The following is a 65,467-nucleotide window of genomic DNA, read 5'->3' on the forward strand; positions in this document are numbered from 1 at the left end:
AGAGTAAAAAAACATAACACAGTAAAGGCTTGACTGTGAACCAAAGAGAAGATTGAGAAGAGCAAAAACTAGAAAAAGGATTTTCCACTCAGATTTAAATAGCACAAGGTTCTTTCAGAAAACCAAACTAAAACCCCATCACTTTTCTTAATTCTTTTCTCTAGGGAGGGAAGGGGCTCTTTTAGTGGTCACGAGACAGGCTCAAATTCTCACACATCTATTCTCCAGGGATTTACCCCTTAAACATCTTTCTGGTGTCTTTTAATTCGATCTCATTTTTACAGAGCTTATCAACTTAGGTTAAAGAAAACCTGTTCTGTAGAATTTGACAAAAGCTGTTAGATTTTTACCGAGTTTTGAGAGCACAGAACCAAAGAATTTCCCTTGCGCAGTCCTCTAGATGTGCAGTGTTGCCCTTCCATTTGTACAGCAAGGTCATGCTTTATAAAGCACTCAGATCTTTTATGGTACTTCATGGGTGCCTCACAACAACCTTGATGTGCAGGTTGGGAAGTTATCGTCCGCATTAGGCAAATGAGATTTGTAGAGGTGAAGTGACTTGTCAAGGTCTGTGGCGGAGTGTTTTTCTCACCTCACTAACTTCTGACACAGAGACAAATATGAGCAATGTAAGTCTTCTCGCTGTAACTCACACCCAAGGGCCAGATTAAGGAAAAGGTCAGCTGTAGGATCTTGGAAACAAACAACCGAGGATTTAGTACTATGCTTCAGAACATTTAATTTTATTCAGTTCCCCATTTTATCAGTTTAAAAGCTATAAACAGAAAGCTTATCTCTTTTATGGATGGGGTGGACGAAGACAAAATCTAAAGTGACTTCAGAGCCGAGGGGACAAATGAGATGTGTGTTATAAAGATAGGAAGAAGCTGCCTGCTGATTAGCTGCATTAACCGCACTGTTGCAGAGATACAAATGGAAAGTGACAAAACCGAAGACCGGAAATGTTCTTACCTATACCCGGATGGTCAGCCACGATGGTTACGCGATACTCTTTACAGAACACCTGGTAGGCTGACATGTTCTTCTTTTTTGGCTAGTGAGACAAAAATAGAACAGGGTAAGACTTCATTAGAACACAAATCGGGTAACCCTGAATCCATGGTTACAAAACAGAAAAGCGACCTATACTTTTTCATCAAGGGAAGAGTTCTAAACCCCTAACCAGCTTCTTAAACAGGATAATTTTTAATTGTATTTCATTTGTAATTATATCTATTTAATAAAATCACATGCTAAATTATTTTTAGATTTTTCAAGTTGCTGTAACTACTTGATAATTACTTGGAAAGCCATTCATTCTTCCTACATACAATCCCATGTTACATGTTTCTTTGAGGACTACATGTTGAGAAAACCTTATACCCTCTCCTGGGTTATTTTTCTTGTCTTTGAAAAAAAGAACGATATAATTTCCCTTTACTTTGGGACCAGAAAGCCAACAGCCAAATGTATGATTTGTTTTGTTCCTCTGGTTTTGATTTCTAGTCTTCTAAGTTTCCTGATCTTGCTTTTCCTGTTACTTGTAGTTTATCATTATTTTATTACTCACATTCTTGTGGTCCAATGTGAGAAGTAAATAAATAACTGAAGACAGTTCTTTGGTAGTCAGTGTAAGATGATCCTCTCTCACTTCAACAAACTGCTTTGTGCTACCTGAAGCATGTTTATTCTTCACTGTATTATGACACCTTCACAAGCAGGAAGGGTAGAGTGACAGGATTTAGCAAGGTAATATAGCAAAATGGAAAGAGCCTGGACTTTGGATGCCACAAGATCTAGGTTAGAATCCTCACCATACTACTTATTAGCAACACAAACTGTTTCATTTCCTGGAGCTTTAGTTTCCCGGTAAGTGAAACATGGATAATACCATTTAACTCGGAGGTGGGAATTAATCAAACAGTATCTGGCACTTCAGGAGGTACTTGGTAACATTATTACAGTGTTATTTCTCTGATAGGCAGAATCCCAAGATTTCCACCCCCTGGAGTACACACCCTGCATAATGCCCTCCCAGTGAGTGTGGGCAGGACTGGTGGATATGGTGGGATATCACTCCCGTGATTGTTGTTATATGGCAAAAGGGACTTTGCAGATGTATTTAAGGTCCCCAGTGAGTTGACCTTTTTTCTTTTTTTTAGATTTAATTAATTAATTAATTTATATGAGAGAGAGAGCATGCACGCATGCGAGTGGGCGGGGGAAGGGAGAGGGAGGGAGAATCTGAAGCAGACTCCGCACTGAGTGCAGAGCCTGATGTGGGGCTCCATCTCACAACCCTGAGATCATGACCTGAGCCAAAATCAAGAGTTGGATGCGTAACCGACTGGGCCACCCAGGCACCCCACGTCCCTAGAGAGTTGAATGAGTTAATCAAAAGGGAGAGCATCCTGAGTAAGCCTGACTTATCCTGGTAAGTCAGATGAGCCCCTGAAAGAGATGAGACACAACAGCAGACACCCTCCTGCTGGCCTTGAACTTGAGGAAAACAGTTGCCAAGAGTTCTACAACTGCAAGGAACCGAAGCTGCTGCCAGCCTGAAGAGGACCTCTCGCCTCACAAGAGAACCCTGCTCTGGCCAACACCTTGATACAGTCTTGTGAGAGTCCAAGCAGAGAACCCAGTTGAGCCCTGTCTGGACTTCTGATCTACAGAGCTATGAGATAATAGTGGATGTTGTTTTGAACTACCAAATTTGTGGTAATTTGTTAGGCTACAACGGAAAACTGTGAGTTCTTGTATTGGCTTCCAAAAAGCCAATACAAGCCCCCCCTTTTTTTTTTAAATTTAAATAAGGAATGTTGGTGATGGATAATAGGGTAAAATCACTTGACCTCAACCAGATAAAGAAAACAGCAGCAAGGCCTTTACTTTAACCATTTCATCTAAATAGTGAGGGCCCTAGTTTCGGTGTTCTGGTGAAGGCAGTCCTGTTTTGAGATGCTACAGAAGTGAGTACTGGGTGCTGCATCTTTGTTATTAATTTAGGAGCAGCTGCATATCCACAAATGTTCCAAGGATTCTTTTTTTTTTTTAAATTTTATTTATTTATTTGAGAGACAGAGAGAATGAGAGAGAAAGCACATGAGATGGGGGGAGGGTCAGAGGGAGAAGCAGACTCCCTGGTGAGCAGGGAGCCCGATGCGGGACTCGATCCTGGGACTCCAGGATCATGACCTGAGCCAAAGGCAGTCGCTTAACCAACTGAGCCACCCAGGCGCCCATGTTCCAAGGGTTCTAACTAAGGTTTGATTCTTTCAAATCCCCTTTATTGAGCCCCAGATACAATGGAGTGGCGCTGCACAGACGGGAGTTCATGTAAGTTCTACATTTGGCCACTTGCGAGAGAGAGAGATGGATTGATTAGTCTGGGTGATTCCATGAACCTATTTTTTGGCGCTAGTGTGACAAACAGCATAAATCTGCTTTTCCTAGATAGTTCCTAAAGGTCTCTCTTAGTGTGTGCAACTCACGACTCAAATATGATTCTGATATTTGTAGTTAACATAATTAAAAAAATAATAATTATGGCTCCTGAACCTATGCCAATGACTTCACCTGGTGCTGAGAAGAAACCAGCTGCACTGGGCTGACATTCTGTCGGACTCAGAGTCTGTCAGCCTTTGTTGTGAAGCCAGCCTTCCCAAGGGATTTTCAGGGAAACGTGGACTACTTAAAATCCTCACCTTATGTGCTGATCTTAGAACCTAACCACTGTGCACAATGCAACTCCCCTCTGTGGACTGAAAGTTTGGAATGCAAACTGAAGGGTTCAACTTTCTCCAGGGCACAGAGATTTTTCTAAATGTAGTTTAGTAGTTAGAAATATACAAATAATGGGTGATCTCTTTGCATACAAAACATTTCTACATGATTCCAAAGACAAGGCCCGTAATTCCACTCTAGACTTTCTAATGCAAGAAAACACACAGTATTGCAAGTGAATCACAGTGGTTACATCTGGAGTAACAGGACTCCCCTTAATACAAAGGTACTATTTCAAAAACTTGGATACTTCATTATTACTAGCAAATGACTGCCAACAAATCCACTTACTAAGTGTGACTCACAATGTTGTAATTGTGCAGCCAGAAGCTCCTTTTAAGTGTTTGATGACATATACCACAGTATCAAGACCGTTCAAAGAGTAACTTCTTAATAATGCTCTTTATAAAGCAGTCATGCTTAAGTCTTGGGAAATAGAACTCTTTGACAATCTGATGAAAATCCCTCTTCAAGCCCACTCAAAACTCTAGTCTAAGAACATTTTTTAAAGGATAAAACATTTAGGGCCTAAGGCAAAACATAACTTGTAAAGCTTAAAAATAAAACTTGGCTTGGAGTATCTGGGTGGCTGACTCAGTTGGTTAAGACTCTTGGTTTCGGCTCAGGTTATGATCTCAGGGTCGTGATACTGAGCCCCGTGTTGGGCTCCATGCTCAGTGCAGGGTCTGCTCAAGATCCTCTCTCCCTCCGCCTCTATCCTTCCCGTACCTCATGCCCACGCCCACAAGCTATCTCTTGCTCTAAAATAAATAAATAAATAAAACCTTAAAACAAAAACAAAAACAAGGAATTCCTGGGTGGCTCAGTTGGTTAAGCATCCAATTCTTGATTTCAGCTCAGGTCATGAACTCAGGGTCATAAGGCTGAGCCACGCATAGGGCTCCACACCGGGTGTGGAGCCTGCTTAAGATTCTTCCTCTCCCTCTGCACCGCCGCCCCCAATAAAACAAAAAGAAAACAAAAAAAACCCCACAAAAAACTGGCTTTCTTCTTCTGATGACAAGAATCCAATTGCCTCATTGATATTAATCCTATGTAGGAGATGCTGTATAAAAGCATTACCTGTAGAAATTCATTTAAACCTTACAATAACCCTATGAGGTAAATTCCATTAGTACTGCCATTTTATCTTTCCAACTTAGAAATTTTTTAAAGTAACCTTTCTGCCCAACATGGCGCTCAAACTCACAACCCAGAGATTAAGAATTGTATGCTCTACTGACTGAGCCAGTCAGGCGCCACATTACTGCCATTTTAAAGACGAGGAAACTGAGCTCCAGAGTCATATGTGTTAGGAGTGGCAGGGCTAGCATCTGAATGCAGGTGGTCTGGCTTCAGAGCCCGTACTCGTAACCATGATACCATCTGATGTTCTTCTGAACTAACTTGACTGAGATCCCTAAATCTGATCTGGTTAAAGGAAAGGGTACCAGAGAAGTAAGGTTTTCACACCAAAGCTTTTATTTGAACCATTCTGAATGGAAATCTTTCTAAAACATACTCTATACTTCTGTTGTCTCTCATAATACACCACTGAATATAATTTCTTTCCTTTTTATTGTTATGTTAATCACCGTACATTACATCATTAGTTTTTGATGTAGTGTTCCATGATTCATTGTTTGTGCATAACACCCAGTACTCTACGCAGAATATGCCCTCTTTAATACCCATCACCAGGCTAACCCATCCCCTCACCCCCCACCACTGAATATAATTTAAACAACCTTTCTGTATAGTGGAAAGAGCATGGATTGTGCAATCACAAAGACCTGGGTTCAGATTCTTGCTCTGCCCCTGAAACAGGAGGGTGCCCTGGGCAGGTTCTTTCACTTCTTTGAGCTTATTTCTGTGAAATGGAGATGATACTGTCTGCACCTCATTGGGTTCCTATGAAAATTCACTGATATACCACAGATAAAACACTTAGGGCAGCGCTTAGAACATATTACAAACCATAGATATAGCCGTTCTTGTCGTAATGTACTAATTATGACTCAACTCCACAACCCTTTCCTAGAAGGCAGGCCTGCAGCACCTCTGCCTGCCTTTACGAGCTCACTCTAACCTTCTGCCAGCTTTACTTCTGTCGCTTGGACTTCCTGTGGTTCTCTGAACATCCTTTGCCTTCTGGCATCTCAGTACCTTCACATACACCTTTCATTCCTCAAATGAAATACCGATTCTTCATTTCTACCTGATAGTTCCTATTTGGCCCTAAGATTCAGTTCAGATGATACGGCCCACCTGAGGGAACCTCTGACAACCCAGGCTTCCCTTGTACTCCCTCGGCACTCCACACGTGCCTGCACTAAGGCTCGACTCACTGAAATACTTTCCGACCTCTCTTCCTACACCCAGAGCACTCTTTGGGCTGACAGGATGCCGGCTGGCACGCCATCTTACGCATCTTTAATCCATAGCACCTGGCCAGTGCCCGGCACAACTTAAGTGACTTCAGAAGAAATATGCACTAGATGGATAATAAAGTCTCAGAATTGTGTGTGAAAAGGGCAGAGTGTGAATCCATAGGCTGGGTGCTCGTTCGCTCTTCTACGAAGAACAGAACAGGGGCAGGGAGGTCATGTGACTCATCTCTGGCCAGCAATTCCTTTCCCCAGCGCCCAGGAAGCGCTCATAAGAGCCGCAGGAAACTTGCTTCTGCTCCTTGCAGACCCCGTTTTCTTTCTAGATCTTCACGGTTGTCCAAACAGGTGAGATAACTGCAGTCTGCTTCCTACAAGGTAGGTGTTGTATTATAAAGCAAGACAAAACAAAAACAAATCCATAAAAGCATAGGCTCCTTGCTTGGTCTAATATGTGAAATAACCAGATGAGAAAAAAGCTTTAAAAAGATGTTTCCAAGCATACTTTACGCTTTTGAAGAACTTGGGATAAAAAACAGTAATTGTAACCACAGCTATTTATGGGGCCAGGCCCTGTGCGGAGCATGTTCCATGTATCTGCTATTAATCTAAAACAATTGTGTTTTGCAAGTGAGCTGTGAGGAAGCATCACCAAAGAACAAAGCTGGTAAGCAGCAGACTAGAACAAGGACCGGGTCGGTGGTACCTGAGCCCACGCTGTCTGCACTTCATCATACTCTGCCTCTTCGACTTAGAAACAATGTCTGTATGTCTTAGTGGGATGGATCTCAGACACTAGCACATGGCGTCAGTTTCCTCTGACCCAGAACCTACTTTTAGCTTTGACGAAGACGCACGGCACTGGACGACCACCTCTCAAAGTTTTAGAAGGCCATGTGGTATAGTTGAAAGACTATGGGAGTGGGTTTCAAGAAATCTCTATTAAAATTCCAGCTCTGTGTCTTTTCTTCTCAGTTTCTTCCTCTGACAAATGGGGCTACTGATACCTATCAGTGAAAACCGTTAGAAATGCCAAATGCCTAGGATGTCATATGCCTAGACGCATAGCAGGCACACATTAGATGGTAGCTACTAACTTTTACCATTTATCACTGTTGTCACTCAACTTCGGTTCTACCAGAGGGAGAACGTGTGCAATACCATCACAAGTCTAGCTATAGCTGAGACTTCAGGGTATCACTTGATCAACAACGTGAGTGTGCCAGATACCAGGCCACCTGGCTGGACTCAGCTTGCTTAGAGGAAACATGAACGTTCTGGAAACATACTGATAATTGGAGGCATGCCTCTGAAGTGGCAACATCACAGATATTATTTTGAGTAGTGGTGAATGGGCTTTTATTGATTTAGTAAAACCCGAAGTAAGGTATCTTTGCAATGTTACTGGATCCTGCTCCTCCAATACAAAGACTTCCACGCCACTGGGATGATCTTAAAGGGGACATCATCAAGGTATTACCAGCTGATTGCTCTACTCCTTCTCAGAGAGCAGGATTCAACAACGAACCAACAAACAAGCAAACAAATAAAACCACAAAAAGCCCCTCCCCAAACAAAACTCAGCACTGAGAGCATTACCCTTCCCCGGAGACAGAGCCCAGGCCCCTTGCCTGTATAAAGAGTCTCCAGTGAGAATTTCCATCCCTGCTGCCTCCACTTCTCACTCCTGCGTGGATTCGGCCAGGCTGGTTCCCATTCTCCCTGCTGCACTGGAGCTCCTCATCCTCTCTACTGGAGTCCAGTCTGTTCTCGAACCATCTGCTCCCTCACTTCTGTGACACTGGCCGCTCTCTGGTTTCTCCTCCCACACCACTGCTCCCCCCTTCCTTCTCCGGTGCCCCAAGCTGCGCGCCCTACGGGATTCTGCTCTGGGCTCTCCTCCCTCCTCCCCGCTCACAGATTTCATTTGGTGCAAAGGAACACTCCAGCTCTCACCCCAGTTCCAACTGCTCTACTGAGTTCCGGGTCTTGCATTTCCATTGCTCTCTGGAACTTCTCCCGTGATGATGATTTTAACAACTAACTTTCACCGAATGCTCACGAATGTGCAAAGCCAGAGTTCCTGAACTCAGCTGGGTGCCCATGTGGGTTTTCATGTGGTACTGGCTTTTTACCACAGCCATCACTGCAGACCAGCATTGAAAAGACATGGCATTATTGAAAGGAATGGAACATGTTAAGATGTTGCAACTGTGAATTACCTCGAGCTAGTAGTTCCTAAGGTGTCCGACCGATGCCACACACTGCTGTTTCTCTTGAAAATACATTTAAAATATCAGTGGTGAGTTCGCTGGGGCCGCAGAGGGCCTTGGCACACTGTGGCCCTAAATAAACCCTTTTACATCTATTATCACCTCATTTAACCCTTAACAACCCCATCAGGTAGGCCTGTCGTCATCCACACTTTCTAGATGGAGAACTTAAGCAACATGCCCAACAGCACATAGTTTGTGACTGGCACAGTCAGGATTTGAACTCAAGTGGTTTGACTCGCCAGCCCACACTCTTAACCTCAGATATGCTGAATCTCCTGACAGTTATATCTTAAAATCTAACCTGACTTATCTTCTCCAAAAACAGCCATCCTTCTTGCTTGTCTATTTTTGTTCCAGTCCTGGTCATAGGACCCAAAGTAGAAAGGGCACACAGAGGCTTTCAGCATTCCTACCAGTTGGCTTTCCCATCTCTGCTCGCTGTAGTTGGGGGGAACGCTATTCCTGAAGCCTTCCTTTCTATCTTTTGGTGGACTTTTAGATAGTTCTTTTTTACTGAAACACAATCAAGGGAAGGATTTTTTTTTAAACTCCACAGGATGGGGCACCTAGGTGGCTCAGTTGGTTAAGCGTTTGACTCTTGATTTTGGCTCAGGTCATGATCTCGGGGTCATGAGATGGAGCCCCGCATTGGGCTCCGCGCTGGGCATGGAGCCTGCTTGAGATTCTCTCTCTCGCTCTGCCCCAACCCCCAAACCCTGCTTGTGCATACACGTTTGTGCCTGCTCTAAAAAAACCCAAAAACCAAACTCCACAGGAAATTTTTATGCATAGGTCAGGTTTTAAAAAACATGGTATATGTTCCATAAATACTTGTTGGATAAATAAATGATTACATTCCGAGTATGACTACCTGAAGTTTGGACAGTCATGATCAAATACCGATTCCTAGTAAAATTTTTGCTATAAATCAAAGTACTTTTTTTTTACTAGCAACTGCTAGCTACATGGGGGAATTATAAATAAGTCCTACACTGGAGGAGATTATAATTTTATTTTCCAAGGCGCCCAGGTTCAAAACCTTAAGGGCCATTTTTTTTTTTTTTTAAGATTTTATTTATTTATTTGAGACAGAGAGGGAGAGCGCGTACAAGCGGGGAGGAGTGGCAGAGGGAGAGGGAGAAGCAGACTCCTTGCGGAGCAGGGAGCCCGATGTGGGGCTCGATCCCATCCTGGGATCACGACCTGAGCTGAAGGCAGACGCTCAACTGATGAGCCACCCAGGCGCCCCTTTAAGGGCCATTTTTATACTCATTTATGCTTCTGCTTTCCCAGACCTAAGCCCTACTGCTAGATCTTGTCAGTTTTTCCTTCAGAGCCTCTCCTGTCTCTTTAGCTGCTCCTATCAGGCTTTTATAGTACTCAGAACCTCGGACTGTAGTAAGCTCCTGGGCGGTCTGCTACAATCTCTCCTCGGTCTCCCCCATCCGCTGCAGTGCTATTATTGTATTCCTAAACGATTACTGAAAGCACATCTACTAAGTCCTGCTCATAAGCCCAGAGTGCCTGCTGCCAAATCCTTAATTCAAGATTCTTTGCAATTTGCACCTGACCTACCTTTTCAATACTTATGTTTGTACCCATATATTCATTCATTCGACATCTATCACAAAATGCCGACCAAGGACATTGAGGAGTTGAAGATAGCAGTAAGGTGACTAAAACTGTCCCTGAGGAGCTTATAGTCTTTAACAGAGGAAATGGAATATGCACAAAGAAAACTCCAACACAAGGGACAGTAAGTGCAGTGACTTCCCACAGCAAGGTGTTATGGGAAGTCAGAAGTTAATTCTGACTGGAGGGTCAAGATGTCTTGGAAGAGGTGGCATTTGATTAGGTCTTGAAGGGAAGGCAGAGCTTCAGTAGATGAAGGAGAACAAAGAAGATCACTATAAAAAACAAGCAAAGGAAGAGGTAAGACTGTAAGGGCTAAGTTTGGTTTCCAAACAGTGTGTGTAACACAGACTAAGGGGTAGAGCGAGAAGGGAGGTGTAGGGCTAAATCCCAGACAATTATGAATGCTTGACTAAGGGTTTGGACTTTGATATTTATTCATTCAACAAGTATCTATGGACTAACTACGACAGGCCAGACTGTGGGTTCAGTGCTAGGGATGAAGTGGAGAGCATGACAGACATGATTCTGGTCTTCTCAGAGCTTATGCTCTAATGTGAAGGAGGTAAGGATCCACCGAAGATGCTGAACCAGAGGACTGTCCACATCAAAGTCGTACTTAAGAACATTCTGGCATCAATGTATACTAATTACATTGGGGAAGAAACAGAAAGGAGGCCCTTTATGACATTAAATACAGGGAGGGATGAGGCCCAGGGTGCGGGAGTAGTAATGGAGGACACAAAGACGTGGAAGTTATGAAGGAGGAAGAATATCAGGCTCAACACTTGAGTGGACATAGAGGAGAGGGAAAGCAGGGAAGAGGGAGATGTAAAAATGAGCTGTAAGACTGGGAAAAAATCAGAACAGTAAGGACTGACTGGGAAGGGGTATGAGAATGCTATTTCGGATGATGGTGATGTCTACATCCTGACAGAGGTTTGGTCACACAGGTATGTGCAACTGTCAAAACTCGCCCAAATGGTAAACATGTGTACGCTTGTGCATAAGTAAATTCTACCAAAACAAAAAACAAAAAACAAACCCTGAACACAAATACTGAACTTAAGTTAATGATTTGCAAGCTGAAGTGTTTAGGGGTGAAGTGTATGATATCTATAATTCACTTCAAAATACATTATAAAAGATGGATTGATGGAGGGACAGATGTGTGATAAAGCAAACAGCAAAACAGTAATTATAGAATCTCCTTGGGTGGCATATGGTGTTCACTGTACGATTTCAAAGCTTTTTGTTTGAAAAATTTCATAATGAAGTGTTGAGAAAAATGATTATAAGCATACAGTTTTGAGTTTGGGCTGACTGGAAGGACACGGGGGACATAAAAGCAGATGGAGGAGGAGATGCAGGTTCGGGAGGCTGGATGATGAGCTTATTAGTCAGTGACACATGGGTCTGAGGAATCCAAGGCATTAAGGTGGAAATATTTATCAAGCAGTTAAAAACGCAGGACTAGAGTTCACTTGTTCTGCTGTGCTACTTCCTAAACATCTTTCTGCCTTCTTCTATTCCCTTCCAGTGAAATCCTTTTTCTTCTGTAAGCTTTCTCTGACTACCCTGTCCTCCTGCATTCAGCACTATAAGATTAGTTCATGGCATTACCATATATTAATAGAACGGAAGTTCTCCGGATAAAAAGAATCTTACACAGAATATATATGATTTCATGAAGCAATTTTCAAATAAATAAATGAATAAAACCTGACCTAGTCTTTGACTATCCAGTTCTTTATGCTCACACTCATTCTCGGCTGAGGAGGTATAGTTTCGTTTTTAATTTCTGAGATATACATACTTAAAGGGCACTCTTTGGGGTGCTGGGGGGCTCAGTCAGTGAAGCGTCCGCCTCTTGGTCTTGGCTTAGGTCACGATCTCAGGGTTGCTGAGACCGAGCCCCTCGTCAGTCAGACAGAGCACCAGAGCCTGCTTAGAGTTTCTCTCCCCTCCTCCCTCTACCCTCCCTCTACCCCCTGTGTGCGCACGGGGACACGCGTACATGCCTGCTCTCTCTCAAATAAATAAATCTTAAAAAAACAACAAACAACACTCTTTGCAGTGGGAGACAGGACTTGAACCTCCATTACAGACTGAAGTGAAACCGCCATTCCCAAATCCTTAATACACTTGACTTTCTCCTTCTTCATAGCTCCTCTTTCAGACTTTATCTGACATTTCATTTTGCAGAACTCTAAACATGGGAAGAAAACGGTTGTCCTTAGGTGGTGAAACTAACCTTTTTGACCTTTTTCTTTCCATGACTCTGAATTTCTAAATTTCTATAAAATTAATATATTACTTTGATAGCAGGGGGGGAAAAAAGCTTATTTTTTACAGAAAACCTTTAATGACATAGTGGTCAGCCCCTAAAGTACAACTGCTAGAAGATTTCTCGAGTTGCAGGAAAAGAAGTTAAACCAAGGTGGCTGATTTCTCCTTCTTACCTTCTCAGCAATGACCGTGCTCCCTAAGGTCAGGAGCTATGTCCTGCTCAGCTCTGCACCTCTCTCCACCCACTGGAGCACTGGGCCCAGCAAACAGTAAGCACCCACATAGGAACGTGGTCATTATTTTCCTAATTTTGAAGATCTGTTTCTCAGAAGGAACTCAGAATACCTCTTCGTCTCTCTCAATTGCCCCAGGCAGACGGTGCTGCTCAGTGGAAGAAACCAGGTTTGGGTCCCGTGAATTCCAAGTTCAACGGTATCCCTAAGCCTACGCTTGGCACGATGGGAGAACAACTCTATTAAGACAACCCAGGAAAAATTAAGATTGCTCCTGTTTTTGCACCAGAGAGACTCGGCCACTGGCCACATTTTACCTCCTGTCATCCCATCAGATTGGCCTCACCACGCTCCCCGCCGTTCACCTCAGCTGCCTAATTCCAAGTCTGCTTACTACTATCATCTCTTACCACCACACTTTAAAAATATGGTTTACCTTTTCTCCTCTGTCTCTTTCTCTGTCTTTCTCCTCTTTTTTCTTTTTTTTCTCACTATGCCCGTCTGTGTGGAGGCTGGGCAGTGGCTGGGCAGGGGCAGCAGCTCCAGTGTGGGGGATGCTGGGAGGAGGGCCAGGTGCCACCGCGACGTCCCCCACGGCGGCAGCTGCAAGGCCTGAACTTCTCTTGGACTTGGAGTGCCGCTTCTCTTTATGCTTCTCCTTGTCCTTCTTCTTTTTGCTCTTCTTGGACTTCTTTTTCTTCTTGACTTCCCGGTAAGAGTCGTCGATGACTAACTCCCCAGCCTCTAGCTCCCCACCAGAGGACGAGTCCGATTCTACTAGAATAGGTTCAAGTCCTGAAAGATCAAGGTTAGCACTGTGGGATTCTGGGAACTGGGAGCCATCCGCCCCACAGGCTTCGGGGCCGGGAGAGGAATGTGGGTCTGAGGAGGACTTGTGCTTCTTCCGGGCTGTTTTCAGAAAGCTCTGTAACTCGTGACCTAGGAATAAAGCACCTTGCTCATCCCGAGCTGATTTCTTAGAGGATTTTTTCACAGTCGCTTGCTGAGAGGGGTACTGAAAAGGCTCCTCATCAACCGAGCTGCTTCCCTTCTCCTTTGGTGAGAGAATCAGTTTCATCTTTAAGCCATCGGGCTCGCGGAGGGTCAGTGTCTCTGTATTCACATAGAGCGGTTTCATTTTTTTTGATTTGTGGGAACCACCATCCTCCAGGGACAGCTCCCCACTGCTTCCGCTTACTTTCTTCCTGTGGTGTTCCTTTTTACTCTCTGAATGACTTGAAGAACTAGAGGATTTCTCCCCCGTCTTTTTGGAGGGCTTGGAACCTGTGGCCAATGGGGAAGTGATGGCTTTCAACAGGTCCATGGCTGTATCGGTAGACTGTGGGCCGGACTTCTTCTTTTTCTTCTGTGACGATTCCAAAGACGAAAGGTCTGGAAATAATCAAAAGAAGTAATGTCCACACGACAAACCAACTTCCAACAAGTTTCCTCTCGCGCCAAAAAACACTCAACTAACATGAGGAAGAGGCTCAGAGAAATGATTTGAGGGGAGGCCCTTCCACTGATTTCCTGATGACGCCCGTGTGCTTCTTGGCTCGGTAAATGCTGCCTGACCCTGGACACAGTTCTTGCCACTAAAGTTGCTTCTCTTCACTGAGTCTTCACAGTAACCAGAGAGGGTAGACCCAGAAGAACGGACTAAGCTGTGGGATTACGAGCAGTTACAATTTAGGTTACACTGTAGACAGAGTGTCATTTGCTTCTGTGTTCAGGACAAGCCCATTCTAGTAAAGGGTTAGTCTCATCAGCTATGCACATAAGAGAGCTAAGAAAAACTGGTCTTGTGAGTGGCTATGCACTGGACTGAGAAGTAACCCACAGGTGCAGGCCAGAGGGCCCAGGACTACATATGGCAAAAGGGATGCTAGGTAACAATGGGCAGAAGATAAGTGGATGATTGGGGGGAGAAGGAACCTGGTACCTGGTGTATCACAAATGAAGACTGTTCTTCTATGCTGAATCCTCCAAAATACCAGCCCTCCACCTCTCTCCTCCTTCACACTGGTTTATCGGCACTCAGAACAAGAACCACTGTCCTGTTAAATAGGCCACTGAGTCAGCAACATCTGGATCCCTTTCCCCTACCCCGACTCCAAGAACCAGTGATGTGTTCATCCCACCTGCTGCCCTTTCCCCTCCTTACCTCCATAGTAGTAATCATCAGAGGAGTGCTTCCTCTTCTTCTTGTGCGTGTCCGTCCCCAAGAAATAAAGCTCACTATCCTGGAATTGAAGAGGAAGAAGAATTGACCACTGAATAAGATGATGAGGCAAAAGCAGTTTGGAACCAATTTTGTTCTCTGATTTCTGACTTTGGAAAACAAAGTAAAACACAGGAAATATTAAAAATAGACAGCGAACGATGTTTATTTTTTTAAAGTTTTAAAAATATGCTTCTTTCTTCAAGTGCTAGGAAACAGGACGTGAGATAGTTAAAAACTTTCCTAATTCACATGTTTAGAATTTACCTTTAACTTCTTCTTGGAAGAATTTCTGACCTGAGCAGCGATTTCTTCCTCTTCCCTTAAAAAATCTTTGTAAGAACGTTTCTTTTCTCGTTGGCTTCGGCCAGCGGCTAGTCCTGTATCCTCAGAGCTGTGATCACCATCAAAGCAATCTGAAAGCCAGGTTCGTTTGGGAAAGGGAAGGAGAAAGGCAAGTAAGTGACAACCAAATCACCACATATGTAATGCAACAGTCCCTCCATTTCCAAGTTAAAATAATGTTTCAACAAGTCCATTGGAATATAGGGCTAGATCGAGGGGGACAAGAGTATTTCTTGATGACCTGGCTGCAAATACAAGAACCAAACCTGAAGAAACAATGCTTCCACGCTATGCAAAGGCCCAGTGTGCATCCTCAGACATGGTTTCTTAGTTGTGATTTGGCAGGTGGACCCAGACTTGCAGAGGTAAGGCTGAAAAGAATAAGGATTCACGTGCTGTGCTGCTCTGTGGGAGTCCAAAAAGTGATTCCTATCCCCAGGCTCCTGCACACTGGAGCTGGCAAGGACCAGGAGTGCTGCAGGGGATCACCCCAAGAGACTACAGAGACTTATATTTCAGACTCTCATGTTGGAACCCTGTCCTGGTTTTCGCTTCCATGGGCCCAGTCTGGGGATGATGTGGAGGCTGAGTGTCATAATACTGCTCTAGGCCATCACTTGGGAGTCCAGGCTGTGATGGCCAGTCCTGGTCTCTGTGTCCATGGGCTGCAAGGATTGAAGAGGACACCCCCTTTAGAATGCTTCTCAGAATAAGGGGTCATACCTTCTTTCTTCACGGAGTCATCATAAGCCATGGCGGTCCTGCAGGGCCTTTGTGAATGTGTCACTGTGTCCAGGCTCCTTCCCGTCTACAGGACCAGGTCTGAGAAACAAAGAAGGAAAACCCTCCTGTAATGCGAAATCACTGTGGAGAAGCAACCTTCCAGATGGAAATGCGTAGTGATCCAAGGGCAGGCTGGAAGGGCGGCAAGAAATAAAGGAGTGTCTTGTCACCTCCTCATTCTGTTTGCAAATATACTGGGGTTGAAACTGCAGGAAGTGTACTGGGCTTAATTTGATGTGATTTATGAGTTAGAACTGTGGTTTGGTGAAGTATATAAAATACCCCCATATAATAAAAAATATCTCAAAATTAATGAGAATTTCTGAAATGCCAACAGGACTGACAACACTGAGATGGTAAATACTGACATTAAGTCAGAGGGATAAGTTCAATCACAGTTACAAAACGCACAGATAAAGCAGGATGCAGAGGAAGACAGATTACAGCAAACATTCCAGACCATAAAATCCTACCATGTGGCTCGGTGACAGGCTAAAATCTATTGTATTGCAGTTTAAACAGAAATGATAAGATTAAAGGGATATTAAAGACATTTAGAGTGTAATTTTTTGGCATGCATTTTGTTTATATGAATTTGCTCAAAACTGTGGAAGTGTAAAAGCAAGGACACTTCTTATATTGGTCACATGACAGCTTTCAAGGCTATCAGGCCTTTCTTAAAGACTAGGTGAAAATAAGGAAGAATTATCATTTGTCCATTGGTGGTGAGTTTTTATGATTATTAAGATTTTCACTGATTTGAAGAATTACTGTAATTTAAATGTTCTAAATATTATTTTGAATTTGTTAAAAAAAATTTTTTTGGACATCCAAGTTGTCACTGACTTTGACAATGACAAGCCACAGATTGTACTCTAAGGTAAGGTTCTTCAAATACTTTAAGGACAGGCAATGTCACAAATCCTGTAGGAAGTCTTTGCAGGAAATTTAAGAATGACATTCTAAATATATTAAAAATGTTCTCATCCGGTTAGTGAAATGCTTACAAGGTGAATGGATTGGTTATTTATTTACATTTTATTTTACCTTCATCACTATATGGGGATTTAGAAATGCTGAAGGGCTCTTCAGTGAGACATTGCCAGTCCCTTCAGGTGGGTATGGGTAATACTGAAGTATGTAATTCTTATCAAAGAAAATTTGATTAACAAGGGAAACTCTCCTAAGAGTTACATTCACAACAAACGAAAGGAAAAAAGACTTAACTGCACAAGTCAGATAAAATACAATGCGCAGACATGCCTAAGTTGAACAAAGAGAAAAAGCATTACCAAGAATGGTTTACAAGGAACGTAAAGAAAAGTAACATAAAAAAGCATTTCTCCACTTCCCTGAGAAGGAGAAGGAAGAATGGACTTGGTCAAAGTTAAGAGAATCTAGAGTGAAGTAAAGAAACCAAATGGATTCAATTATTTTAGTGATAAACCAGAGAACTGCTTGCTCCCAGGGCTTTTCACAGGAAATGAAGGGGATATAAGGTCAGAGCTCATGTAGAAATACAAGGTAATGTATATCATGTAGCCAGTTTTTCATGCTCCAGCATTCTCAACTTTCTCAAATAGAAGTTACTGCCCTCCCCTTTCCACACAAGTGGTGCTGACTCCAAAAGTAGTGAAGGAAGGGGGGAGTCATGGGGAATCACGTCCATTCATTTGAAAATCGTATGCCCTTTCACTAGCACCACAATATACTGACTTTATTAGAAAAAATATAGGTCCTGTTAGTTTTCATAGGCTGGTAATGCCAAGAAATACAACAACTTGAGACCTCAAGTTAAATGTTTTCATGCCAGATGAATTTTGGCTAAGAATGTTTGACAAGGAAACAATCTTAAACATTTATTGTCATAAACATGGCCATCAATCTGTTGTCAACAAGAAAATTCACTTCCAAAGGAAGCAAAGGCAGGCCCTGAGACTTACAGGCCAGCCTCCTTTTGAGTAACATCAAAACTAACATAAAACAGAGTTGAATAATCTAACAGTCACAGAGGGAATAAGTACCTCCGGAGACAGTATGAGAAAGAAAGCCATGATGTGACTTCTGAACTATGAAAAAAATGTTCATGGTCTCGTAACTGCTTTGAAAAACCACCAGTGGATTTAAAAAGTTGTGAAAGGGAACAGGAAATCAGTTGATCTTCAGAGGCACAGGCAACACAGAAAACACGTGCTGGTGTGAGCACTATGTATTGGAATTAGGCCTGCTGCTGTTTAAATTTCCATAAAAACACTGAAAAGTGTTTTATAAATTACAGGATTAAATAACCTGTAGAGAAAAAATTGAGTGGGGCCTGAAGGCAAGGCCGATTTGCTAAAGAACTGGAACAGTTAAGAGTTTAAAAAACTAAAATTAAACACAATGGACTATGCCACTCACAGCTTGGGCAGACTTATGGACCTTGAATTTTTAGGTTCTTTAAAAATCAAGACATTATTGCAGCTCAGGGGTTAGTTTTGGTTGCTGACTCATAAAGGAAAGATGAAACCAGATAAAGAAGTCTCAAGCAACAGTGTGGAAGAAAGGCAGAGTTAGGACAACATTTATATAGGATCAGATGACCCATTGATATTCCTTCCAGGTCTTGCATATTATCCATGATAAACTCAGAGTTCAGGGTTAGGCAGCAGATTGTGGGATTAACGAAAGTAAAAAATGTTAGGTTTGATTTTCACATGAGAAAGCAGAGGCCATAATTACATTAAATGTTGGCAAAAGTTAAACAGGTGTCAAATCCCATTCTCCTGAATTCCATCAAATTCAATGTTGTCAACTTCAAGAGGCAGGGACAGTTTTACAATTATGTTCCTCTCAGTGTGCTAAGAAATGACAACATAAGCGAAAGTTCATTATTTAATGTTGCGTACGGAGGCCAGATACATGCCATCACAAAGAATGCGTACTTATGCAATGTGCAAAATGTTAAATGGCTCTTCTGGGACTCTTCAGGATATGAAAAAGGGAAGGTGGAGCTGCTGTTCCACGTGTAGAGAAGTGTCCACATTTTGTTCAGGCAACAGCTTTCGGGTTTACCAAAGTGATGAATGAAAAAGCAAAAATCAGCAGGTATAGTACTTTCTTATGTCGCAGGTCCAAATGATAATTATTGGGGGGGAAAAAAGGTTCAGAAGGTGATTTGTTTGAGGTCATCTGAGCCCCAGCAATCGTTAACAAGCTTCTTCATTCCAGAATGTAAATGAGCGTTGAAAAAGAGAGAACAAATTAATCCCCCTGATCCGAGCAGTAAGCAAAATCCTGAATTCCGGGTCTAGCCCGGGATGAGAGCCTTGTTCAAGAGTCCGAGTTCTCTTCCAGCACTCCCTCCACGAACTCAAATCGCCTCTCCGTGCAGGAAAAGAAAGGAAGGTGCACATCCAGCTGTCGGCAGTTTTTTAAATTGTTGCTGTTGTTGTTTATTTCTGGGATAGTGCAGGTGCTGTCTTGTCATTTTTGTAGAGATCTCCTCCAATCTCAGAACACAGATACTCCGAATTCCTGCCACTCCCTTCTCCGGGAACCTACCTATGCAGCACTCACAGCCCCTGCCAGCTCTGGAAGCTGCAGAGATCCCGGCAGCCTGGGATGGGGATTGAATCCTATCACTGCATGGCAGCTAAACGGAACCACGACCACCGCACAGATCGGCTGACAACACACATTTCCAAAAAACCACCAGTACAAATTTTGACAAGCTTTGTCCAATCAACAGGCTTTCCTTTGAGTTTTTTATTTGTTCTGCTATAAGGGAATATAATCAGCCACCTGCTTAACCGGCAGAGAGAGGGGGAGATGGTGCATGATATAAAGTGAATCTACAAGTAATAGCTGTGGGGGGAAACGGGCCTGTACGGAGAAGATCGCACTACGAAGGCACGTTCCAACTGGGTCGCCCGCAAAAAGGACACACAACACCGGGTTATTTCCACAGAGAGCCCCCAGGACCACCATTTTTGCGGTCCCCACGCAAACCAAGGGGATTCTCCCGGCCGTTTTGCAGCAACAGCTAGTTCAACAAAGCTCTGTGAAGAGGCAAAGAAGAAAGCTCCTCGCATCCTCTCCTGCCAGCCGAGGGCCGGGCCCTCCCGCCGCCCCGACCCCGGGGCCCTTTCGCCTTGACAGCCCGGAGACCCCGCACCCCGGGTCCCGAGCCGCAGCGCGGCCCCGACCCGGCCCCCGCGGCCCCGGCGGCCTCCCGGCGCCCCCGAGGGCGGAGACGGCCCCGGCAGGGGGAGGGGCGGCCCCGGCCCGCAGGCCCCCGGGGCGGCCGCACGCCCCCTCCCGGCCCCGCAGCTTTCCCGCCTTCCCCATTTGAACAGCTCCCGCCCGCCTTCCTTCGGCGGCCCGCTCCAGCCCCTTCCCGGGGGCGGACTGCGGCCGCTACTCCAGTCCCCGGCTCGGCCTCTGGGCTAGGCCGCACCGGGCCTGACGCGCCCCCGCGGCGGTGTCGCGGGCCCAAGCGGCGGGTGGCGGCGGGGCGGGGCCGCTGCCGCCTCGGGGAGGGGGCCCAGGCCGGCCTCGTGGGGGCTCCGCTCGCCGCTACCTTCACTCGGCTCGCCCGGATCCCGCCTCAGCGCCGCCGACCGCCGCCATCTTGGAGAAGGAGAGAAAAGCGCGAGCGGCCAGGGAGCCTCAGTCGAGCCCAGAGCGCAGGCTCCGGCTCGGGGAAGGGGAATCCCGCTCCTGACAGAGCGCCGAGCGCATCGAAAGAAGCGCGCTACTTGCTAAGCCCGGGAACTGGTGTTGATTGAGAATTTGCTGTGGGGCCAGGCTTGGGCTGGAAGCTTTATGAACGTTGTATCATTTAATCCTCACTGCATCCCTGTGAGGTAGGTTTGGTCACATTTTACAGATGAGAAACAGGCTCAAAGAGGGGTTAGGTGACTTGCCCAACCGTACACAGGTAGTTGGAGGAGAAGGCAGATACTACTCCAAGTCTTCTGATACTTAATGAAGGGCTCTTTTATGCCATTTCTTTCGAGATATTTTTGTACATAAATGCTCTTTCTGCGAAACCTAGATCATGCAGATTAATAGCAGCGGTGCTTATTTGGAATTTGGCATCTATGTTTGGGTGGTTGGCATATTTCGGATGAGGTGGAAGGACATAGTTTTCTAACAATGCACTGTAACATAATTGGCATGGTGAATCCTCTTTATTTCTCCTCACGAATTATTTGCATTTAAAAGTTGGAAACAGCCCTCAGACAAACGAAGAGATGCCACACACAGGAGAAAGAGGGGTTTTTCAGATTTGCTCTGGAGAATTTGGACTCATAGGTAGAAATTACTGTTTGAAGCTCTTGGTTCCATATGAAGACAAACTCATTTTTCTAGAGCAGTTCAGTCGTGTTTGGCTACCTTGTAAGGTAGTGAGCTCCCCATTACCAAAGGAATTCAAGAAGAAGCTAGTGCCTTCGTTACCGTAGAATGGAGAGGTTGGAGATCTAGATTGGTTTCTAGCATTGTGAACCCCATGAAACTCTGTGCAAAATTATGCTTTTGTGCACCTGTGTGTTTTTCTGGGGTTTAGGTCCTATCAAAGATTAGGAATCCCTATTTTAGAGGGCTTTCCAGTCCAGAATTGGATGGGTGCTTTAAGGGGATGTAGTAACACTACTCATTTTGCAGACTGAGAAACTGAGACTAAGAGAAGCAGATGATTTGAACTCAGAACACACTGCTAGTTAGTGATCGGATAAGGATTAGAAACCAGATTATCGGACTCTTGGTTCAGTGCTCTTTTCACCATGTGCAGCTTTCCCTCTGCGCTGAGTGGAATATTGGATTCTGTTTAATTTGCTTTTATGGTTGTGAGATGCTGAGATGCTAAAAGAAGCATTCAAAGTTGTTGAATTTATTCCCAAAATGTAACTGCGAATAGTAAATAAAATGACCACCATGGCCCCATCCTGCTCACCAGAAAGATAGTCAATAAGTTTCACCAAAAGGTATGGGATTTCTCTCCTGGGACACCTTGCCTGACATTAGGCTTCCCTGCGAGGTATTGAGGAGCCGTGAGAACGTATTTCCCCCCTGTTCTTCAGTATTGGTCAGGATGTTTTCAGCTGGGAGTGACCTAATCCCAATTCAAAATAGCTCACTGGAAAAGGACAATTTATTGGCTGACATTACTGAAATGTCCCTGTGGGCGTGGCTGGATCCAGGGAAGGACTCAAGTCTCTCAACAGAGGTGCTTTCCTCTGAGTTGGCTTTATTCTCAGGTTCCAGGTGATGACTCCACCTCCGGGCTTGACCATTCTTCCAACTCCCAGTGTCGCTGGACAGGACGTTTCTTTTACCCATTTGTTTTGGGAGACTCTCATTGCCTGAATTGGATCAGCAATCAGTATGAGCAAGGGTGTGGGGCATGCTGATGGGCTAAATCAGGTCACAGGCTCACCCCCCAAAGCAGGATAAATGCAAGGAAAATCAGGGGTTATTGTCAGATGGGTAAAGGAGTGTTAGGTAGGGAAGGTGTCCACCCAGCTCTACCGCTGGTGTGGACCTGCCTGCCTCAGGGTCCTGCTTGTCCAGTCCCTTCTTTTATCCCACCTGAGGTTGGGCATATCAAGTTATTGCCCATCTTAACCTCCTGAAGACCTGAAGTCCATTGCTCCTCAGTCTGTTCCCTTCCTCCAGTCTTGTACCACTGCGTGTATGTTCGTTCATTTAACAAATACTGATTGGAAACATGACATGGGTCAGGCACTGTCCTGGGTGTTCAGAAGAGAACAATGAACAAAACTGAGAGTCTTTCGGACCATGAGAGACGATGGACTCTGAAAAACAAACTGAGGGTTCTAGAGGGGAGGGGGGTGGGGGGATGGGTTAGCCTGGTGATGGGTGTTAAAGAGGGCACGTTCTGCGTGGAGCACTGGGTGTTATGCACAAACAATGAATCATGGAACCCTACATCCAAAACTAACGATGTAATGTATGGTGATTAACATAACAATACAAAATTAAAAAGAAACTGAGTCTTTGACACCCCTCCCCCCCCCAGCTTACATTCTAACTGGGGTGGGGGGCAGAAAATAAATAAATAGGGACCATGTTAGGTGGTGATCAAAGGTGGAGAAAAATGCCAGGTAGGGTAAGGGATACCAGGAAGGAGTGGAGGTGGGGATTTCTATTAAAATGTGATCAGGGAGCCTCCCCTGATGGGGTGCACCCCGGAGGCTGGAGGCTGAGGCTGGTGGCTCAGTCAGAAGTGGGCTGGTGGTGGGGGCTGGGAGGCCAAAGCCTCCTGGAACGGATGCAAGGCCTTCCTCTGAGCCTTGATGGAAATATATTCTCGACCGAGTGTCCTGCCCTGGTTCTTTTGTTTCTGCAACTTGCAAAGGGAGAAAGGAGGATGGCTTGGTAGCCCCAGGTGGGGAGGGGCCTGGTCACAGTGGGCTTTGTGAGTAAGAACACCTTGTCCCATGATGGCATCTGAGATGTGTGAAGATTGGGTGCTCGCTGGGCCTGGGGCTAGTCTCTGGCCCGCTGGACCCCAGTAAGCTGCTCAGCACATATGGTATTAACAGGTGGCCATCAAGTTGTGCTTGATTTGGATGTTTTCTTCTTCGGATTGTTTTCCTGTGCTTTGCCCTCTGCAGCTGTGTTTGGAGCAGCTTTGTTGGGTCAGGCCCAATGGATATGCACATGACAAGGCCCTTTTGGCTGGGAGTGGTGGGACCTAATTAAAACTACCACAAGCAACAGGAAGTTTATGGCTCATGTGAAAAAGCATTAAGAGTCAGAGAGAAGCTGGCTCTCTAGGCCTCCGAGTCCAGGGATTCAGATCCCTCCCTCCTAGCTTGTTCTCATAAGTTGGCCATCCTCATGGGCCTGGAGTCATGGCTGCAGGTAGCCCAGGCTTCTGTGCTTACAATCTCCTGACCAGAGAGGGAAGAGGGCTTCCCCACACCCGCTCCATGGGGAGGAATCGCAGGGAGGAACGATTGGTTGCCTTGGGGTCACTGGTCGTTCCGTGTTGCGATGGACCGTTCCCAGCAGAACCATTAAGTTGGAACCGGGGAAAGTTGATCCACAAAAGGATACAGGAATCTCTTCTGGGGCAACAAATAGTAAACCCTCTGTGATGAGGGGCGCCTGGGTGGCTCAGTTGTTAGGCGGCTGCCTTCAGCTCAGGTCATGATCCCAGGGTCCTGGGATCGAGTCCCGCGTCTTGCTCCCTGCTCAGTGGGGAGCCTGCTTCTCTCCCTCTCCCTCTGCCTGCTGCTGCCCCTGCTCATGCTCTCTCTCTCTGGTCTCTCGTTCTGTCAAATAAATAAATAAAACCTTAAAAAAAAAATCCTCTGTGATGAGGCAATGATGCTCTGTTCCTGCTTCTAAGCAGCCCCGATCTCGTGTGTAGCCTTGATTCGGCTCATCCCTCGATACCTGCCCCAGCCACACTGACCTTCTCCTGGTTCTCTAAGCATGCAGTGCCCTGTCGTGCATCCAGGCCATTGTGCACATATGTCCTTATGTGTAATGTGTCTCCCCCACTCCACTGCTTTTGCCATCTCGGCACCCAGAAAGCTCCTATGTATTCTTCAAGACATAGCTTGGATGCCCCCTCTCCAATCATGCTCTGTGTTCCCACACACCTGATTACACGCACCTCCCACCCTGCACTGCGGTCATCCTTTGACATACGTCCTTTCCCTGTTCCTCAAGTGTAGGACCACATGGTAGGTGTTCAGTGAATCCTTTCGATTAAATGTTGAGTGAAGAGTAGGACAGACCGTTTTTCCTGGGACTCTGGGCAACAGAGGTGAAAGCTGCTTGGGAGAGTTACCGAAGGTGTGACAGCATTGGGTTTGGTTTGCCCACACCCTCGCTCATCTTCTGCAGCAGACGTCAGTGTGCAGACCTCAGGAATGGCCATGTAACTCCAGCCTGGTAATCATAATCCACAGCTTGAGCTTTCCTGGGGCTGGATCAGGCCATCTACTGCCCCTTCCATGCTTTACTGTGAGAACCAGGGACTCCCCCCTCCCCCTTGGTGTGTGCTGGCTGGGGGCTTCCCTGTCCTTTGGAGCCCCTCTGGGCTCCCTAGTCCCTATGCTCCAAGAAAGAGGGACCCCTTGAACTGGTCTGTGTCTGTGGGGTATGGTTGGTGGGATAGGGTGGGAAGGCATTCCTGGTGGAAGAAACTGGGTAAAAGGAGGCAGGGAGGCTCAGGGCCACATCATATCCTCAGAATGACAAGCAGTGGGGTCAGCAGTGGGAATGCTGGGGGAGGTTGGGGCCACCCGGAGAGTTTGTACTTCATCTGAAAGGGCACGGACCAGCACCCCACCTGGCTGTCTCTCTCCCCCACTGCACATTTCCAGCTGACGGCGGTGACCCTGTTTCTTCTTTCCTCCCCCCAACTCCTGCAGGAAAATAATTTTAGCCTTATAAGTTCAAAGTACAAATATTCATGTCCCCACCTCCTGGATTAAACAAATGTTAACATTTTATATATATATATATATATATAATTTTTTTAAGATTATATATGTAAATTTTTAAAGATTTTATTTATTAATTTGAGAGAGAGAGAGAGCAAGAGTGAAAGAGCAGGGGGAGGGAGAAGCAGACTCCCCCCCGAGCAGGGATTCACACCAGGGGGCTCGATCCCAGGACCCCAAGACCGTGACCTGAGTGGAAGGCAGATGCTTAACCGACTGCCATCCAGGTGCCCCTATTCTACTTATATTGGCTTGTTCTAAATTTTATTTAATTTAAAAATTTTTTAGGAAAGAAAACATGACTACAGTTTGAATCGCATCTCCGCCTCCAGTACCAGGAGCTCGCTCCTTTCCCTCTTTTCTCAGAGGAACTGAAATTGGTGCGTGTCCTTTCTGTCCATGTTCTGATTAGATATATGCATGGGAAGTGAGATTAGCCTAATTAATGGTTCAGGGCATTAATTCAGGAGCCGGACTTACTAGGTTAAAGTCTAACCCCATTACTTTCTAGCTGTGTGATCTTGAGCAAGTTCTAGACATCTCTGGGCCCTAATGTCTATCTTCTCAAAATGGAAATAAGGAAAGCAAAGCCCTTACACAGCAGCGCCTGGTATCTGGAAGGTGCTGTATGTGTTAGTTACTATTATGTACAAATAATGTATGGTGTTATGTTGTATCACACTATACCATCATTGTTTCACAAAGCTAAGTGGTATAGAACCAAGTGGGTAGCAATTTGTGTTTTTCACTCAACGTACCACATTTGGGAGACTTTGCTTCTAGCCAAATTGGAATGACAGGGACCAGATTTCTCTTGCTGCCCAAAACAATTGACAAGAAGATCCGGACCAAAATATAAGAGACAAGGGTTTTCAGACCTTGAATATCAGGCAGCACAGGACAACAATCCCTGAGATGTAGGGGGACAAACAAAGTGAGTCCTATGATTGCTTCGGTTTACCGCCTGAAGTGTCCAGACTCCAGCATAGGGAAGGGTAACCCAGATGGCACCCGGTGGTCTCCCTGAGTTGCGGAGATGGAGCTAGGAGCTTGGAGAGGTTAGGGTGACGGATTCTCGGGTGGAGTATGAATGAAGAGAGCCCGGCCCAGAAAGAGCTCTGGAGCGCCATAGGGAGCCCCCCTTGAGTCTTCTGCTGAGGACCGATCAGTGCACGTATGTGAAGACACTACCTAAAGCCAGGGAAAGAACTCACAAGGATTAGAGAGAGCGATTCCTATAGCTGATGCAGGGCTGGGAATAGTTCAGGTTCTCATCAACCAGAATGGAAAAACCTTGTAATTCATGGGATGTCTTGCAGAGCACTCAGTTGTGGGGGAAAGGTTTAGCCCAGAATAAAGGCTGCTCTGATTCCACCTAACAAAACTTAAAAACAAACCTTAGGAGGATCAAACTGTTTTCAAGTAACTTAATTGTATCACAGAGCAAACCCCGGGACTATCTATAGGAATGCAAAATATCCAGTGCGTGCCCCGCTAAAATTCACAATCTCGGTAAAAATCACCAGGCATGCAGACAAGCAATAAACTATGACCCATAACAAGGAGAAAAATCAATCAATAGAAACAGACCCATAAAAGACACAAACGATAGAATCAGTAGACAAGGACGTTAAAACAGTAATTATAACTATATTCCATATGTTCAAGAGGAGAGAACAAAGATTAAGCGTGTTAAGCAGAGACATGAAAGGTATACAATGGGTTCAGGAAGTCACCTGGTTGTAAAGTTTATTTACTTAGTGGGAGGCAGATCCTCCCACTAAGTAAATAAAATCCCCCAAAACAGGGGCGCCTGGGTGGCTCAATAGGTTGGGTATCTGCCTTTGATTCAGGTCATGATCTCGGGGTCCTGGGATCAAGCCCTGTGGTCAGGCTTTGTGCTCAGCGGGGGGTCTGCTTCTCCCTTTCCCTCTGCCCCCCCTCCTGCTCTCTCTCTCTCTCCCTCTCAAATGAATAAATAAAATCTTAAAACAAAACAAAACAAAACAAACAAATGTAAGAAGACACTGAAAGGTGGGGAGAAGAATGTAGATTTCAGGATCTAAACAACGTGTCCTTATCCTATACAAAAATCAACTCAAAATACATTAAAGACTTAACTGGAAGACTTGAAACTATAAAACTGCCAGAGGAAAATACAGGGGGAGAGCTCCTTGACATTGGTCTTGGCAAGGATTTTTGGGGATATGACACTACAAGCAAAGGCAACAAAAGCAAAAATAGACAAGTAGGACTCCAAACTAAAACGTTTCTGCACAGCAGAGCAAACAGTTAACAAAATAAAAAGGAACCCTATGGAATGGGAGAACATAATTGGAAATCATAAACATACACATATATATTTTGGGGGGTGAGGGGCAGAGGATGAGGGAAAGAGAATCTTAAACAGGCTCCACACCCAGCACAGAGCCCGATGTGGGGCCTGGGCTCACAACCCTAAGATCATGACCTGTGCCGAAATCAAGAGTCCGACACTTAACTGACTGAGCCACCCAGGTACCCCTGCAAATCATATATTGGGTAAGGGTTTAATGTCTGAAATATATAAAGAATTCATGCAAGTCAACAGCATAAGAACAGATAACCCAATTAAAAAATGGGCAAAGGACCTCGATAGATGTTTTTCCAAAGAAGACCCACAGATGGCCAACAAAAGCATGAAAACGTGCTCGGTGTCACTAATCACCAGGGAAATGCGAATCAAAACCACAACGAGAGATCACCTCACACTCGTTAGAGATGGCCGTCATCAGAATGTCAAAAGATAACCAGTGTTGGGGGGATGTGGAGAAGGAACCCCTGTGCACTGTTGGTGCGAATATAAACTGGTACAGCCACCGTGGAAAACAATGTGGAGGTTCCTCAAAAAATTAAAAATACAATTAATAAATTAATAATTTTAATTTTTATTTTTTTGTATTTTTTAATTGTATTTTTAATAATAAAAAATACAATTAATAAAATTAAAAAAATAATGGGTTTATACCCAAAAGAAATCAAGTCACAGTCACCACCTCAAAGAGATACATGCATTTCATGTCCACTGCAGTATTATTCACTATTGCCAAGATATGGAAACAACCTTAGTGTCTGTTGACAGATGAATAGATAAATGAAATGTGTATATAGATATATATATCAGGACATTATGTGAAGTGAAATAAGCCAGAAAGATTTATATGTGGAACCAAAAAAAAAAAAAAAAGCACTAAACCAAAAAACCAATCCTCTCTCCCCCAAACCCAAACTCCTCAAACTTACAGTAATAGTAGAGTGTGGTTAGCAGAGGCTAGAGGTGGGGCAAGGAAAAAGGGATATTAATCAAAGGGTACAAATTTCCAGTTAAAAGATGGCTAAGTTCTGGAGACCTAGTGAAAGGCATGATGACTGTAGTTAATAACAGTGTATGGTGTACTTGAAATTGATCTCAAGGATAGGAACACACACAGAGGCACACATACACAATGACTATGGGAGGTGATGGATGTGTTAATTAGTCTGATTGTTTTCATTGTTTCACAATGTATACGTATATCAAAACATCATGTTGTATACCTTAAATATATGTAATTTTTTATCTGTCAAATAAAAGAGAGAAAGAGTCATAAACTTGCAAACGTATGTAGAATTGTTCTTAATACTTTCTTATTCTTTTGGTGTCTGCAGGGTCTGTAACGATACCCCGTTTTATTCCTGATCCTGGCAATTTGTGTTTTCTCTCTCCCTGTGTCAGTTTTATTGATCTTTGTTTCCCTGATTTCCTCCATTGTTTTTCTGTTTTCAATTTCACTGATTTCTGCTCTTTATTGTTTCCTTCTTTCTGCTGCCTTTAGGTTTGAATTTCTCTTCTTTTTCTAGGTCCTTGAGGCGGAAGCTTCAAGGACCGATTTTAGACATATCTTTCTTTCTGATGTATACATTTAGTGCTGTCAGTGTCCTTCTTAGCCCTGCTTAGCTGCTGTCCCATGACTTTTGATATATCGTATTTGCATTCAGTTCAGTGCTTTTGTGCATTTCTTTGAAACTTCCTCTTTAACTAAAGGATTATTTAGAAGTGTGTTGCTGACTTTTCAAGCATGTGGAGATTTTTCTGTTATCTTTCTGTCCTTGATTTCTAGTTTGATTCCACTGTGGTCCACCAACACAATGGGTAGTATTTCATTCTCTCGACGGTGGTGATTGTTTCACTGGTGTTTACCTATGTCAAAACACCATCAAATATCACACTTTAAATGTGTGCAGTTTAAAACATGTCAGTTATACTGACATAAAGGTGTCAAAATGTAAAAAAAAAAAGACTCAGAATTTCTAGAAGTGAAATCTACAACACCTGGGATGAAAAACGTGAGAGATGGGGTTGATGGCCAATTAGACTCTCAAGAAGGGAAGGTGAATGAACTCTGAAGATAGAATGAGATGAACAATCCAAAATGAAGCACGGAGAAAAAAGACCCTGCAAAATGAAGAGTATCAGTGAACTGTGGGAAAACTGTAAGCTTAAGAGAAGTGTGATTTGAGTCTCTGAAAGAGGAGAGAGTAGATTAAAAAATATATATTTTATTATATATATAAATTAGAAAAAATGAGAGAAAATTTTCTGAATTTCCAAACTCACAAATATAAAGAAAATGACACCAGTGCACATCATAACCTACTTGCCTAAAACCAGGGATAGAGGGACAACCTTAAAAGCATCCATAGAGGGGCGCCTGGGTGGCTCAGTCGGTTAAGCGACTGCCTTCGGCTCAGGTCATGATCCTGGAGTCCCGGGATCGAGTCCCGCATCGGGCTCCCTGCTCAGCGGGGAGTCTGCTTCTCCCTCTGACCCTCTTCCCTCTCGTGCTGTCTCTCATTCTCTCTCTCAAATAAATAAATAAAAATCTTTAAAAAAAAAAAAATAAAAGCATCCATAGAGGGGCACCTGGGTAGCTCAGTTGGTTAAGCGTCCGACTTTGGCTCAGATCATGATCTCAGGGTCCTGGGATCGAGTCCTGTATTGGGCTCCCTGCTCAGCGGGGAGCCTGCTTCTCCTTCTGCCTCTGTCACTCTCCCTGCTCGTGCTCTCTCCCTCTCTCAAATAAATAAATAAACCTTAAAAAAAAAAAAAGCATCCATGGGAAAAAAACATTATGTGCACACAAGGCTTACCTCTGTGGACCCAAGGCTACTATCCCTAGAAAAGCCTACAAATGAGTTTGGCCCTTGGCTGATGTCTGGGAACTTGGCATTTGGTCAGGGGGTTGCGTGGGGTGGGGGAAGTTGGGGGGAGTTGGGGGGCGTTGGGGGCAGGAAGCTTCTCAAATACAATGAGCTAAGAAGGACATTTCACCTTTGTGGCATTCTTCCCCAAAGCCACAATCTTGGCCTAATCGTGAGAAAATACACAGATATACCCTAAATTGAGGGACATGCTCCTCAAGACTGTCAAGGTCATGAGAAACAAGAAGACTGATAAACTGTCACAGATCAGAGGAGACGAACACAACTCAATGCAAAGTGGCATCCTGGCCTGGACCTTGGAACAGAAAAGGTCAGTGATAGAAAATTGGTAAATCCCAAAGTCTACAGTTTAGTTCACAGTAATGTACCAACGTGGGTTTCTTGGACTTGACGGATTTACAACAGTCATGTGAAATAATAACATTAGGGAAAACCAAAACAATGTGAGTTGTGTATGAGAGCTTTTGCTTCTGTCTGTGCAAGTTATCTGTAAGTCTAAAATTATTCCAAATAAAAGGCTTATTTTATGGGCAGAAGACATGAACAGACATTTCTGCAAAGAAGACATCCAAATGGTCAACAGACATATGAAAAAGTGCTCAACATCACTCGGCATCAGGGAAATACAAATCAAAACTTCAATGAGATACCACCTCACACCAGTCAGAATGGCTAAAATTAACAAGTCAGGAAACGACAGATCTTGGCAAGGATGCGGGGAAAGGGGAACCCTCCTACACTGTTGGTGGGAATGCAAGCTGGTGCAACCACTCTGGAAAACAGTATGGAGGTTCCTCAGAAAATTGAAAATAGAGCTACCCTACGACCCAGCAATTGCACTACTGGGTATTTACCCCAAAGATACAAATGTAGTGATCCGAAGGGGAATGTGCACCCTGATGTTTATAGCAACAATGTCCACAATAGCCAAACTATGGAAAGAGCCTAGATGTCCATCAACAGATGAATGGATAAAGAAGATGTGACACACACACACACACACACACACACACACACACACACACACAGGAATATTATGCAACCATAAAAAATGAAATCTTACCATTTGCAATGACGTGGATGGAACTAGAGGGTATTATGCTAAGTGAAATAAGTCAATCAGAGAAAGACAATTATCATATGATCTCACTGATATGTGGAATTTGAGAAACAAGGCAGAGGATCAGAGGGGAAGAGAGGGAAAAATGAAACAAGACGAAACCAGAGAGGGAGACAAACCATAAGAGACTCTTAATCTCAGGAAACAAACTGAGGGTTGCTGGAATGGTGGGGGGTGGGAGGGATGGGGTGGCTGGGTGATAGACATTGGGGAAGGTATGTGCTATGGTGAGCGCTGTGAATTGTGTAAGACTGACAAATCACAGACCTGTACCCCTGAAACAAATAATACATTATATGTTAATAAAAAAATAAAATTAAAAAAGGGCTTATTTTAAAAAGGTTGTCCTTTGAGAAGACCCATACAGTTGATGAATCCCTAGTTGGACTGATCAGGAAAAAGAAGAGAAGGCATAAAATACCTCGATCAGAGATCAAGCTATAAAACGCACACACACACAATTATCTTTGCTCTCAGTCTACATTGGTGCAGGTATGTCCAGGTAATTAATTTTTGCAGCTGTATAGTATTCTGTTTTTGCAGTGCACCAGATTTGACTGATTCATTGTTGTTACTATTGGCATTTACATCATATCCATTTAAATGATTATTAGAAGCAGTAGCACAATAATCTTGTTCAAGTCCCTTGTGCAATTGTGTGAGAATTTCCTTGAGGAGACTCCCGGGAATGGAAATCCTATATCCTAGGACATATATTTACCTTTGCCAGAGATTGTCAAGTTGCTTTCCAAAGTGGTTGAGTGGATTTCTGTATTTTTTTCCACGCTTGGCTTCCTGAGGTCTGTTCTGCCTGATTTGGGGGCTTCCATCTCTCTCCCTCTGCTCCATTCCTCTTATCCATGAGACAGCTGATCAAGGTTGATCCTAAGTGATAGAAACAATGTTGCCCCTCTCACCCAGACCTGAAATAACCTTAAATACCTCTTGAATTTCAGTCTTCCAAAACATTCTCAAAGCTGCAATTTCCTGGTCAAATCCAGCATAAGAGAAATCAGCATGGTGTACGTATTTGCCCATTCCCCTGCTAACCAGGAAACTGAAGATCGCGTTCACAGATACCAGTTAGTCCACTTGGTAGTTTGAGATACACATCTTATTCCCATAAGAACTGCTTTTGGTACCCGGCTGGTCTCATCCTGTTGGTTTCTCAGATGAGGAGAGTGACATTTGGAAAGGTTAAGTGATATATCCAAGGTCACATGATAAATTGATGGCACGATAAATTTTTGATGTTCTTACCGAAGATGCTTAACCTGAATCTAATTGCGAGCAAACATCAGACAACTCAAAACGAAGGATATTCCACAATATGACTGGCCTGTATTGTTAAAAAATGTTCGTGCCAGAGGATATGAGGGAAACCTCCTTCTCAGTTTTGTTGTAAACCTAAATCTGCTTTAGAAAATAAATAGTCTTTTTTTTTTAAAGATTTTATTTATTTGAGAGAGAGAGAATGAGAGACAGAGAGCATGAGAGGGAAGAGGGTCAGAGGGAGAAGCAGAACCCCCGCTGAGCAGGGAGACCGATGTGGGACTTGATCCCGGGACTCCAGGATCATGACCTGAGCCGAAGGCAGTCGCTTAACCAACTGAGCCACCCAGGCGCCCTAGAAAAGAAATAGTCTTAAAAAATGTCATGAAGCATGCACGTATGGATATTTGCACACACACACACACACACACACACACACACACACACACACACAGCTGAAGAACTGTTGCAGGTTAACAGAGACTAAAAAGACGTAACAACTGAGCACTATCATGATCCTGGATTTTCTTTTGCATAAGTGACATTATTGAGACAGTGGGTGACCTCTGAATGAAGTTCCTGCAGTAGATGATGCTTTTATGTTAATTGCCTGATTTTGACAATTGGGCTATGGTTTGTAAGAGAATGTCCTTGCTGAGAAACACGCACTGAAGACTTGGGGGCAAAGGAATATGACACCTGCAACTTTCTCCATATGGTTTGGAGACAGCGCAGACACCCATCTATCAAGAGGGAGGGACGAAGAGAGGGAGAAGGCCTGTGTGGTACAAGTGCACGTGTAGGGAATTTGAGGGAAGGGCATGTGAGAATTCTTTGTGCTACATTCTTGCAACTTTTTTTCTCAATCTGAAATTATGTCAAAATATGTCAAAAAAGAAAATGCTCCCTTAGCCCCATCCATCTCACATTGTGTAGGGGGCTTCCAGGCTTCTGTTCACGTGGTGTTTTTTTTTTTTTTAAATAAGGATTTTATTTGACACACAGAGAGAGCACAAGCAGTGGAGAGCGGCAGAGGGGAGGGAGAAGCAGGCTCCCCTCTGAGCAGGGAGCCTGACACAGGGCTTGATCCCGGACCCCGGGATCATGACCCGAGCTGAAGGCAGCCGCTTAACTACTTAACCGACTGAGCCACCCAGGTGCCCCACTTGGTGGGTTTTTTCTAAAGCTTGTGATGGCCTGGGAGACAGGGACATGCTGGGGGGCGGGGGACCTCTGGAGAAGAGTCACCCCCCCACTCTTCTGGGGTCTGCAGAGTGGTGCATGAGGTGGACACACACCCTCCCTACCCTGTGCAGTGTCACTGGGGCCTTGGGCGGGTTTTCTTGAGTGCATAGTACAGGCGATTTCTTCAGAAGTGTTGATTGAGAGGCAGAAAAGTATGCCCATGTCAGTACATTTTCCTTAAAACATCATTTACAGATCAAAATGCCCTTTGTATCAGGCAGCGCTTACCTGTGAATCATCTTATTGAATTCTTAGAACCACCCTCCGAAGTAGACAATCTTACTTAGATACATCTTAGTTACGGGAAAAGAAACCGAAGCTCAGAAGGGTAGTTACTTGCTTCAAATCGAAGTACAAGTAACTGTACATCTAGATGCTGATCTCTGAGCCTCTGATGATGATGCTACAGCTCTGGGGTTAGAGGGTGGGGCTACAGGCTGATGAGGAACGTGGAGGAAGCTGATGGCCAAATTGACCTGCCTGGCTTTGTGCTGGGCAGGTGCCGCGTCAGACAGGTTCTGGGCTCCTTGAGGCTTTCCTCCATGTGTCCACCAGAGGGTGCTGCTGGCCCAGTTTAGAAATGCTTTCCCCTGGACCTTCGCTGTGGTCAGAGGAGGAGTTGCTCTACAAACCAGTAAAGCGGAAGCCTCAGGGTCCTTCCCTTGCGCAGACCCCTTCTACTTTTGCACCCAATTTTGCACTCACAACGGGCTGTGTTTCCATGAGAGGGCTCTCTGAATATCTCTGGTATCGTCATCATGCGGCTTCCTGAACTTGGGTCTGGCAGATCGGAGCTGACTTGCTCTGCCGGACACGGCGTGGATCTTCTGGAGACCCTCCTGCTGTCCTCAGCTCCCATCCTATTTCCCTGGATACTTGCCGTCTGGTCGGCTCCTGGACTTCCCACAGCCCACTCACACAGACCGTCTCAGTTGGTGGAGGTCTCCTGACGGTAAACCTTGTGTCTTTCCCAGAGGCGGACCCTGAGATGAACATTCGTGTCCAAATACTTTATTAAGTTGGTGCTCCCAGGAAACACCTGTGAGCGAATTGGGGGAGGAGGACGGGGAAGGGAAAGAAGCCAAGCAAACTCTCGACTTTAGGTGAGGCTCCAGCATCAGCCTGACTCTGCGTGGGACGCTCTGGAATGTATGTTAGACCTCAGAGCCTGTCCGCACTCTGAGCAAGGTCGCTGGGCTTTCATAGTCTCATGCCAGACCGTCACTGGCTAGGAGCTGCCCCCAGGGGGCTGCAAAGCTGCAAAGCCACTCCTGTAGCCATATATACAATAGAATATTACTCAGCCATCAGAAAGGATGAATACCTAACTTTTACATCAGCATGGATGGGACTGGAGGAGATTATGCTCAGTGAAATAAGTCAAGCAGAGAAAGTCCATTATCATATGGTTTCACTTATTTGTGGAACATAAGGAATAGTATGGAGGACATTAGGAGAAGGAAGGGAAAAATGAAGGGGGGAAATCGGAGGGAGAGATGAACCATGAGAGACTATGGACTCTGAGAAACAAACTGAGGGTTTTAGAAGGGAGGGGGGAGTGGTTAGCCCGGTGATGGGTATTCAGGAGGGCACATACTGCATGGAGCACTGGGTGTTACACAAAAACAATGGATCGTGGATCACCACATCAAAAACTAATGATGTATTATATGGTGACTAACATAACATAATAAAATTTTAAAAATTAGAAAAAAAAAGGCAGGCTTCCAAAGAGAGTTTGCAGGTGCAGCCTTTAGAAGCAAAGCACCGAGAAGCTGCGAGGTGTGCACAGGACTGGGAAGAGCCTCTGAGGGGATGTGGGTTGGGTGGGGCACTGACAGTGTCCCCAGTACCATCCTTCCTGGCTGGTTTTATTTTGTTTCCCAAGCCTGTTTTTCTTGCAATCAGCCCCCTTGTTTATCCTAGTGGCTTTAATCTTCCTGGAGTTTCATTGCTAAAACTCCCCTTGGAGAGGGTGCTCCACTTGCCTGGGGAGGGATGGCAGGCAGCAGAGTGTCTGTGCCTGAGGCCACCCCATCCTCCCACCATCCATCACAGCTCGCCACCATTCGGGTAAACTTGGACACACTCATTGTGTATTTCCATAATGTTGTCAGCTGCCCATATAGCATCGAGAATATATTTCCCCATTTTAGAGTGCTGGTAACTCAATTTATAGCAATTTATTCCACAAAAGCAGACAGTAACTCAACTGGCAAGAGGAAAAAAAAATCCTACCAACCCACCACTGTCTCTGTGCGCTGGAAATCAAAATGGTAATGCATGGAATAGATTTCTGCAAGTAATAGGCTTGGTCGGCAGACATGTGAGCTGAGTTAAATGCCTTTTAAGTAAATCTCAGTGTGAGTTATCTGTTCACTCAGACGTGCATGCATAGAAACAGGGAGGCTGTGTGGACAGACGGCACACGCTGTCCCTTTCATTATCCCACACTGAGATTGCGTTGTTAATAACCACAGTCCAGGGGACTGCAGATTTTCCCATCACTGACAGGCGGCTACCAGTGTGATGTAGAGGTATTCATTCATTCATTCGTTTGTTCATTCATTCCCCAAGCCTTTGTGAGACCCAAGTTGCACCAGGCATTGGAGGTGAAGAGACGCAGACAGAGCTGGGGAAGACAGAGCGACACACAGGTTAGGTGGTAAAGTATTAGCTGCTGTGAGAATGGGCAAGGTTGAGGGCCCTGGAGTCAGACTGCCAAGATTTGAATCTGGGCCCTGCCACTTACTCGGGCAAGATGCCCGACCTCAGGTTCTTCATCTGTAAGATGGGGCTAGAAATCCTGCCTCCCTAAGAGTGGATGGGAGGAGTAAGTGACGGATGCATAGCATGGTGCCTGACTGTAGGATATGCTCAGTAAATGGTTGTTGCTATCATGGTTACTGACATCTATCTGTACAGGGCTCCACAGAAGGAGGGTCAGGAAGATTTTTTTTTGTTTGTTTGTTTTCTTAAAGATTTATTTATTTATTTGAGAGAGAAAGAGCGTGCACGAGTTGGGGGGAGGGGCAGAGGCAGAGGGAGAAGCAGACTGGGGCTTGATCCCAGGACCCTCAGATCCTGACCTGAGCCAAAGACAGACACTTAACCAACTGAGCCACCCAAATGCCCCGGGTCAGGAAGGTTTTGATGGAGGAGGTGATACATCTCCAGAGATTTGATGTTGCTGGCACATGTTAGCCAGGGAAGGGACTGAATGAGGGGAAGGCGCTGGGGTTTGTATGAGTCTGCTCAGGCTTCCAGAACTAAGTATCACAGACTGGTGGCTTCACCAACAGACATTTGTTTTCTCACAGTTCTGGAAGCTAGAAGTCCATGATCAGGGTTCCAGCTGATTCGGTTGCTGGTGAGAGCTCTCTTCCTGGCCTGCAGATGGCCACTTCCTCTCTGTGTCCTCACATGGTCTTTTCTTTGTGTGGGTGCAGAGAGAGAGAGAGACAGAGACAGAGATCTCTTGTGTCTCTTCCTCTTACAAGGACACCAGTCCTACTGGATGAGGGCCCCACCCTTATGACCTCATTTAACCTTAATTACCTCCCCCAAGGCCCCATCTCCAAATATAGTCACATTGGGATTTAAGGCTTCAACATATGAATTTTGGAGGGACACAAACATCCAGTCCATAACAGAGTGATTGGAATACGATCTAAAGCTCCTGTTTCCCCACTTACTAGCTGTGTGACCATGGGATTGGTAATATTTGGTCAATAATATTTGTCTAACTCTGGGGACTTTTATATGGATTAATTCAGGTAATACTTTGCGTTGGAGAGACAGAAAGTGTTGAAAACTATGGTATTTAGTGCAGTGATGGAGCAGGATATGGCTCATGACAGCAGGGAGAGGCAACGAAAAAGCAAGAACGTTTTGGTGCCCACCAGTAGAGAGGTCGTCCAATCCACTGGTTCATTGACCCACAGGAGAAGTCAGTGCTCAGGTGTGTGCAGTGGTTCTAAATCTGGTGGCACATCTGTCTGAGACTTCCACTCCTGCTGCTTCGGACAACCCACACTGCAAGAGTGATTGGGCCTTTGGCATTATGAGATGCCACACCTGTCATTGACCAATCAAAACTATGCAACAGACCTTCTCATCGGTCCTTTCTTGTCAGTGCATCTGGCCTCCTTCCTCAGCAGTGGCATGAATGAAGCACACATTGGACAAGCTAAAAGGACCACACACTGATTGTAGATCAATGAACCTCAGGAATGCCCTTCAGCAGCTCAGGTTTGCAATATGGCAAGCTAATTCTATGGAATAATCATCTTGGCAAGGCTGGTGTGTCTTGCAGATATCATTGCCAATGGACTAAAGTTAGGGTCTCCTACAATGTTAAAAAAAAATCACAACTTGTATGACTCATAGGCCACCTTGTGTCTAGTCTCAACATGAATCTCATGCAAAGAATTATAAGTCCAGAATCCAAAGTAACTGAAAAGGTGATTACTTTTTTATTGCAATCCCCTTGTGAAAATGACAAAGGGAACGGACATTAAAAGGCACAGCAAGACTTTTTGGAACTCCTTTACCCTTATTTTTTGTACTCTTCATGTCCCTCACATACACAGTGTCCCTCTCCCCCATCCGCCCAGCTGTAACATCTCTCTTGTTTTTGTCCCCTGCCATCCACTTCGATTACTCATTTATTCAAATTTGTGTTGAGTCCCGTATGTGCCAAGCTCTCTGAATACAACAAGCAGACCAGACACCCATGGATCTTGCTTCCTCAAATTTACATTCCTTTCCCTGTCTGCTTTGTTGAGATATGATTAAGTTTACATTCTTTGATCATGGACATCTAGGATCATCTGTACCCTCCCTAGAAGATTCCTAGAAACCACTTGTCCTACATGAAATTGATAACTTCTAAAGGATCATTAGGACAAGAAAAACAGATCTTATATTTGGAAGGGACTTTAGAGATCATCTGGTCCAATGTCTAGGGGTCTAGGTTGGGGGGATCCCCCTCTGTAGTACTTTTGGAATCACCTGGTTTTACCTTGGCTTATCCAGCATATTGTGTCAAAGAGATGGTTACCTTTCTATATTGTTTACTGTAGCAACCCAGCCACCTGGAACAGTAGGTGCTTGATAAATAATTGTTGACTTTTGGGTGAATGGGGAACTCCTGAGTCTATGAAGCAGACTTTCCCACTACTGGACAACTCTAACTTTTAAAGAAAATTCTTGATAGTGAGCCCAAATCTGCCTTCCTATCACAGAGTCTCATTGCTCTGAGTTCTGCCTGCACAGAATGGCAGTTGTCAACAAAGCTACCCTCAGACCAAGTCTAAGACAATTTCTGCAGCAACTCTTTAGGAACTGTTTCTTGGTGCTTGTTGCTGAGCCACACAAGGGAATTGCACTTGGTGCTTTGTCTTAATATCAGTGTCCTAGAGTCTTTTCTGTATTGGGATTTGCAGCACTCCCTATATTTAGACCAAAGGAGACTCAGCTGTCTGGGGAGGGCTTGTCTGGGTTGTGGAAATCACAAAGCTGAAGCTTTTATGGGACTCATCACTATCTGATCAATACATTGAAATTGGGTGTCTAGATATTGTTGCTATGTGCTAAATATTTTCACTTATTTATCTATTCATTCAACCATTCATTTATTTATTCAACAAACATTTATTTAGCACTTACCATGTGCTAAGCCCTGTGTTAATCACTATGGGACCTGCGAAGAATGAGAAATCTCTTTCTCAAGAAGCTCAGTCTGGTGGGGGAATCAGACGTGAAGATAAATAATTGCAACATATTGTGATACATTCTATAATAATCATCTGTATAAGGCACAATGGGAGCTCCAGAGATGGAGGGTCCATTCTACTTAGCAGATGGGGTCAGGAAACTCCTCCTTGAAGAACTGACACTTGAGCTGAGTTTTGGAGGTGGACCAGATAGATGGCATTGAGGGAGGTGTTGGAAGACATCTCCAGGTAAAGGTGCAGACAATGCAAACGCTTGGAGGGGCAGAGTAGCACCATGTGTTTGGGGAGCTAGGCATGGTTTTGGATGGCAGGGCTAGGGCATGTGGGTAGGAGAGCAGCACACTGGAGAAGGAGGCAGGGACCTTTGAGGACAACCCCATCGTCAGCTCAGAGCCACTCATGTCTGAACACACTTTCACTCAATCCTCTATGTTTCTTGTAATTCTTGGTTTTAAGGAGATCATAAAAGGCTAGCCAGATTTTAAAAAAATCATTAAAATATTTGAACGTGCTTGAAAGTTGAGATATACTGCAATGAATTCTCATATATTCATCACTCAGATTCAACAATTATCATGTTTTTGCATGTTTGCTCTATTCTTTTTTTCCTTTTTCCTGGCCGAAATGTTTGACAGCAAACTTCAGACATCATGGCATTTCATCCCAACATACTGTATTATGTATTTCTAAAAAAACGGTCTTTTTCTTATATAATCACAATGCCATTAGCACACTTAACAAAATTAACATGATTTTCATCATTTCATCTAATATATGGTTTATGTTAAAGATTTTCCAAGTGCCTCGGAAGTATTTTTTAGGAGGTGGGTTATTTGATCCAGGATCCAGGCAAAGTGGGTAGGAGGATTTTAATGTGAAGAATTTGCTCGATAGCTATTATCAATAAGGGCGTTCGTTGGTGGGTAGGCTGTTGGGCTTGCTGTAATAATCCCCACCTCCTGGCACACATACCCATGTATAATTCCTTCCATGTGAGTAGGTGGGACCTGTGACTGCATATAACCAATGGAATAGGTAAAGGTGAAGGAACATCACCTTTGGGAAAACATTCTGGAAGATTCTGACTTCCACTGTGCTGAAGGATTCCCTCTCACTGGTTTTGACACAGCAGCTGCTGGGCTCTGAGCTGTCCTGTGGAGCAGCCCCATTGGCCCGGAATTGAGGGCAGCTTCCAGCCAATAGCCGACAAGGACCCCAAATGTGTCACAACCAGAGTCCTTTCAGACAAGACCCCAGGCCCAGCGGATACCTTGACCACAACCTCTCAAGTGATCCTGAAGCAGAAGACCCAGCTGCGTTGTGCCTGGGTTCCTGGCCTCCAGAAACTGAGACAATACATGTGTCTTATTTTAAATGGTTAAGTTTGTGCTAATTTTATGCAGCAATAGATAACTAACACAGATGCATTGGGCTGCTAATAATAGAAAGCCGAACTACCGGTGGCTGAAAGTATAAGAAGATTAATTGTTTGTGTAATGGGAAATTAAGGAGTTACAGGGCTGTTTCAACAACTCACTGCTGCGGTCATGGACCCAGATCTTTCTGTCTTCCTGCTCTGTCATTCTCAGTGTGTTGGGCGATGTCTCCTATCATGACTGAATTATGGTTGCACCAGCTTTGAGCATCCCATCCTGCCTACCACTGATCAGGCAGTAAGGGAGAGGGTGTCCCTCACTTATTAGGGAGACATAGCTTTCCTAGAAGCACCTGGTAGACTTTCCCTGACAGCCTAATTTCCAGAACTGGGTTGATTGCCCATACATGGACTTAGTGCCTGGCAAAGGGAAATAAGACTGCATGACTAGTTTGGACCAATCAGTTATGGTTCCTCTCTCTCTCTCTCTCTTTTTTCTTCTTCGAAGGTTTCAGTTGTCTGTTGCCTTTAATTAAACTCTAAATAGAGGACACATTCTTCTATGATTATAATATGGAAATGTCTATGAACAAAATAGATGACTTGTTTGGCAAAGGCCTAGGAAAGGATGGTGTCAGCCAAGTTCATCCAAGGCATCAAGCAGCAGCATCTACGAGGCCAGGACGTGGTCAGTGTTTGGGGACGGAGGTAAATATCTGCAATCCGTGCATCCTTTTGATTTCTTCTTTCAGTGCCTGATTTACCATCTGGTGCTGCTGGACAGTTCTCTTCTCCTTAAATTCTTCTGACTCAATCCAGATTTCATACATTGCCCCACAGCCTCCTGAAATGTTGGTGACTTGGATAGCTGTAGCTCCAGGAAAACTTTCTTTGAGAACTTGGGTCACTCTGAGCTCCCCCTCAGTTTGCTAGGTAAACATTTGCTGGACACAGTGGAGAAGAGGAAGCCCGCGGATCCCACGGAGCAGTGGCGCTGCCGTGGCTGGGCTCCGCGCCACCATGCCCGGCCGCCGCAGCCCATGGTTCCTCTCTTGAGCTGGGTACTTTGTCACCTGAAAACAAACAAACAAACTGATGTTTTACTCACAGGGGAGAAGGAAGGAACAGCACCTGGACAGGCCAGAGCAACACTGCACGTCAACGGGGGGCATGTATGACCTTTTTACACATTGAACCTGCGCACCGGGCCTCTTCCCTCAGCCTGGCAGGAGCTAGATGGAACTTTCTCTCCCTCAGGCTGACAGCACCAGCCATCACTGGGCTCCCGTCTCTTGTATCCTGATGGATCTGATGATCAAAGGAATCCAACCATCAGGGCTGGGCCCCTTTGGAACACACGTCTGTTTTCTGAACCCAAGTGAAAAAAAATATCCATGCATTGTTCAGGACCGAGCATCACAATCTACTGAGTCAATACATGTCAGACTCTGTCAAACTGCTCTCATTATCTGTACTGTTAAATTAGGAAAATAAGTTCTGTGAGCTTCCATTGCCCAGTCTATAAAATGGGGATAATCATGTCTACCTCATTGGGTTGTGAGGAGTAATGCTAAATGCCTAGCAGAATGCTTGTACTGTAGAAAGCACTTCCTACCTCGGTTACTCCATCTGCCCCTCAGGTGTCTGCCGAAATGATGCCGGGTAACAAGCATCTCCAGGCTCACAGGTATGCAGCACCAAGCGTTTGGTCCTGTGAGAGTTGTTGTGGTTCTGCTGGGCTTCTCTGGGCTTGGCCGGGCTTGGCTCTGGGTTCAGGGCTGCTCCATATAACTCCGTTCTGGGACCAGCATCTCCCGAGGGCATGCTCTTCCCGGGGCAGTGATGGAGCACAGGAAGCCAAGCCACACTGTGCAAGCACATTTGAAGTCTCTGCCCACTTCATGTCTCCTCCTGTCCCTCTGGCTAAGGCAAGTCATGTGATCAATGCCAACATCAATGGAGTGGAGAAATCTAAGAAATCTACTGGGAGGTGCTGGAAAATCACATAACAAAGGGCATGCGTTTCTATTACAGAGAGGGAGTGAAGAATGGAGAATAATCCAACCCACCTCGGGAGAATGCCTGAAATACAAAGAATAAGTGCTTGTTTTAAGATTCTGAGTATTGGAGTTAATTATGCAACTTTATGGGTGTAAAACATAGCTAATACATGTCCTTTCCTCCTTCTTATGGTATCAAGAGAACTTTGCACCCCTTATTTTCTTTGCTTGGAGCCCCATCCAAGGGGTGCTGCACCTCGGGTCCACCTGAGGGACCCCAGTTCACTGCAGCCCCTCACCAAGATGCTTTGCCTGGTGGGGTTTCCCTACAGTAACCAGTTGCATGTAATAGAAACCAAATTCAAACGACTTCAGGGGCACCTGGGTGGCTCAGTTGGTTAAGTGTCTGCCTTTGGCTCAGGTCATGATCCTGGAGTCCCAGGATCGAGCCCCACATCAGGATCTCTGATCAGGGAGAGCCTGTTTCTCCCTCTCCCTCTCCCCCTCACCCTGCTCCTGCTCACTGTCCCTTGCTCTCTCTCTCTCCCAAAGAAAGAAATGAAATCTTAAACAACAACAGCAACAACAACTTCAAGCAAAAGGGGATGTTTTGGCTCAAATGATCATGAAGAGGGGCACAGCTATGTTTCAGGGACAATAGGAATGGGGTCTCGAATGTTGCAAAGACTCTCTCCCCATCCCACCTTTGCTTTATTTGGATGTTGGCTTCATTCTTTCAGGCTGGCTTTGTCCCCATACTGGGAAATGTGCTGACACTCCTCTCCTCACATAGCTCACATTCCCCACAAGAGAGGGACTGAGGTTCATTTTCTCTGCCCTGATTCCCAGGGAACTTGCCCAAATGGAATCAGGGCTTCTTCCTGAGCCCATCACCAGTGGCCAGGAGCACAGAGGCTGGGGAAGGTGGCAACTCCCATGGTTGGTAGAGTTGAAACATCCTCCTGAAGATGGTTATGACTCCAGGGTAAGGGGAATGTGGTTCTTGAGATAAAATAGTATAAATCCACCCAACACCTCTTGAAGTCCCCAAGCTCAAGAATAAGTGCAGAAGTGGTGGGACTATTTATTTATGAGAGTAGTTTTAGGGGAAGGTACAGAAATTTCCCATACATCACCCGCCCACCACTCAACCTCCCCCATTATCAGCATCCCCCCACCATGGAGGTACATTTGTGACAATGGATGCACCGACCCTGACACACCATACCCACCCAAAGTTCATAGTTTACATTAGGGTTCACTCCTGGCGTTTGATGGATTTGGACAAATGTGTACGGACATGAAGGAACTGTTTTTAATTTTTGATTTGCCCGCAGCACCTATATGACTTTTTAAGCACTGGGTGTTATACACACCTGATAAATTATTGAACACTACCTCTGAAACTGATGATGTCCTATATGTTGGCTAATGGAATTTAAATAAAACAAATAAATAAATAAAAATTCTTCTGAAGCCAGGGTTTGAGGTTTTCTAAAGGACTCTGCAAGTGTTTTAACTGGGGACTCCTGGGGACTTTGATTGGGGTCCGTTGCCAAGGGCTTATGCACTGCACTTGGAAGCAGAGGCCTGTCAACCCTCTTCCTGTTGCCAGTAATTATTTTCCTTCTTTCCAAGAAGGACAATTCACATTTTTTTCAGGAGCACATCTGGTATGCGGCTTCATACCATGGTTCAGAGACAGTGGTGACTCTCTCAATGGGATGGGGGGGCCGGATGGACTTTTTAGCAAGTTCAGTCTGGATGAGGTTTAGCTGGGAAGGGATGGGAATGTCCATTTATGTATTGTGAATGAGGGCACCAAACCTTACATATCCAAATGAGTGGAAACTCCTCCAGAATGCTCCCCTGGGGAGGAGCAGGGCTCAGGACCTCCTGGACTGTCTTGTTTAACTAGAGCAGCTGATAAACCAGAAGCCTGGAAGCAGAGCCCTGCTAAAGTAAAGGGTGTGCTGGATGGAAGTTCTGGTGCAGCTGCAGGGGCCGGGAGGATGTCCAGGAGACCAGCAATTCTCAAATGCCCAGTGGAACCATTTGGCAAGTTTAGAAAAATCTGGATGCCCAGGCTGAACCCATACCAGTTACATTAAAATCTCTAGGAGTAGAATCAGCAGCTTTTAAGACTCCGGGTGATCCCAACGTACAGCCACATTTGAAAACCAGTAGTCATTCTAAGCCAGAGTCCCCAAACATTTTTGGTAAAGTGCCAAATAGTAAATATTTTGGGTTTGCAAGCATGTGGTCTCTATTGTGACCACTCAACTCTGATGCTGCAAAAACAGCCATAGACTATGTGTAAATAAATGAGTGAGGTGATGCTCTAATAAAACTTTATTTACAAAAACAGTCAGTGGCCTAGATTTGGCCTACAGGCCCTGGTTTGCTAAGCTCTGCTCTAGACCATGCTGTGTAGTTTGGGCTATAAGCGTCATCTGGGATCTTGTTGGAAATACAACTCCTGGGCCCCTGGATCTGCATCTACATTTTAACGAGATTCTCCAAGTGAGTTGTATGTACACTGAAGTTTAAAAAGCACTAATCTAGGCCAGTGGTTCTGCAGCAGTGGTCCCTGGATCAGCACCATCAGCATCCCCTGCGAACTTGTTAGAAATGCAAACCCTCAGGCCCTGCCCCAGATGTCCTGAATCAGAAACTCTGGGGATAGTTCTGATGTACCTTAAAGGTTGAGAACTGCTGGTATAGATAAGTGGTTCCCAGACATCAACTCATCTCCGGAGATTTAAATAATCCCCAGGTTCAGAATCTCTAGGAGTGGGCATCAGTATTTAAAAACATTTCACCAAGCAATCCCAAGATGCATGTGAATTTGAGAACCAGTGCTACAGGTGGATATTGAGAATGTGGCCATTGGCTTGGGTGGTGTTTTAGTTAGGCTGTGGTGGGAAGGCCCAGCCTGGGAAGCAGATGTGTGGAAGACACTGTTGATTGATCAGCCAAAAGTTTCCCCTACCTTGTGTCCTTGCTCAGAGAAACTATGTGCTTTTTTAGACGCTGGGCCCTTTCTCAGCCCCAGGGAGGGAATCATGATTGGCCTGACCAGTGAACAGTTCAGGCATGGGTGAATGGTCCAATCTTGGCCCAGGGAACCAAGAGCAAGTTGGTTATTTGTTGTTGTGGAAAGCTAAAAACAAACAAACAAACAAACAAACAAACAAACAAAAAGCCATGGTAGGAAACCCCTTTTTCTCTGAATGTGTTGTGTGATTCCTGGAAGTGCTGCAGCCTTCTTGGGCCTATAAGGCATGCTAAAGATAGCAGAATAGAAAGCAAGCAAAGCACCTGGGGCCTTGAAGGTGGTATTGAACCATTGAATTGACCATTCTTGGACTTTTTTGGATTTCTTGTTATGTGAGATAATAAATTCCTTATCATCTAAGCCACTTTCAGTCAGGGCTTTTATTACCTGTAGGTTGGAGCATCCTAACAAATTTAGGGAAGTGATCACTGATGATGTCAAGATCATGGAGGTTTGTCTGCAGATTTGACACAGCCATCTATGGAGGGGCATGGAAGTAGAACTAACATTTATTGAACATTTATTGGGCCGATGACTTTTTATTCTGTGATCTATGAAATACTCCTAAAAATCCTGCATTGGAGGTTTCTTGCTTTCATTTTACAGGTGGGACTTGGAGAGTTTGCAGTTTACTTCAAGTTAAATAGTAGATTCAGGATTCAAATGCGTGCCTTTCTAATTCCAAGATCTATCTGTGATCTAGAGGCATACAGGATCATACTTTCTCTTCTGAAAAGACTGCAAAATTTTAGACTGGGGCTCCCAGTGGAGAGCCTGGGGTCGGTAGGCAGGGATCCCCTCCCAAAGCAGTTACAGGGAACAATGCTAGTAACAAGTGATACCGTTATCATAAGTGGAATGTAGGTAGGAATCTCTCTTGGAGGCAAGGCAAACTCTAATTTCAGAAGTGAAGCACATGGGAAGAGTTGGGCTAGGAGCGTGGGCAACCATAAGCTGTATCCTAAAAGAAGGTTTGAGGCTTCTGTCACTCTCGTGAGTCCCCTGGTTATCTCCTCAAAATGCAGATTTGGACTCAGTCAATCTAGGGTGGGGCCTGGGATTCTGCATTTATTTTTTTTAAAGTGATTTCATATATTTAAAAATTTTTTTTCCAAATTTTTATTTAAACTCTGGTTAGTTAACATAAAATTTAATATTGGTTTCAGGAGTAGAATTTAGTGATTTATCACTTACATATAACACCCAGTGCTTATCATAACAAGTGCCCTCTGTAATACCCATCATCTATTTAGCCCATCCCCTACCCACCTCGCTCCACCAACCCTCAGTTTGTTCTCTATCGTTAGGAGTCCTTTATGGTTTGCCTCCCCCTTTCTCCTTCTCTCTCTTTTTTCCCCTTCCCACACGTTCATCTATTTTGTTTCCTAAACTCCACATATGAGTGAAATCATATGGTATTTGTCTTTCTCTGACTTATTTTGCTTAGCATAATACACGCTAGTTCCAGCCACATCGCTGCAAATGGCAAGATTTCTTTTTGATGGCTGAGTAATATTCCATTGTATATACATCATATCTTCTTTATCCATTCATCATTTGGGGATTCTGCATTTCTAACAAGCTCCCAGGTGATGCTGATGCTCTGTGTCTGGGGACCCCACTCTGAGTGTTAAGAGCTTAAATCCAACCTTCCGAGGCTCAGTCCTCACTTTGTGTATGACCAAGAGCAGGGACAGGCTTGCTAAATGGCATTGGTTGTGGGGAGAGGAGGGTTCTAGGGATCGAGGTCCAGGAGGGACCTGTTGTAGGGCTTCTGGGTGAATCTAGTGCCATTGTCAAAATAGTTTCTGGAATTCCGTCAGAGAATCACCTTCAGTCGAGTTCTGCCATCTTAGCAAGAGGAGCAACGATGTGAGAAGGACATTCAGAGGAGAGGTCTTGGGGGAAATTCTTAGAAGTAGCATTTGTCCTGGGGACAGTGTGATGTGGCAAAACATGTAAGGATTTGGAGTCATTCATTTACCTTTCCACCCATCCATCCATTCATGCATGCATGCATTCATTTGTGCAATAGCGACCGGCCAGAATTGTTCTAGGTCTCCTTCTGGCGCTGTCCTTTGGCAAACCACTCTATTTCTCTGATTCTTAAAATTCTCATCCATAAAATGGGATGAGCATAACAGGTCACCTCACAGGCTTGTTGTAAGGATTAGATGAGACAGTCTAAGGGGAAACTTTCTTAAGTCATGAAAAGGCACCACGGACATGGGGGAAGGTTGTGTTTTCTCATTCACCATGTCCTTCACCAGGTGCTCCTAGACGCAGCGCTGGTGTGAGAAGCTCTCTGAACTTCTGCCTTGTGCCTGGGACAGGGAAATATATTATCATATGGCACGGCACCTCCGCCTCCCCACCTAGGCTGCCCAGGGGGCTCTGTCTTTGTCAGGTCGATCCCTGGGCCCTTGTGCAGGGCTGAGATAATGAGTCTGGGCAGAAGCAGTCACTCAGACTGGCTGCCTTGATTAATGCTGGGAAGAGAAGGAAGTGCAGAGAGATACAGCTGGAAGCCAGGAGAGTCTGGAAGGGGCGAGAAGATGGAAGAGAGACGAGGCAGCCGGATTGAGTTGGGGCAAGAGTCGGGGGAGTCTAGAGAGGTGAGTAGAGGCTTTGGGGGCAGTTTGTTAGATACTGTGGGTGTTGGGGCAAACGGGCATGAGAGCTTGCTGTGTGTTACGAACAAAGTTCCTTCTTCGGAGGTTTTGTGAGGCTTCGTGTAGGATTTACGTTGCCTTTCAAAAGAGACAGTGTAGAGACCACTTGGAATACAGTGCTGGCTCGCATGCAATACGGTGTTTTAGGCAGGACCCAGGCGGCTGTGTTTTACAGGGGTTACATTGATAGGGGGAACGAAAGTAATGATGTGGCCAAGAACTAGGTGTATATGGGGGGGAGGGGTGGAGAGGGAGGGAGAGACAGAGAGAGGGAGCGATATCAGGCGCTCCCAAGGCAAGGGGTCTTCTACATAAGGAACCCTCCTCGGAGAGATGCCGTGACTTGGGGGCCCAGCACATGAACCTGGTGACGTTAGCGCCCTCTCGGCCACGCCTCCCTCACGAGGGCTTGGTGAGGGGCATAGGTGAGTGATAGGCAGTATTGCGCCGGGAACACCGAGTCAGAGACAGCACTTGAAAGGGACGCCTCCCAGTGGTCATTTCCGCCCCCCCTCCCTTCTTCCTACGGAGTCCAGCTCGGTTCAGCTCCCGGCCCCTCCCCAGCTTGGGGGGCGGTGCTGGATGCTGATTGGTATAACGGAACACGTCTCCCCGTTCTCCTGGCCAGTGACGGGCGGTGGCATAGGCACGTGATGCCAATTGCCCAATGAGGCTCCTCGGGGCTTCTGGGAAATGTTTCCTCCTCCTTTAAAAGGGGGCGGAGGGGGCGGAGGGGGCGGGGAGGACTCGCTCCTTCCTGTGTTCGGAAGTTGTCGTGTGAGCCTTTGATGATTTGAGTAGGGTGGCTGTGTCGCAAGCGTGATGGGAAAGCCGGGAGAACCCCTGAGAAACTAGCCGGCTCCCTCCTGTGGAGTTGCCAGTGTATCCAACCCAGGAGCAGTTTGCGGCTGCGCTTTTTGTGATGTAAGATAAAAGTCTCACGTTCCGTGTTGGGTCAGGGGAGAGGGAGGCAGGGTCCTGCCAGAAGCACGTGTGCTCCTCCTGGCGGCTCTTTACTTGCCCGTGGGGATATGTACACTGAGGCAGGGGTGTTGACACGACCATGCAGATCTCCTGACTTCCTCTTGACTCTTGAAGGCACCCCAAGTGACACTGCATCCTCACGAGAAGTGTTCCTGTCTCTCCACCTCGGAGCTGAGTGTGGCCTGGCCATGGGCTTGCTGTGGGGTTTAAGGGGAGGCTTTCGGCGCCACCATATTTGGCAGGAGAATCTGCACGCTGCACACCTGTAAGTGGTAGCCCTGAAGAGTCAGGCTTCCAGAATTCGTCAGACCAGTGTGTTGGGGTTGTATCTTCTGGGAAGCTGTGGCTGTCACCCGATTTGCCTTCTGTAGACCTGAGAGTCCTAGAAGGGGGGCTGGGAGGCTCAAAGTCTCCCTCTCTGCACCGCATCGCTGCCCAAACTGAGTCCCAGAATAGCTACCGAAGTAGAGGTTGATCTGTGCTGTTAGTCAACCTCCAGTCTTGACACAGCTCTTCCAACACCCTTACCTTCCACAGGACCCCCCAGAGGAGTAAAATCCACTCAGGATGGCCCTCACAGGCTATTACTGACAAGGCGCATTCCAGAGTTAGCCAAGCAGGTTCAGCATGGACTGGTTTTCTGGAATCTTCCATACTGGCAGGGCTTATACAGAACAGCTCCAAAGGCAAGGAGCCTCCCAGAAGCTTTTACCTGGGTACACACCTGCACAGAATGGCATCATGGCAAGAGTGTGACCAGAGCGAGTGCTCTGTTCTTTTTTTTTTTTTATAGGAGTTCTTTTTATTAAACCTTTCATCAACTATAATGATTCTGTTGTAATCATTTATTCTTTTTAAAAATTTATTTTTTATTTTTTATTATGTTAATCACCATCCATTACATCATTAGTTTTTGATGTACTGTTCCATGATTCATTGTTTGCATATAACACCCAGTGCTCCACGCAGAACGTGCCCTCTTTAATACCCATCACCAGGCTAACCCATCCTCCCACCCCCCTCCCCTCTAGAACCCTCAGTTTGTTTTTCAGAGTCCATCGTCTCTCATGGTTCGTCTCCCCCTCTGACTTATTCCCCTTCATTCTTCCCCTCCTGCTATCTTCTTCTTCTTCTTGTTTTTTTTTTAAAGATTTATTTATTTATTTTCAGAGAGTGAGAATGAGAGAGAGAGAGTACATGAGAGGGGGGAGGGTTGGAGGGAGAAGCAGGCTCCTCGCTGAGCAGGCAGTCTGATGCGGGACTCGATCCTGGGACTCCAGGATCATGACCTGAGCCGAAGGCAGTTGCTTAACCGACTGAGCCACCCAGGCGCCCTTTCTTCTTTTTTTCTTAACATATATTGCATTATTTGTTTCAGAGGTACAGATCTGTGATTCAGCAATCTTGCACAATTTACAGCGCTCACCATAGCGAGTGCTCTGTTCTGATTCGACCTCCAGCCGGTCACTTTAGGTCATGTAATGTCTGGGAGACGCGCTTATCTCATCTGTAAAAGAGGAGGACTGCATAGGGTTGCCAGGGGAATAAGGATAAGCAAGATAATGGATGGGTAGAGGATGGATAAATGTTAGGTTGTGCTAAGAAACTGGGCTCTTGGTAAGATTGCCTGATTTTGTACACCAGTGCCTCCACTTCATAGCTGTGTGAAGTTGGACAAGGGCATGTCTTGAAGTCTCAGTTTACTCATCTATTGAATGGGTTATTAATAACACCTACATTATGGGATTGGTAGGATTTGAAAAGATGTAGATGTAGCTCTTAGCACAGTGTCTGGTGCATAGTAAAGTTTCATTCGGTGTTCGACATTATTACTACTACTATTAGTTTAGGTTATGTATCCTGGACCCACCCAAACTCTTGAAGAATCAGCAGGATGAACAAGGAAAGGGAGCCCAGGGGTCTTGACCCTCCAGTCCCTCTGATTTCCCCATGGCCATAATTCTTTTCCTCTTAGACAAGGCTCTAGGGCCTCCAGTGCTTGGGGCTACAGTTTCAGAGTGGAGCAAGGAGCTGGCGATTATAGCCTGTCGCTTCTTTCTGTACCAGCCCCGGCTATTTCTGTAGGAGTAAAAACTGACACATGTCAGAGCTATAGATCATCTGGTTCAGTGCTTCTCATCTTATAGATAAGGAAATTGAGTTCATAGACCCAGGTATGAGAAGATCCTGATCATCTGACTGCCAGGTCAGTGCTCTTTCTACTACCCTGCACTGTTAGCTGGTTTATCCAGCACCTCCTCCCAACATTTTCTCCCATCAGGACAAATCTAGAGTGCAGCTAGGTGTGGGTATGATCCTATTTAGTCAGAGAGATGTAAGTGTAAGTCTGCTGGGGGTGGGGTTCAGGTTTTTGAGAAAGCATTTGCTCTGTTGGTAAAAGGGATAGGTAGAGCTGTCCTTACTCTCCTCTGCCTTTCATCCTGACTAGACATGATGCCTGGAGCTGTTGCAGCCATTTTATGACTGTGAGGGAAAGGACAAGAGAATTGCATGGACACTGCCCTCACATCATTGAGCCACTGAATCAATTCTGGTAGCCCCTTGTTTGTGTTCCTTAGGTGTTCTGTTACCAGCAGCAGAAAGCATCCCTAACTGATAGAGCTCCTTTGCCTTTCCCCCTGTTGAGCTGCTCTTCTAAGTGAGGGCACCGAGACCTTCAGACAGGAGGGAGGACCTGTGGACTAACCCTTTGGTCTGTCATTTTTAGAAGCAGCTTTTGGATTTCACTAGCCTCAGGGGCCTCACTCCAGCCTGTGCCTTAGGGCTGAAAGCTCAGTTACCAGTTAATAACATGGGCTGTTGCAAGGTAATATTTGCAGGTGCTCCTTGCTGAACAGTGGTCTCTGAATAGACAGTGTTATTATTACTAACCCTCCCCTGGCCTCCCGAGCCTCCAGGAGCCAGTGAGAGTGAACCATTTCACTCATCTGAGGGATAGCGAGAGAAATGTAATTTTGATTTAATTCTTGGTCCCTCCGGAAGGTGCCTGTCCACTGCTCAGAAGTGGGAGGCGAGAGAGCACAGCGAGGACACTCCTCATGGATGGGGAGAAGAGAAATGGCAGTGTGCAGGAGCGTCGACTGCCATTTAAAGGCCATTTTCCATGTGACACTTTATAAATTAGTGCAAATATAATCTTGAATGTAACCAGCAGTCTGCCTTCTGCCTCCTTCTGTGCACTCCCACCTCCTCCCCCACCAGTCCTCGAAGGAAAAGATCTTGGGTAAGGCTCCTCTTCCACTGGACCCTCTGGAGTTGCGGAAAGCTAAAATTATGGCTTACATGACCTCTTCGCTTCAACGAGGGTAAAGCCATGCCAATCACAGAGAGGCGACTGTAAGTTTGGCTTCTGTGGCCCAGAGTGGCTCGCATGCCCCCAAATGCAATGAATAGGTAATTAAGTAAACATTATGTGTGGGCACTCATTCTATTTCATGGCTCTGGTCTACTCTCTGGGTGCGGAGACTCTGCCTTGCTTAGTTCCACAAGGCACCATATGTTTAATTTGTGGTGAAGTGATGGTTGCTGGTGCCACACATCCTGGGGTCCATCCTTGGCTCTGCTACTTAGCTGTGTGACCTTGGGTGGGTTAATTTAACTCTCTGTGCCTCCTTTTCTTTTCTTTCTTTTTAAAGATTTTATTTATTTGAGCCAGAGAGAGCACAAGCTGGGGCGGAGGGAGAGGGAGAAACAGACTCCCTGCTGAGCAGGGATCCTGATGCGGGGCTCGATCCCAGGACCCTGGGATCATGACCCGAGCCAAAGACAGACGCTTAACCGACTGAGCCTTCCAGGTGCCCCTCTGTGCCTCCTTTTCTTATCTGTAAACTGGGGATAATACTAATATCTACCTCTGGATGTTGTGAAGCTTAAGTGAAATAATATGTGTAAAGCTCTTAGCTTTAGCTCTGAATGGGTTAGCTGTGTCACTGCGCTTGGCCCACAGCCAGGTGGCTAGCACTCAGGAGGAGTAGTTACCATGGAAGTGGTGGTGGAAAGAGCAGCTAACAGTGATCGAGCCCTTACCCTTACCTAGGCACTTTGTTAAGCCAGTTGCATCCATTGTCCCATCTAGTTCCCGTGCCAACATGGTTCACTCACTGGTTCACTCACCATGGTTATTGGATACTGTGCTGTGCCAGGCATTGTGACTGTAGTGGGGAACCCAAGAAACAAGGTCCCTGCTCCAAGCGAGTTACATTTGTTTGCATTCTCATGGGAGACAGATGATAAGCTAATGAAAATGGAATCTGGAGGAAATGTTATAAATCGACAGAATAGATGCTCTGCAGAGAAGCCACGTGGCCTGAGAAGCAAAGCATCATGGGAGGAGCAGTTTTAGACAGGGTGGTCAGGGGATGCCTCTCCATGGAGTCACCTGTGTGGAGACCCCAGTGATGGGAGGGAGGGAGCCATGCTCCTCACAGGATTGGAAGGGTGTGGGCAGATATCCAGTTCTCAGGGGGCTTCTGTTTTGGTGGGAGGGTCAGATATGACATCTGCGCCTTCAACAAGAGTAATAGAGTTGTTACAGGAAAAATTCAAGGCACATTGAGGACACCAGATGGGGGGCCACATTGATCAGATGTCTCTCTTGTGCAAGTGACAGAAAACCAACTGGATTGATGAAAAGGGGGACTTGTTGGCTCAGGTGAGTGACAAGTGGGGGGTAGTTGGCTTCAGGCATGGCTCAGTCCTGGCGTTCTAATGGTGGCTTCAGGACGAAGTCTCTGCCTCATCTCTCAGCTCAGCCTCTGTGTGGGCTTTGTTCTCTACAGGCTTCCAGAGTGGCACCCTCAATCCCCACACTGATTGCCGTGGTCAGGATGGTTGGAATGCTCTGCTGGGCCAGGCTGAGTCATGCGCCTCCCCTGCCTACCCCCTGAGAACTGGCAGTAGGTTTCCAGAAGGAAACTCAGGCTGGTGATGCAGGAGAAGATCTGCCAGGCTGATGGAACTAACAGCCCCCACCTACTCTAGGGGCACAGGGCAGGGCTCCTGGCGGAGTCCTGTTCGAACAAGTCCTACAGCTCAAGTGGGTGGGGAGAGGCTACAGGGTGGGGAAGAGAATCACAGACTCTCGGGGTTGAAAGAGATCTTCAAGGTAGGGGTCCATATGACTTGTCATTCACTCTGGATCACTTCTGGGAAGGAAGAGAGCACTGTTAATGACATTGGGACAGTTGTCCTAACAGGGACCACTGTGGGCGAACTGCAGTGCAGGGCCGGTCAGCCCAAACTGATCCTCAGTTCCCCTCCATATTCCTGCTAACTACTCAGCCTTACCTTGGCTTACATGCCTTCAGGGCCGGGACTCTCACTACTTGCATAAGCCAGTTTTCTTTTGGTTCATCTTTGCTTATTTACTTCTCTGTCCGTTGCACCATTGCAAGGTTCCTCTGAAGCTTGCCTCCGTCATTCTAGGTCCTGAGTCAACACTTGGGAGTGCCACAGATTTTATTCCTCTTGTATGAGCCAATTAATTTTTTTTTTTTAAAGTAGGCTCCATTCCCAGCATGGAGCCCAACATGGGGCTTGAACTCACCTGAGCTGAGATCAAGAGTCAGACGCTCAACTGACTTGAGCCGCCCAGGTGCCCCAACCAATAAAATGTTTGAAGATGAAGACAAGGATTATGTATGTCCTGGAAATGTCTCTTCTTCAATCTACACCTGTGAAGGTTCTTTGCCAGTAAGCCCTGGATGGTGACAATTACTATTTTGGCTGATTCTTTAGCTCAGCCACATCCAACCTGGAGAATCAGAGACCATGTTCATGGTAGAGTCCTCTCTCCTTTTGCCTGCTCCAAATCCCAACCATCCTTCATAATGTGGGCAAAAGCTTGCTTTCCCCAGGAAATGTTCTCTGACTTGATTCATGCAAGCAGAGGCCTTATCTCACACCGCTCCCTTCCCTTACCCTGCTGCGGCCACACTGACCTTGTCTCTGACCTTGGGTACACTAAACTCATTCCAACCTCAAGGTCTTTGTACTTGCCTGTCCCTCTGCCTGAAATGCTCTTCCCCCAGAACTCTGCTTGGCCCCTCCTTAACACACAGGGCACAGACTTATGGCCTTCTCTGCTCATCCTCTCTATGACTTCATGCAGTGATCCAGCCTTACTCTTCATCCCATGGCCCTGTTTTGTTTGCCACATAGCCATCATCACTCTCTGAGAGCATCCTGTTAATTTATTTACTTGCTGTGGCTGTCATCTCCACCAGAATATAAACATTGTGAGGGTAGGACCTTGTTCACTTCTGTTTCCACATTGTCTAGCTCAGTGCCTTCCGCCTAGTAGTTGTTCAATAAATATTGGCTGGATGAGAGATTGATGAGTTCCTATTCTTGCACAGTCTGAATTGTATGATACTTGCTGTGTGCTTTGGATTCCCTCCTCCTGTACCTTCCCTTCCCTCCAGCACGAATAGCTGTTTAACTTTGAATGATAATGTATGCATTGTATGTGGATGTGGATGATGTGGGCCCAAGTCCTGTCTTGGCCTTTACTCACCCTAAGAGACCTGGGGATTTCATTCACTCTCTGTGCTTCATTCAGTTTCGTCAACTGCAAAATGACAATAAAAGTGCCTAAAGCACAGAGAGAGTGTGAGGATCACGTGAGATCATGGGTGTGAAATCATTCTGCGAACTGGGAATGCTGTGTGCATTTTAGAAAATGAGATTGCTAGGAACAAACCTCATTGTGAGTCATCATGTGGCACTATAAGGAATCACCCGCATTCAGCCATTTTTATGTGCTAAAATGGTCATTTCATGTGGGTTCAGCTTCATATAATTTTTTTGCACCTAAAAAGGAATTTTCCTCCCATAACTGGAGTACTCTGGTTACGTTCTTTGCCAGTCTCCTCAAAGCTTAGTAGAGTGCTCTGCATACAGTCCGGGCTTGCGCTTGTGTGTTTAGATAATTATGCCTTCCCATAGAGCAGTGAGGGGTTAATTCAAGAGGAAGTGCTTATCTCTGCTCAGAGGGCTCCAGGAAGCTTTTCCAGAGTGGGTTGCAGTGAGCTCGGTCTTGAAGGATGAGCAGAAGCTCGGCAGGAAGACAAGAGGGCAAGGGCATCCTTGCCCAAGGGTAGAAGAGCAGCGTGGAGGCGAGAAAACAGGAGGCATTCTGGGAACTCCAGGTCAGTGTCTCTGGGCAGTCTACAGCCTTTCCAGATGAAACCATGCTCTTAGTGCCTACCCTCCCCAGCCCCAGTCTTACTCACTATCTCTGCTGTTCCCTAACCCTTCACTCCTTCCTCTATTGTGGTTACGACTGGTTTTGAATTTCATCTGTGTGCTCTCTCCTGGACATGGGTGAGCATCGGAAGGTGAGGAGCCTGTCTCATGCCCTCTGTAATCACCCCAGAGTGTAATCACCCATCGCACCGTGCTTATGGTCACCAGATAAATGGTGGTTCATTGGAGCACTGATCTCGTCCCTGGGAGATTTCCAATCTTAGATTAGATTAGCTTACGTTAGGAGGATCAAAGCCTTCTCCAGCTTGACCTCAGTCTGGCAAATAGGGAGAGAAGGGGACTTGCTTTTACTGAGCGTCCATGATGGCCCAGGCAGAGTACTAGGCAATTCATTCACTTATCCATCCATCCCACTCATTCATTCATTCATTCATTCTTTCATTCATTCATTTTTCAAGCAAATTTCAATTATACAATACCGTGTTATCAACTGTAGTCACCATGTTATATAGCACAGAGCTTATTCATCATAGAGCTGCAAGTTTATACCCTTTTACCAACCTCTCCCTATTTCCCCCAGCCCCCCAGCCCCTGGCAACCACTTTTCTACTGTTTCTATGAGTTTGACTTCTTTAAAGTTTCCATGTATATGTGATATCATTATTTGTTTTTCTCTGTGGCTTATTTCACTTAACATTATGCCCTCAAGGTCCATGCATGTTGTAGTGAATGGCAGGATTTCCTTCTTTTTCATGGCTGAATGATACTCCATATATATTTACACACACACACACACACACACACACACACACACCCCACATCTTCTTTATCCATTCATCTGTTGACACACACTTAGGTTGTTTCCATGGTTTGGCTATTGTGAGTAATGCTGCAGTGGACGTGGGAGAGCAGCTGTCTCTTTGATATCCTGTTTTCATTTCTTTTGGATATGTACCCAGAAGAGGGACTGCTGGATTATATGGTCATTCAATTTTCAATTTTTTGAGCAACCTATGTACTGTTTTCCACAGCGGCTGCACCCATTTTTGTTCCCACCACCAGAACACAAGTCACAAGTGTTCCCTTTTTTCCATATCCTCGCCAACACTTACCTCTTGTTTCTTTTCTTTTCTTTTCTTTTCTTTTTTAATGATAGCCATTCTAACAGGTGCGAGGTGGTATTCATTCATTCACTCTTGGAGCACCTCATATGTGCCAGGCACTGTTATAGACAGGGGGCCTATCACAGCAACCAAAGTCCCTGCTCACATGGGGTTATACTCTAATGAGGAAGACAAGCGATGAAGGATGAAAAAGATAAAGAATATCATATAATGTAACATGATATAATATAATTGATAATATAATATGTAGGAATTTATCTAATACTCCTCTATCACCCTGTAGTATGAGTATGATTTTTTTTTTTCATTTTAAAGATGAGTGAACCAGGGCTGAGAGAAGTTAGTAACTTGCCTAGAATAGTGTAGCTGGTGTTGTAAGTCGCCTCCTGGGCTTTGGCGCAGAAAACGTGCATTTGTATCCCAGCCCCATATGGTCACCGAGCACTTGGGCCCAGTGTTTCCCTTCTCTAAGCCTCAGTCTTCCCACCTGTAAAGTGGGTTAATAGATGCGATCTCCAGGAGGGTTCTTGTGAGGATAGTGAATGAAGAAGGCTGTTTGCAAAGTTCTATAATATCTTCTTTCACGATGTCCTCAAATGGCTGGGACAGTGAGAAATTTGCCCCAGTACCAAGCCTCAGTGTCCCTTTGTGCAACAGTTTGTTGGTCTGTTCCTGTTGCTCTGAGAGAAACCAGCTCCAGAGAGGAAGGGCCCAGGTGCTGGGCCTGGGTGTGTGTTAGAAGGGAGTGTTTCCCCAACCTTCTCTGCTAACAACCTGCATACAGACTAGCCATTTCCCCTGCTATAAATAAAGGTGGCCCCACTTGGCTCTGTGGTTGGTAGGAAATATCAATAACACGACTAATTATGGATATTGCATAATGCATCATTAGTTAGTAATTACAACTTTGTCAAGTGCCTGTTAATTTTTATGTAAGAATCACTCAATGTGTGACATGGAAATATTAGCTTGTCATCGGGCTTTCCTTTCTGGTGGGGGAGAGTGATCTTGAAAGTTTAGGTTAATGATGTGTCAGGGTGAAGGAAGAGGCGGAGAGAGAGGAGGGGCAGCAGGAGGAGGGGAAGGAGGGGGGAAGGATCAGGCGCGGGAGAAGAGGAGGAGGAGGGAGGGGCGGGGGGAGCCAAGGACAGATGTATTGGGACAGATGTCATGCACGGAGAGAGGCAGGGGGAGGACTTCTGAGCTGGCCTAAGAAGGTGAATCATGTCAAACAGCCCTCCCGCTTCTTATCCCAGAACCAAAGGGATGCGTGGGGTGTCGACACATTTCTCTAATAAGACAGCATTATCATTTTACAGCCTCCCTGGAGATCCTTGGCATGTCTCATTTTGCTTGAATAAATTATTAATTTGGTCTAATTAGGCTCATCCAGCAGCTGGGAGGCAGGTTGAGCTAATTCGGGATTCCTGTGTGGGTCTGCATGCCTGGCATGCCTTGGAGGGGGTTGGGGCAAGAGGGAGGGCAACGGAGCGGGGAGGTAAGGTTTTAAGCAGTTCCACCCACTTGGGACTATTTCTTCTCGGGCACCTGTCGCTGAGTGGCAAGTGCTAAGAACCCGTGTCTTTCTTTGGGCCTCTGGATCCTAATACCAGCTGCAGAGCTGCCCCTGTCAGGAGAGGACATGGTTCAGAAGAGTGGATGGTGTCAAGTTGTCCCCCCGTCCAGTGTTCATGGAGCTCCATAATCAGGTGTGCGTCTACCAGGTTTATTCCCTTGTTTTTTTTTTCTTTTTAAGATTTTATTTATTTATTTATTTATTTATTTATTTATTCATTCATTCATGAGAGAGAGAGAGTGCGAACCTGGGGAGGAACAGAGGGAGAGGGAGAGAGAGAGAATCTCAAGCAGACCCGACACTGAGCGCAGAGCCGGTTGAGGGGCTTGATCTCATGACCTTGAGATCATGGTCTGAAATCAAGAATTGTTCACTTAACCGACTGAGCCACCCAGGTGTCACTCACGTGCTCCATCCCTTGGGGTTTTAGCACAGGCCTTAAAGCCAGACAGTTTTGGGTTCAGAACATGGCTCACCTCTCCCCATGGCGCCCCCCGCCACCCCGGCCGGGCCCCAGCCCTTTGAACTCGGGAAGTTATGTCAACTCTCTGTGGGCTCAGTCACAGTGAAATAGTAATGTCCAGCCCTTGGGTCATCACTGTGGAGATGAATCGAGATGATAAATGTGTGTAAACTTCCTAGTGTGGAGTCTGGCACGTTGTCGATCTTTGGAGAACGGTGGCTGTGAAGTTCCCAAGAGAAGCAGGACAGAGGTGGTTACAGCTATTTGATTATACACAGGGAAATTAAGATCCACAGAAATGTTGTGACTTAGGACAGATGAGACAAAGTCCCTATCCATTGTTCTTCCTGTCACACCAGGCCACTTCTGAAAGTCCATCCTGGCATTTAGCTATTACTTTCTTTTTCTTACTTTTTATTTATTTACTTATTTGGGAGAGAGAGAGAGAGAGAGCATGAGAGAGAGAGCACAAGCAGGGGAAGGGACAGAGAGAAAGGAAGAAGCAGGCTCCCCACGGAGCAGGGAGCCCGATATGGGGCTCGATCCCAGGACCCTGAGATCATGACCTGAGCCGAAGGCAGGCGCTTCGCCGACTGAGCCACCCAGGCGCCCCTATTAATTTCTTTTCCCACCAAAGTTAGTGTTTTCATAGGCAATGACAAAAACCAATGTGCTTAAAAGCACTGATTATATTTTAATGGCATTCAAATCCCTGTGACATTTCTCCCCATGTAATAAGGTTTCAGGATTTAACTTGTTTTTGAGAGAGCCAAATCATCTTCATGGGTTTTCCTGTCTTCCGGTGATCAACAAGCTGTTTCTAGGCGGCAGCTCCAGCATCTGCCGAGGCCCCCGCGGAGCCCCCAGAGCTGGTGTGTGAGCTCAGGCAGCGTGCCCATGTGGGGTCGTCACTGCTGCTTTATATGTTTGTTTCCCAGGCTGGGCTTTGAGCCTCTGGAGGAGATGATTCTTCCCCCAGGTTAGGGGCTGCAGACTGGGCGCCCTTCCAGGCCAGGAGCTGTCTCCCATCTCGGGGTCCCCTGCTCAGTGGATGGCACTTGGTAACCTTTCCAAAACTTCTTGATGGATGATGAGAGGACACTCAACAACAGAGCTGAATGGCTGTCATTTCATCTTTCCTCAGGGCTCAGGAGGTGCCATAGCACCTCAAGGCCATCCGTTTAAATCAGTTCACGTGCATAATAAACATCTCCCACCATTGCACTGCTGTTGTGCCCACGCACCAGCCTGCACAATCAGGGGGTCAGAGACTGCTGACTGCTCTCTGGTGCAAACGGCAGGGGAGGGGGAGAGGGCTGGGGCCGAGGACAGAAGAAGGAAGCAACTTGTGCAAAGGCACCTGTGTTCAACTCATCCCTCTCCATGGCCCCTCTCATCGAACTGGGCTGACAGGTTGACGCTTCCATTTACATATCTATATCTATCTCTTTATATCTCTATATCTCTAAATGTTTTAAAAATGTTAATTCCAGTATAGTTAACATACGGTACAATTTGTTGTTGTATTAGTTTCAGGAGTACAATATAGTGCTTCAACACCTCCATACATCACCCGGTGCTCATCACGACAGGGGCAGTCCTTCACCCCCATTGCCTATGTAACCTTCCCCCACCCATCTCCCCTCTGGTGACCATCAGTTCTCTATTGTTAAGAGTCTGTTTCTTGGCTTGTCTCTCAATCTCTCTCTCTCTTTTTTTTCCTTTGCTCGTTTGTTTTGTTTCTTAAATTCCATGTATGAGTGAAATCATACAGTGTTTGTCTTTCTCTGACTTATTTCGCTTAGCATAACACTCTCTAGCTCCATCCATGTTGCAAATGGCAAGATTTCATTCTTTTTATGGCTGATATTCCTGTGTGTGTGTGTGTGTGTGTGTGTGTGTGTGTGTGTGTACACACATATACACCACATCTTCTTTATCCATTTATGTACCGAGGGATACGTGGACTGCTTCCATATATTGGCTATTGTAAATAATGCTGCTATAAACATAGGGGCACATGTATCCCTTTGTATTCTTTGGGAAAATACCCATTAGTGCGATTGCTGGATCAGAGGGTAGTTCTGTTTTTAACTTTCTGAGGAACCTCCATACTGTTTTCCACAGTGGCTGCACCACTTGGCGTTCTCACCAACAGTGTAGGAGGGTTCCCCTTTCTCTACATCCTCGCCGACACCTGTTGTCTCTCTCTATTTACTCCTCTCTCTCCCACGTCATGCCGAGATTGCTGGGACCCCTCCCCACGGGTCTTCCTGTTTCTTGTCTGTTCCATCTCCGGTTGCTTAACGTCATAAACATTAGCGACAGATTCTCCTAAAACAAGGTGTCTTTGTCTGATTCCACTTCTTAAAGGATCTTGCTGTAGCTGTTTAATGCCTTCTTCTTGTCTAAGGGAAAAAAAAAAATCTGTACAAGCTTGCTCAGGCAATGTGTGTGTGTGTGGGGGGGTGGTTTACAGAATTTGTCCAACTACTTAAAAAAGTGCCAGATTTGTGGTGCTATATGAGCATTTGTTGCTGCTGTTATTATTATTACTGTATTTATTTTTAAAGATTTTATTTATTCACTTGAGGGAGAGAGAGAGAAAGAGCACAAGTGGGGGGAAGGGCAGAGGGAGAAGCAGACTCCCCGCTGAGCAGGGAGCTGGGACATGGGGCTGGATCCCAGACCCCGAGATCACGACCTGAGCCAAAGTCAGACACTTAACCAACTGAGCCACCCAGGCGCCCCTTATTATTATTATTATTATTTTAAAGATTTATTTATTTTAGAGAGAGAGAGTGCAAGCAGGGCGGTGGGGAGGGGCACAAGGAGAGGGAGAGAACCTCCCCACTGAGTGTGAGAGATTCCCCACTGAGTGTGGAGCCGAAGGGGGACTTGATCTCAGGACCCTGAGATCATGACCTGAGCAGAAATCAAGAGTTGGACGCTCAACTGATGGAGCCACCCAGGGGCCTCACTACTGCTGTTATTGCATATCGTCGCTGTTATTGTTAGTATTATTCCTCTGTAAGGGAATCTGAGGGTGACAAACCAATGCATCAGGACCTCATGGGAACTGGAATTGAGACTCAGCGAATGTGTGACATGTTTCAGGAAATGTCGCTGACACAGCCTGTGCTTTAATTGGATTCTCAGAATGGCCCATAACCCCCCAACAGTCAAGAATTAATACCCCAGTTCTTACAGACTTTGTCCTTGAATCGAGCCAGACATCAGAGAGTTGTGTATTTGACTTTGCTACTTCACCATCTTGGCCCTTGTAGAATTGCTTTCACATTGAAAGACATTATAAGAAACTAGGGCAAAAAAAAAAAAAAAAAAAGGTCCTTGGATTGTTGAGGGATATAACAGAAGTGGTGTCTGTCTGTTCCCTTGCCTGCTTTCGCCTTTACTGGGGACTAGGTTCCCCGAGGTCTCTGAGATGGTCTTGAGATGATCATGTTAGGTACTGGTCTTGTGTCCTGTGAACCTGTTAAATTCAGGGAGAGCTGTCATCCTCCTGACTGGTTTGTATTTAATGCTTTGGACATTAGAAATGTTAAAATGATGCCCATATTTTCCTCTGCTTTTGTTGCTGGGAGTCTCAGAGTCACCTCTCCATCAACCTCTAGTGAGGCTTTCTGGATGAATTTTGTATGCTAATCTGACTTTATCATCTAGTTCCACCCTATTTCCCTTTTGCTTTGATTTCATCATAAAATAAATTCTGTTTTATTAAAGGCATCTCCATAAGCCACACTGATTCCTTTCAGATCTTAAGTAGGATATCGGTGAACAAATATTCATCACCCACACAGTATTGTACCATATAAAAAGAAATCTGCGTATGAGTGGACCCGTGTGGTTCAAATCCATGTCTTTCAAGGGTCAAGTATGTGTGTTTAGAATTTTCACTTTATTCTTGATTACTCTTCACTTTTTTATTTTCTGCCTCCATTTCTGTCTCATGGGACTTTTGGATACTTTCTTCAGATTTATCTTCTGTTTTGCCAATAGTCTCTTCAGCTGATTCTAATTCAACCTGTTCACTGTGTTGAAAGTTTTTTAATTATATTTTTACTTCTATAATTCTATTTAAAAAATATGCCTGGTAATCCTGGTTGTCTCTTATTTCCCTGTCATCCTTTGAGTTCTCTCTGTCTTTACCTAACATGATATCTTGAGGTCTTCCTGTAGTGTTAATGATAAAACCTTGGAATCACGTCCTGAAATACCTCCAACTTTCTTTTTAAAGACTCCTCTGGCCATCTTAAGTCTCTTACTTGTCCATATATTTTAGAATCAGCTTATTAGTTTCTTTAGAAAAGAATGCTGGGTATTTAATTAAGATTGCATTGAATTATAAATAAATTTGAAAAGAATGGACACGGTATCTCCCCATTTACTTAGATCTTGAATTTTTAATAGAGAGGCCTTGCACATCTTTTGTTAGATTCATTCTTTGGTGATTAATTTTTGATGCTATCTTTAAGTAGGTTGTTCTAAAACAATTCATCTTCCAGTGTTCCTGTCTAGTACCTGGAAATACAGTTGATGTTTATGTACTGGTCTTGTGTCCTGTGAACCTGTTAAATACACCTACTAGTTTTATTAGTGTTTTTGTAGATTCCTTAGAGTTTTCTATATAAACAATTGTTTCATCTGTGGACAAGTATATCTTTATGTCTTCCTTTCTAATCTTTGTGCTTTTTATTTCACTTTGTTACTTTCTTGTTCTGGATAGGATGTGGTGAGAACACACACCCTTACCTTGTTCCTGATCTTAGGGAGAAGGTGGTCGGTGTTTTGCGCTAAGTAGGATGTTAACTGTAGGTTTTTCTTAGATGCTCTTTATCAGACTGGGGAAGCTCCTTTCTGGCTGAGAATTTAAAAAATTGCAAATGGGACTTGAGTTTTGTCAAGTCTCTTCTACATCTTTTTTTTTTTTTT

At 45.3% G+C, this 65,467-nt stretch overlaps 1 protein-coding gene and 1 pseudogene across 5 annotated transcripts in view; both read right to left on the minus strand.

The window, feature by feature from the left end:
* The window catches only part of HMGXB4 (HMG-box containing 4), a 30,630-nt gene extending 10,024 nt beyond the window's left edge, over positions 1–20,606 (minus strand). For 2 of the 5 annotated variants that reach the window (XR_012380615.1, XM_025881709.2), the window contains exons 1-6: positions 20,514–20,576; positions 15,893–15,991; positions 15,092–15,240; positions 14,768–14,846; positions 13,040–13,995; positions 973–1,054 (exon numbers count right to left, since the gene is read on the minus strand). Coding sequence is in view for 4 of the 5 variants with exons in the window: in XM_025881709.2 (XP_025737494.1) it covers positions 973–1,054; positions 13,040–13,995; positions 14,768–14,846; positions 15,092–15,240; positions 15,893–15,923 (1,297 nt within the window). In the remaining variant the exon portion in view is untranslated. Of the gene's footprint in view, positions 1–972; positions 1,055–13,039; positions 13,996–14,545; positions 14,661–14,767; positions 14,847–15,091; positions 15,241–15,435; positions 15,541–15,892; positions 15,992–20,513 lie in introns of those variants that run through there. The other 3 variants (XM_025881710.2, XM_073900326.1, XM_025881711.2) reach the window with 3 other exon arrangements.
* A 21,321-nt stretch (positions 20,607–41,927) lies between these two features.
* LOC112831527 (bolA-like protein 3 pseudogene) lies at positions 41,928–42,442 on the minus strand (annotated as a pseudogene).
* Between the last annotated feature and the right edge of the window lie 23,025 nt (positions 42,443–65,467).

Source organism: Callorhinus ursinus, unplaced genomic scaffold, assembly GCF_003265705.2.
Source record: "Callorhinus ursinus isolate GAN/ISIS: 27379988/994484 unplaced genomic scaffold, GSC_fseal_2.0 scaffold14, whole genome shotgun sequence".
Classification (NCBI taxonomy): Eukaryota; Metazoa; Chordata; class Mammalia; order Carnivora; family Otariidae; genus Callorhinus; species Callorhinus ursinus.